General features: G+C 35.0%; 3 protein-coding genes across 3 annotated transcripts; 2 read left to right on the top strand and 1 right to left on the bottom strand.

Annotated features, from left to right (window-relative positions):
- The first annotated feature begins 29,541 nt into the window (after positions 1-29,541).
- LOC143550642 (O-fucosyltransferase 9-like) lies at positions 29,542-34,555 on the top strand. The gene is made up of 11 exons (XM_077041256.1): positions 29,542-29,797; positions 29,895-30,327; positions 31,454-31,526; positions 31,636-31,703; positions 31,908-31,996; positions 32,826-33,023; positions 33,158-33,362; positions 33,457-33,624; positions 33,707-33,874; positions 33,953-34,143; positions 34,222-34,555. The coding sequence occupies exons 2-11, from the start codon at positions 29,932-29,934 to the stop codon at positions 34,370-34,372; spliced, it is 1,707 nt and encodes a 568-aa protein (XP_076897371.1). The 5' UTR covers positions 29,542-29,797; positions 29,895-29,931; the 3' UTR covers positions 34,373-34,555.
- A 1,065-nt stretch (positions 34,556-35,620) lies between these two features.
- Positions 35,621-48,786, top strand: LOC143550640 (phenylalanine--tRNA ligase beta subunit, cytoplasmic-like). Its single transcript, XM_077041255.1, has 18 exons — positions 35,621-35,815; positions 35,930-35,985; positions 36,101-36,207; positions 36,786-36,915; positions 37,004-37,119; positions 37,217-37,283; positions 37,403-37,444; positions 38,254-38,295; positions 38,433-38,509; positions 38,704-38,830; positions 38,922-39,218; positions 39,313-39,414; positions 39,491-39,625; positions 47,820-47,894; positions 47,966-48,073; positions 48,188-48,283; positions 48,350-48,433; positions 48,584-48,786. The coding sequence occupies exons 1-18, from the start codon at positions 35,758-35,760 to the stop codon at positions 48,650-48,652; spliced, it is 1,788 nt and encodes a 595-aa protein (XP_076897370.1). The 5' UTR covers positions 35,621-35,757; the 3' UTR covers positions 48,653-48,786.
- Positions 48,787-49,886: 1,100 nt separating this feature from the next.
- Positions 49,887-54,466, bottom strand: LOC143550636 (ran-binding protein M homolog). Its single transcript, XM_077041252.1, has 10 exons — positions 54,075-54,466; positions 53,034-53,180; positions 52,879-52,965; positions 52,732-52,777; positions 51,930-52,006; positions 51,359-51,509; positions 51,200-51,268; positions 51,065-51,124; positions 50,916-51,002; positions 49,887-50,365 (listed from the first exon to the last, which is right to left on the bottom strand). Exons 1-10 carry the CDS (start codon positions 54,464-54,466, stop codon positions 50,081-50,083), a joined length of 1,401 nt encoding a protein of 466 aa, XP_076897367.1. The 3' UTR covers positions 49,887-50,080.
- Positions 54,467-72,089: the final 17,623 nt, after the last annotated feature.

Here is a 72,089-nt window from a genome sequence, read left to right as displayed (position 1 = left end):
TGGCCCTGACTAACATGCGGACCTTCTAGGGAAGTCCTCTAACGTAGCACTTGATCCGTTTCGCCTCGGTGTTCACCATGTCAGGCACCAGCCTAGACATACGGTTGAATTCAGTGGTGTACTCATGGTGTGTCATCTTGCCCGCCTTCAGATTCAGAAACTTCATCTCGGTTCTCTCCACCTCGGCATCAGCACAGAACCTTTTCAGCACTAACTCATTTAGGTCATTCCACCTCATTGCCCTAATCTCTTCTCGGGTCTTCCTTTGTTCCACAGTTTCCCACCAGTACATGGCCTCATCTTCAAATGACTGAGTTGCATAGCCCACTGCTTGGTCGGGACGGCACTCGCTAATTCGGATAATCTTGTCCATAGTGGTTATCCATTGGAGAGAAGCGACTGCGTCTCCTAGACCGGTCAGCTTCGGCGGGTCACATCCTTTGAAGGACTTGTAGTTACACCCACCTCGACCTCTCTTTCCATCATCAACCTTGACAGATCCAGCTTCACTCGAGTCTCCCTTCCCTCCCTCACCATCCTTCCTACCATTCTCTCCTGATCTTCAGCAGTTCTTCCAGCAGATCCATCCAGATTCCCATTCTTCATGGCAGTTGTCACAGCTTGGGCAATGGCCGCTAGAACAGCAGGGTCAAGTTGATGTCCTTCGTTGTTGCTCGTGTTTCCTCCAGCTGCGCCTCCTTCGTCTCCGGTGTTGGAAGCTTCTTCTACCGAGGGTTGCCGGACAAGACGAGGCCTGCCACGGCGTCTCGTGCGACTTCCAGTTCCAGCAATTTCTCCAGCTCTAGCCATTAGTATTCTAAAAGGGAAAACACAAACGTCATCACTCAAGGAATTATTTAGCACGTGATTCGTAAAGTAAGTAGCTAATGACATTGATCAAGTGTAATTAACTATTTGCATTACTCCTCAAGTTCTACATACTCCCCTTCGTGATTTCACTTGTGCTAGTTTCTACTTATAAACAGTTAATCAATCAAACACTCGAGAAATCCTATCCCTAACCTGCATATATCCTTTCTTTAATAATTAAGCGAACATCTTTATACAATATTTAACATACTTTACCGTTACTGAGCTTGCTTGAGTGACACATGGCTATCTTAAGCTGGCATCTTCTTTCTTTTCTTACTAAAATCTCATTTTCTGTTCGAGTCTAAGCATGTAGGATGCTTAAATCTCTCGAACTTATGCTTTGATACCAACTTGTAAGGCCCCATACCCGGTATCCCTACTTTAGCGTCAGATTTACTCATTAACACAGTTCTACAAATCAGAGTTAATCAAAACTTTCGCAGAATATAAAACTTTAACCGTTTATTACTAAAAAATAAATATTTTCTTTGATACCATAGCACAAATCATTATATTATAAAACATCTTTTCTTCTTTCTTCAGATGTCAGTCGTTCAATCCATGCCATGTGTCATTCTCATGTTAACTTCCAGAATCAGCTCACATGCGTGCATACTAAAAGTCAGCTACGCTGAGTGAGTTCTAGTTAATCAAGCAACTTATCATACAACCACTACATGCATCATATACGTATCCGAAGACACGTAGTCCACTATCTAACCTGCTCACCTTACCACTTAGCCTCTTATTTACACCTACCACTTTGCCACTTTGCAACTTTAATAACGTATAACGTTATGCCACTTTGCCACTTTAATGACGTAGTCACGTATAGGCTTACCCTACCACGTACTATCGTCATGCCACTAACACTCTTACTAGACTCTTGCCACTTCTAACACACTTTACCTCTACTTGTCTACAACATGCTTCATATCATTTACATAATAAGCAAGTCACATCATAGCATTCATACACACTAATAACCACTTGGCAATCACTATCCTTGACGATACGTGCAATATCCGAAGATCGTTCACGTACCGACAAACATTATATAATAGTTACCTCGTACAACATTTATAGCATACACTTACCACTTAAGGTAAGTGTATTCACACTTCACATCGAGTATGAACACAGCCCCGAAAACATAACAAGAAAATGGGGCTAGAAACTCACCTGAACTTAGTTACTTCTTCAGCTAACAGTATTCCTTCTCGAGCTGTGCGCGTCTAACTCTTCAATAATTGAATATCAAGTACCACTCTAGCCACTCTCATTGCTACCTAACTAGCCTTATGCGTCTAAGCCGGTTTTACTTCATTGAATCGTTACCCGGTTAGTTAATCTTTAATCGTTCACCCTTAAAGGTATCTTTCATAATTTATCAAAGTCAAAGGACTATTATGTATTTATCTCATTCTTATCTATGTCCAGGGACCACTTCTGTAATTCTGCCCAACTTCTTGTTCGTTATCCAGTCCTTAACGAATTGGACTGTGTAACGAACCAGTCCTCATAACGAAGTGGACCTTGTAGCGAACTGGTCATCATAACGAATTGGACCTCATCGTATGGTTTGGTTAACGAATTGAACTTCATAGCAAACTGAACCCTTAACGAACTGCTTCACGAATTGGACTTAGTTCGTCATTCATTCCCTTAACGAACTACCTCTAGTTCGTTATCCCATATTAACGAAATGTTGCCAATTCGTCGTCTCGGCTTAGTGAATAGGCATAACGAATTACTTGCTAATTCGTTATGTCTTTGTTAACGAATCAGAGTTAGTTCGTTACGCTTCCGCTAACGAACTAGGGTTACGTCAGAATATTCCCTGACACTACCCTGCCTCGTACCAGAATCTCGGGCGCCGCCTTTCCGGCGCCGCCATTGCCGGAATAACGGGATCTCACCGGAAAAGCATGTTGGTGCATGATGTCAGTAGTTCAGTATCTAGTGTCTGTAATTGTGTTAGTTGGATTTGTATTAATGTTTTGTTAACTTGTTTCACAAGTTCGCCTCTTATAAGCGAACTTGTGGAACAGGCGAAGTTATCAACAACTTCGCCTAACATGTTAGGCGAAGTTGTCGATAACCATAAAAGCTTAGCTGCGGCTTGTTTTGTAGGGAATGGTTTAGTACATGTAATCGGTGATTGACATATCACGTGTTATTAGTTGCAATACAACGTGTTCTTTGTTTATTGTAACGTGTGTTTGCTTGTGTTTAACGTATATCGATTCTACACTTGTATCGTCTTACGTAGGGATTCCGCACCTTCGTAGAACGAGATATTTCCGTGTAGATCCGGCTGGGAACCTACAATTGGTATCAGAGCATTTGCTCGTGATTGTGTGGTTCAGGATTATCACACGGGTGTAGAAATCGTTCCGTTCGACTATTCGCGGGATGAGTTTACGTTAATATACCGAGTTTTCGTGTCCTACCCTTCTCCCACCGTCAAAAACAACTCATTACACCTTCACATACCTCGCAATACGTCTAAATCAAACCTGCAAAATCGTTGTGTTCATCAGGCGAAGTTTCCGCCACTGTTTGTTGGGTTTAGGCGAAGATATAAGTTTAAGCGAAGTTATTAACAACTTCGTCTACCTCACAAGTTCGCTTAACTTAAGCGAAGTTATCTACAACTTCGCCTAATCAGGCGAAGTTGAGAAGAAGTGAAGTTAAGAGTTTCAGCGAAGTTGTGTAATCCAGCGAAGTTAAGACTTATTAACTTCGCTTACAGTACTGTTCAGAATAAAAAAAAATTTAATTAATTTTGGGTTTCTTTGAGTGTTTGTTCGTATTTTTTTTTCAGCGATGACTTCAATAAACATTACGGAACTGGTGAAAATGGAAGTTGAGGCCGGCTCTGCAACTAAGGCCCCAAATATGCTAAAGGGTACCGATTTCGTGGCTTGGAAAGATCGGTTTGAACAATATGTTAAATATCAAGATGCTAAGATGTGGGTGTGCATTCAAGATGGATACATCCCACCAACGGCCTTGTATGAGGGTCGCGAATAAATTAAGAAGTACAACAAGATGGAAGAGGAAGAAAAGAAGATGTATGAGGCTGAAAGCAAAGCTCATGCTGCGATAACAATGGCTCTTCCACAAGAGATTCTTCACACCTTCAGGAAATATAAAACCGCCAGAGAGCTATGGGAAGCGCTTGAAAACCGATATGAAGGTAATGTGGGGATACGTGCATCCAAGATTAAGCTACTCAAAACCCAATTCTCGGTGTTCAAACATTTGAAGAATGAGTCACTTGATGATATCATCACAAGATATTATCACCTAATGACCGAACTCGGCAATTATTCCATTGTTTACAAAGAAGAGGAGATCGTAGAAAAACTTCTTGATGCTCTCCCACCGAAATGAGAAATGTACACTGTCTTGATGAGAGAAGATAAAGAGTTTGCCAACATTGACTTGGAAACAGCAGTCAATAAACTACGAACTTTTGAACTTAACATGGTTCGAAAAGAGACACCAAGTGATCAGGTTCAGGATCCGGGAATGTATGGTGCGGAAGTTAATTCAAGTTCAAGTCCAAAGTCAGAATCATCTGCTTACTACTTAAAGGGAGACTCGAGCGCTAACTCAATTCATGAAGGTTATGTAACTCTCAACATGGATGGTGATGTGTGTTTCGTGGCTGATGGAACAAATACTTCTAAACCTCAAGCAACAAAGGGTATTTTTCCTCAAGTATTCCGAACAACAAATACTCTCAGATGCCCATGAGTGTTAAATCTGCTGAACAGCAGTTTGTTCTCTATGCATCTTTCATTGCTTCTTATGAAAACTACATCAAAGGTAAAATAGTCGATCCTGCAACTTTGGATGAAGACTATGATCAGATTGATGCTGATGATCTAGAAGAGATGGATCTGCAGTGGCAGATGGCAATGATTGTAAGAAGAGTTAAAAGGTTTATGAAGAAGACTGGTAGAAAATTCGTTGGTAAAAGACCAGGTTTTGATAAGTCAAAAGTCCGGTGTTATAACTGTCAACAGAATGACCACTTTGCTAAAGAATGCACAAATGACAGAGTAGAACGCAGTCAAAACAGGTCTACACAACAGAGTGGTGGCGGTAGTGAAAATAAGGCTATGGTATCTAGACACAGTAGTGGGTATAACTGGAATCTACAAGTTGAGGAAGACTTCGAATAGGCAAATTTGGTAAACATCGAAACTGCAGGAAGTGAGAAAGTGACTGGAGAAAATCAAGCTTACATGGCGGAAGTGAACGATCAGCTTTCTGAGGTAAGTTCTAAACTCCCTTGTACGAAATGTGAAAATCTGTCTGAATAATTGAAAACAATAACTGATCAGTTTGTTAGTTTGAATGCTCAATTTAAAACATTAAAAGAAGATCATCATTACACTAAAACTAGAGAAAACAGTTACTCGGTAAAAATAAAAGCTAGTGAAAAAGATATCAGAAGTCTTAAAGCCAGTCTAGCTGAAAAAATACAAGTAATTGATCTTAGCTATGAAGTGTTAGAAGAGAAAACCAAACTAATTGCTGAAAGGGATAAACAGATAGCTGATTACCAGGTGAAAGTGGTGGAACTAAACAGAAAGCTTGAGCAATTTAGAAATTCCTCTGCAATACTTGATCACCTCGTAAGTGATCAACGTTCCCCAGTTAAAAGGGGAGGAACTGGATATTCTGAAGTTCCACCACCTTATAATCATAACTATACTTATGATCCTAGTAATCAGAAATCTGTTGATGTTGAAATTGGTCAGACAGTTCCTGTTAAGGTTACGATTAAAGATCCAGAAGTTAGTAAAAACGAAACGAGTAAGCATGTTTCGAATGTTAAGATTTCTGTTCCTAGTTCTGTCTCATCAAATTCGGACAAGACATCCGAGTCTAGTGAGACAAAGGAAGAGGTAGTGTTACTAAAACGTGGAGAGGACCATAAACCAACGGAAAAGAATTCTCCACTAAACCCGTATGTCCCACCATATGTTAGACAAACGGGCAGTAATGCAACCTCAACATCTAAAACAATTGTTGAGACGAAAGTAGAACACAGGAGTTGTTTCAGATGTAATCAAATAGGACACCTGATTGCTGATTGCCCTCTAGATCAAAGATTCAGAGGTATGAGGCCTCCGAAAACTGAGAATAAACCAAACAGTAATTATTATAATAGACAGAACGCAAATTTACCAATGTTCAGACATTGGACTAAACCAAGATTTCAAAGATGTCAATCTCAGTTTTTCCCTGTTAACAACCAAACTACTGGTTACAATTCACTTAAGTCACGAAGGTTTAGATGTCCTCATAGTCAATCTCCAAGAAGGTATCCTTCCAGAACTTACAGAAGTCATTATCAAACTGACTTTGGACGACCAAAATACGGGATGCAGTTTAACAGATTTAATCGACCCAAGAACAGTTGGTCTTGGGTCCCAAGATTTTAATCTTTTCTTTAATCGTGCAGGAATAGTTGAACAGGGCTGCAAACAATCTATGGGTTATGGATAGCGGCTGTTCCCGGCATATGACTGGTAACAAGAATTTGTTACACGAATGGAAACCTGTTCAGGGAGGTAGAGTAAGTTTTGCTGGAGGGAGTGGTGGTAGAATTACTGGAATTGGGACGGTGACTAATGGTAAAATGAAGTTAGAAAAGGTGAATTTCGTTGAAGAGCTGAAGCATAATTTGCTGAGTGTGTCTCAGATCTGTGACAAAGATTACACTGTGCACTTTACCAAAAATGAAGCGATTGTACTGTATCCTGGTTTCAAGATACCAGAGGCATGGATAGTGATGAAGGCTCCAATGGAAAAGAATACATATGTAATGGACATGAGGTCGACTGAGATGGCAACAGAAGAATCATGTCTTATGTAAAAAGCAACTGAATCGGAGTCCGAGTTATGGCATCGAAGAATGGGGCATATACATCTTCGAAAAATGAACTACATTGTCAAGAATGGGCTGGTGCTGGGTGTTCCCTTGAAAAATTTCAACTTTAAAGACCAATGTCTATCGTGCAAGAAGGGAAAGCAACACAAGAAATCTCATCACACCAAGAAGGTTAATTCAATAGTCAGTACCCTAGACCTACTTCACATGGATCTCTTCGGTCCCGTGAATGTAAAAAGCCTAGGTGGAACATCATACTGCTTGGTGATAACTGATGATTTCTCTCGATATTCTTGGGTATATTTCCTGAAGACAAAGGATGAAACGGTTCAGTTGGTAATTAACTTGATTACCAAGGTTGAGAATATTATGGGGAGAAAGGTTAAATACATCAGGAGTGACAATGGGACAGAGTTCAGAAACTATCAGATGGAGATATTCTGCTTACAGAAAGGGATAGAGCACCAGTACAGCGCTCCGTATACTCCGCAACAAAATGGGGTGGCTGAGAGGAAGAACAGAACGCTAATTGAAGGAGCCAGAACCATGCTGGCTGATGCTAAACTTCCTGTGGTGTTCTGGGCTGAAGCTGTTGCAACAGCCTGTTATATCCTTAATCGAGTTTTAACAAAGTTGATGAGAGAATAGCTACGCAGATTCTTTATGATGAGGAAGAAAATTTTGTGCAACGATCGCAGTACGATGAATGTCAACCTTCCTCGTCAACTGTTGTCGACACCCCTGCTGCCTCTACTGAAGACGAATTCTTCAATCCTTTTCACTCTCAACAACAATCGCCCATTGATGAACTATCTTCGAACCTGGAAGACAATCTGCAAGTCAGTTCGGTTCCGACTACAGGAGTTCATAAATATCACCCTTTGGAAAACGTGATAGGTGATCTGTCTGATGGTGTACAAACAAGACGAAGCTTGAATGAGGACACCTGTGTTTACGCAAGTATCAAAGAAACAGGTATCATTAACGAGTGCCTGTACACCTGTTTCATTAGTCAGATTGAACCAAAGAACTATCAAATGGCTCTAAAGGACAGCTCATGGGTCGAAGCCATGCAAGAAGAGTTAGCCCAGTTCGAGAAAATGGAGGTTTGGAAATTGGTTGCAAAACCGACGAATGTACATGCGATTGGCACAAAATGGGTTTTCAAATGTAAGAGAGATGAAAAAGGAATAATTATCAGGAACAAGGCGAGGCTGGTTGTAAAAGGTTTTAATCAGCAAGAAGGGATCGACTACAATGAAGTGTTTGCTCCTGTGGCGAGATTGGAAGCGATTCGTTTGTTTTTGGCATTTGCGGCACACAAGGAGATGAAGGTGTTCCAGTTAGATGTGAAAAGTGCGTTTCTTAACGGTAAAGTCGATGAGGTTGTGTACGTTGAGCAACCTCCGGGTTTTCCTGACCCAGACTTTCCTGATCACGTGTACAAGCTAAGTAAAGCGCTATATGGGCTACATCAGGCCCCTCGTGCCTGGTATGCAACTCTATCCGATTACTTGCTTGAGAATGGGTTTGAAAGGGGAAAGATCGATAGCACACTGTTCGTTAAGAGAAAAAGAAGAGACTTTCTTCTGGTTCAAGTCTACGTGGACGACATCATCTTTGCTGCATCAAAAGTAGCCATGTGTCAGGAGTTTGAAGCCGTCATGAAAAAGAGGTTTGAAATGAGTACTATGGGTGAACTAACTTTCTTTTTAGGATTGCAGGTTGATCAGAAGAAAGATGGGATGTTCATTCATCAGACTAAATATGTCCAAGACGTTCTCAAACGCTTCAAGATGGAGAACAGCACTCCATTTGATACTCCAGTTTGCGTCAACCACAAACTGTGTGCTGACTCAGACAGTGATGCAGAAGTGGACCCCACACAATATCGGGCAATCATAGGTTCTTTAATGTATTTAACTGCATCTAGACCTGATATTATGTTTGCAGTTTGTCTTTGTGCTCGTTTTCAGGCAAACCCAAAGGAATCTCACATGAAAGGAGTGAAGAGGATATTGCGGTATCTCAAAGGGAAGCCTAAGCTGGGGTTGTGGTACACGAAAGGGGGAGACTTGGAGTTGGTCGCTTACACGGATTCTGACTATGGAGGATGCAATCAGAATCGGAAGTCGACAACGGGTGGATGCCAGTTTCTTGGAGGCAGATTAGTGTCATGGCAGTGCAAGAAGCAGACCTCTGTCGCCATCTCTACCTGTGAAGCAGAGTACATGGCAGCATCGAACTGCTGCTCCCAGGTTCTTTGGATACAACAGCAGTTACGCGATTACGGTCTGAATTTCACTCAAACTCCTATTTGCATTGACAACACTGCAGCGATCTCAGTAACTAACAATCCCGTAAAGCACAGTAAAACTAAACACATTGACATACGTCATCATTTTATACGGGTTTGTGCTGAGAAGAAATTAATAATGCTAGAAAAGGTTGATTCGTTAGATAATTTCGCTGATTTGTTTACTAAAGCGTTTGACAAAAATCGTTTTCAAAACCTTGTTGAGCTAAATGGGATGATCAATCCCGAGTAACCGTGTTTCTCGTTTTTAATTAAAAAAAAACGTCACTATCGCTTAGAAGTATGTCGGTTGCTTCAGTTTGAAGGACATATCTTCGGATATGTTTGGTCCTCATTTCTACCTGTAGAGTATGAGGATAGCCATTAACTAGATGACAGAAAGTGACCAGGGCGGTTTATGATGTGTTTTTATTCTTTCGCTGAAAATTAGTCGTTCATACTTAGTTAGAATGACACATACTCGTATGTGGTCGGTCCGGCTGATCCATTGGATCTTCAGGATAGCCGTTTACCTGAAGACTTTGACTTGAGCGGGGCGATAGAATTTAAAATACTTTTAAGGGAGATGAAATAATTTTTCAAGTCTACTACTTCGTAAGAAGTTTCTTTACTATGTTTAAAAGAAAATTGATCCAACCTTGGAAAGTGATAGATAAACTAATTCTGTGTACTTAAATAGTGAAGTTATTAGGCCTAAAAGACTTTAGAACAGTCATTGTATGTCATGGTAGCTTTTTATAGTGCGTAAAAGTAGAAGTGATACTAACTAACTCTCCTCGATTTTAAGTGGAAACTCATTAATAGTTGTGCATGTCTTCATATATATCTTTCCGAATGATAGGCAGAAAAGCGATTACCCGGTCATACACGAGCCCGTGAGTGTTCTGATTCCCGAGAAGATAGTGTGTCAAGAAACTGCAGTGATCCAGATTCGGGACTTGCAGTAGTCTACTGTTTACGGCTATGGAAATGTTTAAAAAAAATTAAAAAAAATTATTATTATTTAAGCCTTCTGAAGTCTATTATGTTATACTTATCAATGAAAAGGCAAGACCGAGAACGAGATGAATATCGAGATGTATTTACAGCTTAATCAGACACTACGGGTCGAGGTCAACTCGGGGTGACTTGGGGAAAGCCAAATACACTTTGAGAATATATAGGAGACATCACATTCTCTGATGTGTTGTCCATTTATATTTTGAGCTTAATTGAACCTAATCCGTATCACAGAAACGATGAAAACCATGCTAAGTTGTTTACCTGCTTACAACCTGTTTCTTTATGTCATAATACAGCTGAACATGGATCTAAGTGACAGTCACTTAATTAGTATGATTCTTGTTCGGATCTTTTCTAAAACATGTAAGTCCCTATCAGACTGAAATTTGATCACGTGTATTCTATCTCAAACTTTGATTTTACTTACGTCATATTATGGTTTAATACCTGGTTACTTGGTCGTTGATCATATTTATTTTAACGCTTTAAAGGAGGTTTTAAAAGTTAATGGCAAAATGTTCAATTTATAAGGGCTTGTTGTGTAACTTTTAATATAAGCGAAGTTGTGAAATTATAGGCGAACTTATTAAACAGGCGAAGTTAAGGGGTAAGCGAAGTTAACCCTAACTTAGCCTGTATAATATTGAAGGTATATAAAGAAGTCTTGTAGTCAAACTCTTTTTACTTTTACTTTTCATAATCCGGCGAAGTTATCTTGTGAATCAAACCTTCATATTAATCAATTTCAATCTGTCTTAAGGTGTGTAGTGTTGTCCTAACTTTTAATCTATGTCATTGGCGTTAATCAAAGATTGTTTTGATCCGATTCGTGACCCTGTTCATTCAAACCCTCAACACCCGCTTTTCAAACTTATTTTCACGTGGTTGTAATCAACTTGATCGTCGTGATCTCCTCAAAAACATGTTTTGTAGAGTCCACAATCATCAAATTATCCAATTTCACCTCGTTTGGCCGTCTATACTGTTGCCGCTTCAGATTCAGGCGAAGTTACAGTTTAGGCGAAGTTAACCTTAACTTCGCCTGATATTTAATTGTTTAACAGTATATGAGGCGAAGTTGTGGTTAGGCGAAGTTATCATTAACTTCGCCTGGCCCTTTTAACTTATATTTAATTTACATTTATCAGGCGAAGTTATTACCAACTTCGCCCCACCCCTAACTTCGCCTATACAGAATAAATCATAACTTCGCTCATGGTAACAGGCGAACTTGTGATTTGACTTGAAGATTCTCTAACTTAGACTGTTTTTGTTGCAGAAATGGCAGCTGTAGCTGTAGCCGGTGGTGCAGGTGGTGATGAAGGTGGAGACAACAACCGACAGTTTTTCCCGGGGCATAATATGTACATTACTCTGGACCCGGATGCGAGCGGTGTTGATGATTTCCGCGAGATCATCACGTTTCTTATCCGCTCGCGTATCTTCCACGCTATTACTACAACACTGCCTATCTCTTTGCCAAACATAGAAGATTTCTGGCAGACAGTGGAATATGATTGTCGAGTCGAGCCCCCGGTTATGCGTGCAACGGTTAACAATCAGGTAGTGCAGTTCTCGTCTGAGCAGATCAGGGTGGCCTTGCAATTTGGAGATGAAACGAGAGACGATCATACAGACTTCGTGGCTCCATTCAGAGATGGTGTTTTTCTAAGAATGGGCTATTCTGGTCCATTGGGGGATACTCAAAGACGAAAGGGGTTCTTGTTAGATCAATGGCGCCTTCTCATGCACGTGATGATCGTGTGCATGTCGGGTAGAAAGGCCGGTACAGATGGAATGGGTGCAACGATGTAGTCGGCGATGACAGCACTGACTTACAATAAGCGTTATAGCTTTAGTCAGATGGTGTTCTACGAGATAGACCGTCAAAGACGAGCGGTGGCACGTGAGAGATTCTTAATGTACCCAAGATTTCTTCAAATGATCTTGAATCACGTGGCTCCCTCGTTACCTCAGCGCCGTCCGATTCGGTATGTGGAAAGTGTCAGCAAGCGAATCTTTGCCCAGTGTAGATCATCAAGTGCCAGAAGTAAGCCAGAACTCCGTCCTCGACATACTCCGCTATTTGGGTACTTAATCAACCCGGGGTATGTTGCGGCTCGTGGGGACGAGTTTCGAGATCCTGCACCACAACAGGCTGAAGCACCTCAACCACCACCTGTGGTTCAGCAAGCTTTACCTGCTGCTCTTGTTGTGGCACCGGAGGAAAATGTAGACCTTGAAGCTGCGTTTGGCGGTCAAGGATTTTTTGATATAGAACGTGTTGATCCAGAGGAAGATGTACTAGTCTCGGTTGCACGGGTTACTAGTGTGGATGTGGCTATGACAACTACGACGGAGGCTGATTCTGATTTCTCAGATGATGTTATGGCTGAAGCTAGACGGATTTTAGTTACACAAGAAAGGATTCATGGGAAGAGAAAGAGAGACACCAATGACAGTGATTCGGATTTTGAGGAAGATTTACATCGGTTGGTCCGTAGAGCGAGAAAGGAAAGGGCAGGTGCAGGTTCGGGAGCTGGTGAGAGCTCAAGGGTGGTTCGTTTCTCTCCATCCGCACTGTCTGGCATGACTATAGTCCCTACATCATTGCCAATTACAGGGCCAAGCGCCACGGATGTTCCCGTGGTGACTACCTCATCTTCGTTTGGTATACCACCCACTACATTCCAGCTCTCGGCTCTGGAGATTGTGTCCTTGCCACCTCCATCTCTTACTCCATCGGAGGTCGTAGTAAGGTTTGTTGAGTCGACGGTTGTCGCCACTGCAGGGTTGTCGGTTACGATACCATCTGCGGTTACGTTTCCACCTGTTTCTGAGGTGCCGGTTATATTGGGAATCCCTCCTCCGTACGCTCAAGACATATCACATATGAGGTTTGATTTCGATGCAACCTTATCCGACTCGGAAAGAATAGCAGCGCTTGAAAGGGTCGTGGCAGAACAATCAAGAGTAAATCTAATCCAGACTCATGCTATTCAGCGCCTCGTTGCGGAGAATCAAATTCAGTCGTCCCTCCTGATCGAGCATGGTAAAATATTTGATGCCTTGAAACAGTTCTTGGCATCTCAGGGGGAGACGAGCTGTAAGGGTGACGAGCTGAGGACGAAGAAGCATAACGATCGAGACGATGATACCAATGCATCGAAAGATGCAGGTGGGGAGTCAACGAGTGCAGCTGGCGGTTCAGGGGGTGATGATGTGGTGGTTGTGGATGCTGAGGATGATGATGTTATAGGTGATGATGATGTGTTACCATTGGAAGAGATCGAGAAGATAGGAGCTGAGATCGTGATTGACAATGAAGTTGAAGAAGGAGAGATTGTGGAGGAGAACATTGAGCATGAAATTCAGGCAGTTGAAAAGTCAGATCTGGGTCAGAATACGGAATGTGATGAGACTGAATGGGAGGAGCAGCCAAGATGGAAAGAAGGCTACGCTCAGTGGTTCGTAAAGACTAAGAAACCGGCGGTCCCTACTATGTTCAAGAAAAGTTACAACATCAAAGGGTATGCTGAATCGAAAAAGGGGATAATATGTTGGTTATATGATGAACAGTTGAAACTTTTTGTGATTAAACGTTATGATGGGGTTCAGTATTTCAAAAGATTGTTGAGGTCGTTTAATACGTTGCCTGAGTGTGAGGTGAAGGACTTAGCCAGGTTGGGGTTAATAAACAGGAGTGATGATAACATGGCTAGGATTATTGGGAAGATAGTCTGGAAAGAAAGCATAAAGGAGAAAAGGTTCGAATTGTTGAAACCGCAGAAAGGAAAGCTAGTTGAAGATAAAGACAGAGGCATGAGAGCTGATGGCAAGCCTTGGATGATAATGAAGTATAAGTCGATCCGGTGTCTAAAAGAAGTACCAATGAAACAAATGCCCAAGGATGTGCTCAAAGATCTGAAATGGTGGTACGTTGATAGTGAAACAGCTGAAGCAGTGATGGAGGATGAAGATGAACAAGAGTTGATGAGAGTGTATGATCCTATGCACTTAGTGAATTTGTCTCAAGCGGACTTGCAGGTGCTGAACGAGAAAAAGATATTTTACATTCCTGCTTGGAAAGAAGAAGCCAAGAAATACCAAGGAGTAGTTTCAGTTTGTGTACGAGAAGGCATTCATGCTTGAAGACGGGAGATATGAGATTTTTGAGATTACGAGACACGTGATTGAAGATGAGATATGAAGCTACTGCCAAGGGGGAGTCTGTTGGTGCATGATGTCAGTAGTTCAGTATCTAGTGTCTATAATTGTGTTAGTTGGATTTGTATTAATGTTTTGTTAACTTGTTTCACAAGTTCGCCTCTTATAAGCGAACTTGTGGAACAGGCGAAGTTATCAACAACTTCGCCTAACATGTTAGGCGAAGTTGTCGATAACCATAAAAGCGTAGCTGCGGCTTGTTTTGTAGGGAATGGTTTAGTACATGTAATCGGTGATTGACATATCACGTGTTATTAGTTGCAATACAACGTGTTCTTTGTTTATTGTAACGTGTGTTTGCTTGTGTTTAACGTATATCGATTCTACACTCGTATCGTCTTACGCAGGGATTCCGCACCTACGTAGAACGAGATATTTCCGTGTAGATCCGGCTGGGAACCTACAAAGCGAGATCTCGCTCGTTTCACCACCGTTTTCACCGTTTTTCGTCCCGTTCGATCCAGATCTGAGCTAGGGTGAACCCTAAGCTCATCTTAAGTTCGGTTTAAACCCGATTCCACCCGGATCTCGTGACTTCAACGGTTTAACGGTGTCGGCTCGTCGTTTCGTAACTAGATCTAACAGTTTTGGACCTCTACAATATCATACTATCATTACCTCGGGTCGGAAATCGGTTCTCCTTCTTCTTCTTCTTAGAGAGAGTGAGAGTAGGATGAGTGAGAGCTAAGTGTGTGTTTTGGGTGGTGTATGGAATATGAGAAATGAAGGATTAAATGGTGGTTTAAGTCTTTTATAATTATGGATCATGGGCTTAAGCCCATGGTCTCATCCTTCTTTCCTTCATGACCCAAGTCCATAACCCATATTCATTAACCAACACTAGCCCGACCCATACCAACTCCTACTCTATTTAATTATTTCCCGATAGCCCGAGTAACCTTTCCCTCTATTATTAAATAATATAATTAATATTATTTTGGAAACTTTAGGATGTTACACTAAGTTATTTAATTCAAAAGTGGATTTTTTTTAAGATGGAAATTTACTAACTATATATTTTTTTTTCCAGTATGATATTTGTTAGAAATATTTCAATTTGCAACAACCAAGCAAGTTCAAGAGACTTACAATACACAGTTGATCATTCATTTCAAATTTCATAGATAGTCATCAACCATATTCACACATTTTAAAGTACTTTATGTTTTAAGTTGTATTTTAATCACCATGTTTATTGTATAAAAGGATAATACTTTTCTTGACCTAATATAAGTTTTGACTTCAAATCAATTCTTAAGTTGACAACCATTAATTTACATTAAATATTATATTTTTAATCACATAAAAGTACGGCATAAAATTGTTTAAACATAATTGTCAAACAAATAGTGGTTGCTAAAAAATAAAACACGTTTTCTCTTCAATTTATACATTTTTCTCCATAAAATAACTATTAATGAACATGGAATGTTTTCTTAATTTATTCATGTTATTCCCATAAGGAAAAAAAGTTTATTAATTATTTATAATTTTAAAGTTGAAACAAAATTAAATTTCGATTTTTGTCACTGCTAAATTAGCATGTACGAGATATGAAGAAAAAATTAATCTCGTGAGTAGATGCAATTCTCTAAATGGGTAAAAAAATATAGCTACAAAGAAAACGGGTTAAATGGGTACATATTGAAAGGAACATAAAGCTAAAGAGCACAATCTATTAAAACAATATAAGATTATTATTATATGTATTCAATGATTATTTAACACAATTTATCTACAAAACAGTTATAAAAAATTGAATGAGAAAGCTTTTTCATATTTCCTGAATGATATATATTATGAATCAACTATATGTCAACTATACTTAAATGAACCTTAATATGTTATTGAATATTGATTAAGACTTTATTTTAAAGATCAATTAATTATTGTATTATGTAAAACTAAATTTAGATTTTTGATTGTCATAACAATTTGTTTTGTAACATAATTTTATATTATACTTATAAAAAGAATTGTCTTAAATATTGTTCATCTTTTAACACATTTTAACATTGATGTGTAATAAATGTTTTAAATTGATGTGTAAATAAACATGGGTACTATTTTAGTGTAATGCACATTACGGTTATTGGTGTGTATTAAATGTCTTACAGAGAGTTCATCTTTTGAATTAACATTGAGATAGTAGTTTTGTTGAATCGACATTGTAAAATTGTTTTATTGATTTGGAGACTAATTTCCTTTGTTTGCTTATTATTGTACTAATGGTATACGTTATAAAATAATTTAACTTTTTATTTATTTTTGTTATTCTTTATATGTTTCTATATATGATTCAATAAGTTATAATATCTTATAATTCATGTAAAATTATCATTTGTTTACAAGTACAACATTTGCATTTCATTAAATATATATGATGTTATTTCTTTTTTCTATATTGGTCTGTTGGAGGACGGAAATTATGAAGATCATGTTGGTATAAGACTGTTAATATATAATATTTTCATGACTTTTGTTATAAACTTAAGTTTGTTTAATTAGTAAATTTATATGTAGACAATGTTATTTTCTATATCTCCAGTATAGAGATATATGATATCTTTTTGTTTGTAAATTTTATGATATATTATGGTTGTTTATACACTTCGTTACATATCAAGTTTCAACCCGTGTGTAACACGGGTTATATCCTAGTTTAATATAAATTAAGATATTAACCTAATTTGATGGTTACAACACATGCCATGATTTCCAAACATAAATCATGGTACACAACCACCAAAATCCAAAAATTCCAAGCATTTGATGATTTACAAATAAACAGTTGGTCTTCCTATAACAGACATGTTTCATAAACTTACCTATCATAACTTACGTATGTAAAATGAAATATTATTTAATCTACATAGTTTGTTGATACAATTGATTTCATTTTTTATATGATTTAGTTAAGCTGTATAATGTATATAATTATTTGAATTATAAGTATAAAAATATTGCAAAAATTAAAAAAATTATCAAGTTATAAGATATAAATTGTAAAAATTAAAAAATTATTTGAATTAATAGTCAAAACAAAGTTTGATCGTATAAAAATGCATTAATTTACATGAATTGTGTAATTTACGTAAATAAATTTGTCATCTTTATTAGTCTTTAATATTTTGGGAAACATTGACTAATAAAAAATAATAGATATTAAATAAAAACATAAACACATAAATGTGTTTTATTTTAAATGTAAAGTCCAATAATATTAGAAACTATAAAAATGTTTTAAATTTCGTTGACACTGGTGATTTAATTGCATATGATATTAAATTTAAATTAAAAATATGAAAACATATTAAACAGAATTTGACCAATAATGATAACCATGAAAATATATTAAAACGATTTTGAAAATGAATCAAAATCATGGAAATATATTAAATGGACTTTGGCCAACAACGATATAAGATTGATTATATAAAAACTAATTAAATTATATGAAGTGTGAAAAATACATAAATACATGAATAATAAAAAAAATATTCATCCAATCTTGTACAAAAGATAAAACATTTTTAAATACTCAATCTATGACATTAGCTATTCTAGTTTTTTTAAGGGGGAGGGGGGCATTAGCTTAAATGATAAAATTAAATAAATGTTAAATAATATATTATTTGGACTAAACGGATATTTGGGTATTAACCGGAATAATCATAATTAAATACAATAACAATTAATAGCACATAATAATTGAATTACCAATTATGGAAGATTTGAACTATGTGAACAAATGTAAAATTGATATTCTAATGTATAACCGAAATAATTACCAATATCCGGAAAAATTGATTTTGCAATGACTATACCCTAAATAGTTAACAATAACAAAAATATTTAAATTCCAAATGGATGTATCAGGAATAATAAAAATAATAAAACCAATGGTTGAAAGGGTAAAGAAAATGAATGGACAATGATATAAAGAATAATATGAGAATTGGGCATTTGAGTATCAAAGAACCTTACCGGAAAAACGCAATAGTTCAACATCTCAGTTGAATCTTGGATTTGATATAGAACCTAAAGATATTATAAGAAAACCATATAATGAATAATTTCAATACAAACAAAAACGAAAAAGAAAAAGAATCGTCAATAAAATAATGAATAATATGATAATCGGCCGTTATAGTATCAAATAAAACCTTACCGGAAAACCGTAATAGTTCCACATTTGCATTAAATCTTAGATTTTGATATACAACCTAAAGAGATTATAAAAAAATTATATAATAATTAAAATCAATACAAACAAAAAAGAAAATAAAAAGAATTGTCAATATAATAATGAATAATGTGAGAATCGGCCATTAGAGTATCAAATAAAACCTTACCGGAAAATGATTAATTTCCTTTACCGAAACAGGCGATAGTGAAGGTAGTAATCCGAAACAGAGAGAGAGAGATATATTAAAATGATTAGGGTGTCCAATATTAAGGTTTATATAATGTTATTAAAATGAGATGATTTAGTAAGTTTTTGAATTCTAATAATAATAGAATAATTAATATCATAATTACATTAATAATTACAAAAATATAAAAGTCAATATCATTGATTAAAAATTTAAATACATTAATAAGTTACAAAAATAAAAGTTAGTATCATTGATTTAAATTTTTTTTGAATATGTGGAAATTATAAGTATTGAAGTGAATGCCATGGATGCATATGTCGATGGTCTAGGAGAAGGACATGTGGACAACACAAAGGCTTACACCGTATTTAAAACCATGTGTAAGAATCCATATATTTATAAACGGTTTAAAGTAATTTAATTCAAATCATAATTTCTTTCTTGGTTAAGAAACCAAAAAGGAATGAGCCAAAATTTATAAGGGAGTCAAAATATAATACAAATTCAAGCATTAATTCCTATAGAACATAGAATTCAATGTAAATTAATAAATCGTTGACCAATGATAATAAGTATGAAGTTATTAATTTCTATTTTAAAATAACTACCATTTTAATTTATTTTTGAATTATTTAATTGAAAATCATATTTTCGAATTATTAGCTTATTTAACCATTTATTAGAATATTGAAAGAACAATAATTTAAACCGTTATTGACAATTAACATGTTATTACGTCATAAGCACATGTTTAAATAGCCTCTGTAAAAAAAATTAAGTTTACAAAATTTGAAAAAGCGTTTTACTATCTAAATACACGTATAAAAACATAAAATTTTAGGGTTTTCTAAAAATCGGAACGGATAAGGTTTCGGGTTCAAAAATTGACGAATGTCACCATTTATAAAATCATACAATAAGAAAATGAATTATCATTTATCAATTATCTCATAGCACTAACAAACGGGTCATAAAATATTCGGATTAAATGAGTCATGAGTTATAAAACATAATAAAAGGGTGCATTCAATAGGATGTCTTTTTTAATTTAATATAGAATTATTTTATTAGTAAGAAATTTTAAGATTACAAGTTATTTATGGAAAATCCAATAATATAATTTATAGAAATGAATACAAATGGGTTGTTTAATATTCTATTTTATTGTCAAGAAAAATATAGAAGTGGTTGATATAAATGAAAAGATTAGGAATAGACTAATAGAAAGAGCTCATATGGACACAAACTCTATTGTTTTAATATATATATATATAATATAGATATGGGGTGGGGGTGTTGGGGAGGGATGCCGATTTCAAAGGTGCATCTAATGGTTGAATGTTGTCATGTTGGTGCATGACCACTGCTTAGTTTCTTTATGTCTATTTTAATGCATGTAAGAATGTGTTAATCACAAGTGGACTTTGCGTGGATTTCATTGGCGGCTTGGCACAAGTCCACAACCGCATAAGGTACTAGGAGTAACTAAAAGCTCTGATGGCAAGGAAACACGTAGGCAGAACAAAAAAGAAAGAAAGTGGATGTTGAGAGCTTTTTTTCCGAATGTCAAAAGAAATTAATCAAACAGGATATATAAAAATATATTGTTCTTAGTTGATAATAAAAAAATAATTCTTCGCCTACATTTTGTAATCAAATTTGTCAAAAGAAACCCCTCTCATTTTGACATGCTTAATTTTTATTTTTTTGAACACTCAACATTAGAGTCTTGTAAGAGATACCGACAATTTTTTATTCCAAAATTTGAATATTCGAGTTTCTTATTAAATCTTTAGGAAAAACCTCCATGACTACCCTATAAAAGTGATGACATTAAGTTGATAACATACTTTAATGAGATACATAAATATAGTTTATACGTTGATGGTTTTTATTTAACTACATTCAATTTCTTTTAGTAACAACTAGAATTTTGCCCCTCGCGCGTTGCGGCGAGGGCACGCTTTGTTAACAAAGCGTAATGTCAGATATATGAGTCGTCCATAACTGTAGGAAAGCCAGGTTCATGCCCCAAAACAACAAAAACAAATCAAACACTTTTCATAAATATGTACAAAAACACCACATTTAATATAAATATCAATTAAATTCAAACAAACAAATGTCAATGAAACAAATAAAAAAACATGAAAAAACGAAAAACAAATGCACTCTTGTTTAAAAAATACACCACCTCTCAAATGAACCTAGGCTCATCATAACTGAGTAATTGTAATTGTGGCTAAGGAGGCTCAGATAACTCCAAAAGTATCTCATAGACTTATCATCAACATAGAGAGATGGACGCCTCTTTTGTAGATGGACAGAGCTGCCGTCCAAGGCAGAGCAACACCGAGTCAGATACTTATATTTGCATAAAAATTTAAAGAGTAATTTAATTCATGTTTTTTTAGTTTTCGTTTTGTATCTCAATTTTTTGCCTTATGTATTTAAGAAATCACTATTGTTTGGAACATATGCACAACAAAAAACATCATACCCACAAACTTGTAAATTCATGATTCTATTTCAATTTTTGACCAATTCAATGTTCAATCTAGTAAAAACAATAGAATTATATTAAAAAATAATGTATTTGTTAACTTACTAAGATAATCTTTTAAACCCCATACGGTCCCTAATTCACACCCCACATACCACGCCCTACATGAGCGCTGATCAAAAACTAACAATTGAGTTCATATGAATTTGAGTCAACAAAATTGGAAACCATTACCTGGCAAAGCAGCATAAAAACCTAAAAAAATCAAAGCAATCAACAGCCCCCCATTAGCCATAATTCGAAAAGCAAGAAGTACATCAATCGCTTGATCAGCATACATAAATGAATATGCACTTCAATCGACAACAGAGGGGCAACACCGTTTGTTTCTTTCTCTAGATTTCGCCACAGACCCAGCATCACCTATTATAATCATTTCGGACAAATACAGTGATAAGCTTAAAGATTAGAAAAATAAAAACAAGTGAGAGTTAACAACAGCTGGCAACAAAACATGTGCATCATGTACTTGTAACTTATGCTTAAAAATCTGTAGCACTAGAATAGTAACTTTATGTGAGTAACAGAATCCTCACAATTAATATATATAATTGAATAATAAATAACCATAACATCTTTTTATTAGAACCCGTGTATGTATTACTAGGTTAGAACCCGTGTGATACGCAGCCTGGTAAAAAACATGATAAAATAAAAAAAATGAATAATAAATAACCATAACATCTTTTTATTAGAATCTGTTTTGACTCAAATCGAATTGGACTTATTTCAAATGAGCTCGTTTTTGCTACTAATGATAAGCATGCTAAAGCAAGTAACTACATCACCCATGATTTGACCTTACATCAATAAAACTATATAAAAAATTAACTTTATCAAATGACATTTGACAAATTAACCATATGATTTATATGATCTGACGAAAATAAACATGAAAAAAAATACATAACTGGCAATTCATAAACAGTAAAGAATTTGTCCAAATAATTAACTTCTAACTATAAATATGCAGTCAGAGAACCCTGTCCAAATAATCAACTTCTAAATATGCAGTCAGAGATTCAAAATTGAAATAAGCATGAGCCTGCATAAATTAAAAATCTCTTTAATTTTTTGAAAAAATGAATCCTAGATTGACAAAATCCCAAAAAAGAATTAAAATAATTCTTTTTTTGATAAAAATGAGAATTACCTTTGTAATCCAATCAACAACCTCTTGTCTTTCAGCAAAATCCAACTTCCCATTCTTGATATTATTCAACTAATCATAAAAACCAATAAATCGTTGTTATTCTTTTTCAATTAATATATACAACATCTCATCAGAAACATCTGGTCTTGAGTTCCAAGATGGTTGATAAATCGATTTTTATGATCATCATTACTGTCATTGTGGCCATAGCATCTTTTTATTAGAATCCACTTTGACGTGAACCTACTTTAATCTGAATCTGTTTTTGACCCAAATTGATTTAGACTTATTTTAAATGAGCCCGTTCAAACCCTATTTGTCTTGACCCGGACTCAACATGACCTGCTCGTTTTGTCACTGCTCCATGTGCAAATAGTTTAATCCCTATCATGTCCTATAAAATTTCTGAAATTTTTTTCTAATTTAAAGTGTTTGCTATAAAACTTCATGATGGTAATCAACATTTTCACAAAATTAAAAGCACATAGGATTAACAACATAAATCACACATGACACATGACTAAAAAAGGTCCAAGCAAACCTAAGACTCCATTTAATAGGAAAAACATAATGACCAAAAAATGAATTTTGACTAAAAAGTCAACTTTAACATGAGACTCCATTTTGATATTAATATGTGAGTTTAAAACCAATACAGGATCCGCTACTTTCCAAAATACAATTGTACCTTCTGCGGGATAACATATACATGTAAATCAGACGGCAATAAATGCATTCATCAAGCCGTATGAACAGGCTGAAGTGCTTACTTTCGTCATGAACTCAACAATTTAGTGTTTTAGTTCAAAAGCAGATACAATATTAAAAAAGCGAAGTACAACATGCATATTTGTTAAATAAATAAATTATAAGTGATTAAAATTTGATACCCGTTTGTTGGGCTCGTTCCACGCCGGAGTAACACTAATTGCACGAGGCATGTCATTATCTCCGTGAATCAACAGATTCCTAAACAGTTAACAATTATTAAAATGAAATATCGGATGAGTAACAATAAGAATAAGAGTTTAGAGAAATATATCATCAGTACTATTAGATATAGATATTCGCAACGAAGTATTGGTAGATATTAAGACATCATAGTGTCACCACTGAATGACATCATCTCCTTAAAAATAATAAATAAAATAATAAAAGTCCATAAATATTCGTTAAAAATCCATTAAGAATAAAATAAATTCAAATCGAATTTCATCATTGACATTGCTTATCCAAAAACATTTATTGGATAATTTATTAAACAATGAATCTTATATTATTAACCAGAGAATGAATTTTCGTAGCCATCGGTTTTCCTTACAAATATCTCAAGTAAAAAAATAATATAATAGTGATTATAAAATGATTAATATTCTAAAAAATAAATATACAAAAATTGGACTTACATTTTTTGGTCAATCTTTGTTGTGATATTTGATGTGTAGAGGCTAAATTTTCATTGGTGATGCCTATATAAATAAACAGTATTAGTATTATGTAGAGACATCATATTGTTACCATTGAAGGATATCGTACTCTTAAAAACAATAAAAGTCCATAAATGATACTGATAAATCAAGTAGGAATAAAAAAATTAAAACCTGATTCACTTCTTTGGTTGTTGTACATATCGAGGGCGTTATGACCTGAATTCGTAGTAGCTGCGTAGTCTCTCATTGAATTGTACATACATAATGAAAAAAATAATAAGTAAAGAGTTAAAAGTAGCGGTGCATGAAAAATATAATCGAACAGCATAATAAAAAATAATCAAAACGTTAGAAAGAAAGCAACCAATACTAAAATTATAGTCGAACTATTACTGATACATGATCTGGCAAATAATTGATATAACATAAACTAACAAAATCTGAATATAGATTAAACCATAAAAAATGAGCAGAAAACCTTTTAAGTAGATGACAAACGAATTCAAGTTCATTTAGGCATTTCATCAAACAGTTGAAGTGCATATCGAATTATAATTATAATCACTTATACAATCAATTCAAAAATCGTCTCAAAATATGCATTTTGGGTCGCATATATAATTGAATTTGTAATGATCAAATCCTATATATAATTGAAACCAAAAATAGGATTAGACGTGATGTATTTGAAGTTTCATTGCAGGTGTGCCCAGAAGGTATACTCAGCTTTAAATGTGATGTATTTGAAATTGTAACGAACTAATTTGAACTTCACACCACAGTTTAAATGAGATTCAATCGATCAATCTTTTTAATTATATTCACATGTTCAATTCATCAATCATATAACTCACATTATATGTAATTATAATTATATAATGATCTGGATGTAAATTGGTTTCTAAAAGTTACCTGCAATCTGGAAGATGAATTAATGGATTGTTAAACCCATGTGAAGCTAAGATGAAGGGAAGATCTGGAAGTTGAATTTTTTGAATTAAATCTAATTAAGAATGGAGGAAATTTTGAATTGGTTGTTAAACCCACGTGTGTTTTGAATGGATAATTTATAATGAATTAAATTTAGCTTAATTAACAAATAATTACAATTTGCCATGTGGCATTTTCAAGAATTTTAGTTAAATTGAAAAAAGTCTTGTTGATTTGAAACCCACTCATTTATTAGCAAGAGAGATTTCCTTTTACTTTATCGTGATTCCTACGTTAATTGATAAATAAATATATTTGTAACTAACTAGCCAAACCAAACTCGGATGCCAGCGTGGATCCCGATCATGTCAACAGTTGGCCTGAGTGAGGTGGCGGAGCGCGACATGTTCACGCAGTAAGATAACTAAACTGTGAAAGTCACCGTTTGAAAAAAAATAGGGAAAATTACCAAAATAGAAATGTTTGATCAAGAATTTACCAAAATAGACATGTCTATTTTAGCCTACATCTCTCCAATCATTGGTTTTTAGACCAATAAAAAACTGACACGTCATCGAAGGCGGCTAAGCCTTAGCCGCCACTTTATGGCCACGAAATTGTATGAAAAGTAAACGGGTCCCACCTTTAGCCAATAAAAATTCGACACGTGTCAAAGGTGGCTAAACTTAGCCTACATCTATGGTTATTTAGCCGACATCTCTTACTCTTAGCCGGCTTCGGGATACGTGTCTATTTACTTAGCCGGCTCCAAATATTCCTTCTTAGTCGGCTCCAACTCGGCTTGTAGGCTAAGGCTTCACTTAGCCGCCTTCTTTTTTTTTTTCATTTAGTCGTCTAATTTTAGCTGCCGAAATTAAATATTTTACCAACTCTATTAAATATTTAGCCGGCTTCACTTAGCCGTCTTCTTAGCCGGTGTAAATTTAGCCCCAAAAATTAAATATTTTACCAACCTTACCAAGTCTATTAAATATTTAGCCGGCTTCATTTAGCCGTCTTTTTAGCCGGAGTAATTTTAGCTGTCAAAATTGAATATTTTACCAACTTTACCAACTCAATACCAAATTCACCCGATGTTAGTCAAACTGAAAGTTTATTTTGGGGCTTTGTTGGTCAACCTTCGCTGCTGGAGGAGGACTGGACGGGAAGAAAAACTTTTTGTGTTTGATAGTTCTGACAAATATGTGCAGCCCAACCACACTGGTCAGGCGGAAAATTTGGGGGTGTTTGCTTGTATGTTAATGGAACATTTATGTTTTGAAAAACAACTTAATTTTGAAGGAGATTTTAAGGAGAAAATGCTTAAATATCGGAGGTTTATTGTAGAAAAAATTTACATTTGGCGTTCGGCCGACCATCGAGTAGATTGTAATCGTTATTTAGTATGCTTTGTTATTATTATGTTTCTTAATTTTTATTATTAATGAATATTTCCGTGTATTACTTTTTTGTTAGTATCTACATACATAAAAATAATTTTAATAAGTTAATTCATTCATAAAAAAAGCCCGGCTAAGTAAAGCATACAATCTGATCTAAGTAAACGACGACGTTAACAAACATATTTAAAAAAATGAGGATCTTTTGATAAGAAAGTAAAAAAGTTTGGTAGGATGAAGATGGTTTTATAAGATGGAGTGGAGATGGTTGTATAGTTTTATAAAAATGGTTGGTGAAAAATTAAATTTGGGTAGGTAAATGTATTTATTTCTAATGGCTAAGAAAAAAAAACTGACGGCTAAGCGAAACCGGCTAAATAATTAATTGAGTGGGTAAAAATATTTAATTTTGGGGGCTAAATTTACACTGGCTAAGAAGACGGCTAAGTGAAGCCGGCTAAATATTTAATAGAGTTGGTAAAGTTAGTAAAATATTTAATTTTGGCGGCTAAAATTAGATGGCTAAATTAAAAAAAAGAAGGCGGCTAAGTGAAGCCTTAGCCTACAAGCCGAGTTGGAGCCGGCTAAGAAGGAATATTTGGAGCTGGCTAAGAAATAGACACGTATCCCGAAGCCAGCTAAGAGTCAGAGATGCCGGCTAATAACCATAAATGTAGGCTAAGTTTAACCGCCTTTGACACGTGTCGAATTTTTATTGGCTAAAGGTGGGACCCATTTACTTTTCATACAATTCCGTGCCCATAAAGTGGCGGCTAAGGCTTAGCCGGCTTCGATGACGTGACAGTTGTTTATTGGTCTAAAAACCAATGATTGAAGAGATGTAGGCTAAAATAGGCATGTCTATTTTGGTAAATTCTTGGTCAAACATGCCTATATTGGTAATTTTCCGCAAAAAATATATATTTGTAACTAACAAACTGAAAGCCAAACAAATGTTAATCTTAATTCTAAATATCTCAATTCTTAATTTGCAATGATATAATCGTATAGGAGTAATAACTAAACAATTTAGTAAATCTAACTTAATTTCTAATTATAAACGTAATAATAGCTTTAACTCTTAATTCAAATTATAATGGTTCCATATAACTTTTGTAATCTTTTAATATTTCATATATTATTAGCAATAAACCTAACAGGGTTAAGGTCCGGTTTTAAACGTGACATAAATTGAGAATGATGATAAACATTTTGTTAGTTGGGAGTGCTCCCAAACAAGTAAAAGTTAAGGTTATTTAAAGTTAATAACCCTAAATTAAAATAGTAATAAACGAGAGTGCGTACTCCACGTCTTTTAACTTATATCAATCTATATGCTTGTTTTTCTTAAGTAAGTTCCAACTAACCAAAATAACATAATAACCTCAAAGTCAATTTAGTTCTCTATTATTGTTGTCTATTATTTTAGTAACATCCATGCTACTCAAAAGATTTATCTATTATATGATAGGTTATAAACCAGTGTAGTATATTGAGTTGTGTATAAAAAATTAAATAAATTAAGAAAATTTAATCTAACTATCTATATAATTGACTATCATGAAATCCTACATGTCACTTTCATGTTGTTCCCTTCATTATTAAGAGCCACCAGATTGCTTGATTTCTAAATGGAGTCTTTTCATGCATTTGACCAGAAATCGTGGGTATGTGTTTTACCAAACCCGGATAGTCTTTTAATGAGTTATAACATCTCATTTATTTGTGAAACTCTTTCATAATCAAACAATAATTTTCGCGGTCCATGGGTCTCACCAAACCCGGATCACCCTTAAACGAGTTATAACATCTCATATTTATGAAATAACCTCTTAATCATCAAATAATAATTTCCACGGGTTATGGGTCTTACCAAACCCTAATAACTCTCAAATGGGTTATAAAATCTTATTTATTGGTAAATACTTTCATCATTAAACCCTAATTTAATTTATCTCTTTTACATGTTCTCTGTTGTTGGTCTCTCATCTCCATCGTCGGTTAACTTCCGATACTACCCACCATCGTCAACTACATCAACATCCCATTTTTCATTAGACAAATATTTGTGTTCATGTTTGTTCATTTAAAAAAATCAACATGTTCGTGTTCGTTTATTTTTTTCGTTAAAAATCTAAAAAACTTACACATCTCAATTGAAAATACCCAAACACTAAAAAATATAATAACAAACTAATATATAAATTAAAACAAAACTACGTTAAAAAATAAAATAAATCATCATAAAATAGCAAAACGATTAGAAACAAAAACTTAAATAAACTCCCGTAACACGGGAGAATCAAACTAGTAATAAATAAATACACATCATTTGTGAATATTTTACCATTGCAATTTACACATTAGGTTTAGACTTACAATTTACAATTTACAAACATATAGCCACAATATACGACAAAGACATGTTGCATTTACAATTTACAAAAGACAACATTTTGACCAATAACTTAACAGGCCCGACCCGACTATATTGCCACAGTTGCAACTAATTTATATAAGTCCATAAATTCATCACATGAACCAACATTTGATAAATTACTTTTATAAATATTACTAAGCTATGATTCCTCAAAGAACTTGAGGCTCAAAGTTCACTTGAAGCTCTCTCGAATTGGCTCGGTCTATAATTGAGCCGAGCCCGAGTCATTAGCGTGCTAGTTAGACTCGATTTGACTATAATTATTTTATTTTTACACTATCGTGTGTGCATATATAAATGTTTCTTTCAACTATTAAATAGTAACTTAAAATGTATTTCTCAATCTTCCTATAAAAAACGGAGCCAAACCAACCAGCTCGGTTTAGACTACTCCCATTGGCAATCTCATAATGAGATTGGTGTGTCCAAAGTTAAAAAAGAAATTGAAAAAAGAAAATTATGCAATCTAGATTGCAATCCAAATTAACCCCCGATAACTTAATTATTTAATTAACTTTTAATATTCTAACTAAAAAAAATAATTAAATAAACGATATTTCTTAAAAAAAATTTATGAACATTCCGATATAAATTTTATTAAAAACGAACTTCGTGAAAAAAACATTTTTTTAAGTTGGGATGGGTTGTAAATGTGTATAAAAGATTGGGATGAGTTAAATTATGTAGATTGGAGAGAGAAAAATTAATTTTATAATGTAAGATTGAGATTGTGAGATTGAGATTGTGAGATTGCCGGTGAAAGTAGTTTAAACCAAACTCAAGCTCAAATTTTTAACTTGATTTCAAAACCGAGCCAAACCCAAGCTTGACTATATATATTGCAGTTGCCGACACATATATCCATGTCGGTGAAAACACCCCAAGAGTAAAAAAACTCATAATTATTATTAACGCAAACGAACTAAGAACACCCAAAGTGACTCTCAAAAGACTCTTTTGTACTTTCCCATTTCGATTGAAGATCAGAAGTCAGTAAACATATGCAGCTTCTGAAGTTCAATCTCCACCTCTTCTTCTTAATATTATTAATTTTTATTATTTCCTCTTGCTAATTAACACTTAACATTGATTATTTCTGTATTTTCTCATCTGGGTTTGGGGTTTTAAGTTACAATTTTGCAAACCCATCTTCATAGTGCTTGCTACTGGTAAGTAAATTGCTAATTTGTGTATAATTTGTATGTAATATCTGTGTAATTGAGTTATAGTTACTGGATATATTATGATTGTAAAAACTTGTTGTAGGATTTGTAGAAATTAATCTAGTACAAGGATCCCACAAATGCACGGTTACAGTCGGTTAGGTCGGGGGAGCGGTAGCGTCTCACCGTCCCCGTCGCCGCCTTCCTCGCCTAGATACCGCAGGCATAAAGGGGGCAGTTTTCGGGGCGGGGGCGGTGGTGGTGGTGGGGTGGAGGTGAAGCTGCAAAGCTTTGTTGAGAGGTGGGTTTACGTTGTGATATCGGCGGTGTATCGGCGGAGAGGGGTTTTGTTGTTTGCGCCGCTTCTTTATGTATCGGCGATGCTCTTGTATATGGGTACGGTAGGTTTTGATGTCGGTTTGCGAAGTAAAGGTACTGGTAAAGCGGCGCCTTTAGGGTCGACGTATCGAAGTCCTCAGGTTTTTCAACACTTGTGGCCGTATATAGAGGCGGAAAATAATCGAAGCAATGACCTGGTAATGTGCTATCTATGTAATGTTTTTTTTGTTTTTAACATGTTTAGGCTTCTTTAATTACCATGGATACGTTTTATCTCGTTCACTTTGTTCTGTTAGGAAGATCCTGGTGTTAGATTTTAGGTTGTTAAATTAGGGCGCTTTGGAAACGTATTATATTTACTCGTGAGGAACCAGCAAGGTGCAATGTGTATGAGTTTCCTTTCATGTTATTCATTTAATTGCCTTATGTTTTTCACATTGAAAGTGTGACCCACATGCCTGATTAGTCATTAAGAAAGTGTGAGTGTTAGATTCGAGGTGTTTTTAAGTTGAACACGCTAATGTGGTTTGAAATAGGGATGAGCTTGGGATAGTACCTGTACCCGATTGTACTCGTACCAAAAATCAATTAAACACGTACCAATACTCGTACCAAATTTTTCGTTATGGTACGGGTATTATGGTACAGTACCCATTTATGTACCACTTTACTTTTTTATTTCCAAATCTTCGACGATCTTGAAACCGGTACTAGTACGAGTAACAAACAACCTGAAATAGTCCGGGTATGGTACTTGCACATGTACGTACCGGGTACCAAATTAGTACATGTACCAAATTGGCCGTCGATTTAATGATAAGATAGTATTGAAGAACCCTAATTCGGTCACCGACTTTAAATGATTTGCTTGTTGGTTCGAGTCTTGGATGTTATATTATTTAATTTTGAAGAAACGTTTGGTACTTGTTCAATAATAACATGGTTGGAGAATTTATTTTATATATTAAAGATGAAGAATCCCAATTAAACCCTTATATACTCCAAACAGGTACAAAATACCAAATATACCAGTACCTGTACCAAAATTCAACAAAAATGAGTACCAATACCCGTACCGAATAGGCTAAATCGGTACGGGTACGAGTACGTGTATTTGGGACAAACTGCTCATTTCTAGTTTGAAAGCTTATGATATAGATTAATCCAAATATGGGCTATTAATCAATAAAGCAACATTTTTTATGATAATTTAAAAAATTGTCATCAACTTCATTTTTAGTTGAATCTTGTTTAGTGGTTATTACTTATTAGGAAGTTATGCTTTTATAGTTTTATGGCCTAAAGTTGTAATTTTTTTCATAGATGATGAATGTATGGAACATGAAATCACGTCAATCTTGGAAACCTTGTATTAATCTTCAGAATTCTCAAGCAGGTTTGTAGTTTTCAGTTAACTTGATCCAGACAAATGAATTACAGATGGTATTTTCAAGCTATTTGATTCTAATCCTTTCTAAAAATGTGTTCGTTTGCTACAATTGCAGAACTACCAAAATCAAATGGTTTCCTCATAATTGAAGCAAATGGCGGGCTGAACCAACAAAGATTATCGGTACTTGTTTTTAGAAATGATTAAAGTTTAAATTGGCAGTATCTTGTTTGTATTACATCTACATGACACATTTATGAATGCATTGTCCATAAAAGAGAATAATTATATTCATGTCGTTACTAGAAAGTAGATTTAAATTGAGTAATATTTAGCAGTTTTGTTATACTATATTAAATTATCAAACTCATTTAGCTATAATAACAGATATGTGATGCAGTGGCGGTGGCTGGGCTACTAAATGCCACGCTCGTGATTCCAATCTTTCATTTGAACAGTGTGTGGCGTGATTCAAGGTACCTTTTTATTTTTCATATTTTTATTTTCGTCCATCTTTCTTGTTTTTCTTTTGGTATTCCCTTAAAATTGATAGTAAAAGTTACGGGCTGTTTAAATGTTCTTGCAAGTTGCATTAATCAGTTTAAAGTGCATGGTAACGATTTTCTAGGGTCAATATAGTCATATCTAGAGAAGTAGGCAAGCATTAAATGCATATATCTGTCCTTACGCATGTGACGCCTCATATTTGATAAGAATTGGAATAATATGCATCCAAAAGGACTATGGAAAGGTATAACTTAATGAGAAATGATATAAGTAACCCTCTCTGTTAAAAAATTTTTTCCTTAAGAGCTGAACAAATTATTAGATCTTTCTATGTTACAAATTAATACAAGTTTTCTTTTTACGGCCACATCGGTTATAAGTACCACATTGGAATTTTATAAACCAAGGACTAAACAAAAAGAATATATGATATAGTTTCCTGTATAATTATTTGACCAAAAGAAAACAACTCCTTATTAATTTTAATAATTACCCGAAGCCCCTTTGTCTATTTGGTTGACTCTTACCAGACGGATCTACGTGATAAGTTATCTGTTTAAAGTTAAATTAGTATCGAGCTTTTATTCTAGCACCAGTGTCACTTTCTTATTAATTGCTGGTCTTTTGTGTGTGCTGTAAACAATACATTACGCACAGTATTAGAAACACAACAAAAGGTGGCCATTCGACTCTTTATTCATGAATTTAGGTTACGTTTCAACCAAACGGGTCAAAGCATCATATTTTTCCATCTTTATATGTATGTAAGTTTGTAAACATCGGTTGTATATTGCACAGCAAGTTTGGGGATATATTTGATGAGGAGTTCTTCATATACGCATTGAGACATCACGTAAACGTGGTTAGAGAATTACCCGAAGATATATTGGAACGTTTTGACCACAACATAAGCAATATTGTCAATTTGAGAGTCAAAGGTTGGTCAAGTCCAACTTACTACCTTCAGAAGGTCCTGCCAAAGCTTCAGGAGTTGGGGTATGTAAATTTGGCACATTAATATTAGAGGCAACATATTATTATGATAATATATATTCTCTAATAACTAGAGATTAATGTTAAACGCAAAGAAAAAATGTAATGTTAAGTCCCTCTGGTTATTGATTATGCAGGGCAGTACGGATTGCTCCATTCTCTAATAGATTGGCTCACGCTGTTCCTTCAGAAATCCAAGGCCTTAGATGTTTATCAAATTTTGGGGCACTTAGGTTTTCAGAACCTATACGCACACTTGCGGCTAAAATGGTTGATAAGATGATCCGGAATGCTTCTAGCAGCGGTGGCAAGTATATTTCAGTCCATCTTCGTTTTGAAGAGGTACGCCTATTTACTTGTAACCGGATTATGTTTTATTTGTAACTGATAATTTTGTTTTAGCATATTACTGAAAGTTGAAATGTTTGTTTTGAAGGACATGGTTGCATTTTCATGTTGTGTATATGATGGGGGTGAGGAAGAACAACAGGAAATGGATATTGCTCGTGAAAGAAGTTGGAGAGGAAAGTTCCGGAAGAAGAACCGAGTAATAAGACCAGGTGCAATTAGGATGGATGGAAAATGCCCTTTAACTCCCCTAGAGGTAGTCGAATGAGTTTTATATATTTTTGACAAATTCTCATTATTTAAGAGATTATATCAACCAAAAGTTACATCTTTTGTAGGTTGGAATGATGCTTAGGGGCATGGGTTTTGATAACAACACGCTGGTATACGTGGCAGCAGGTAAAATATACAAGGCTGAAAAATATATGGCACCGCTAAAACAGATGTTTCCACGCTTAGAAACCAAGGATACATTAGCTTCGCCTGAGGAGCTTGCTCCATTTATGGTATTATTATTATTATTTTTTCCATTAACTTAATTTCCATTATAACTATTTAATATTTTCGGTTTTGATCGAGTGCAGGGGTACTCATCACGACTGGCTGCTCTTGATTACACAATATGTCTATACAGCGAGGTTTTTGTTACTACACAGGGCGGAAACTTCCCTCATTTTTTAATCGGTCATAGGCGTTTCTCCTATGAAGGACATGCCAAAACAATAATACCCGACAAGAGAAAGTTAGCTCAATTGTTTGATAGTCCTAAAATCAAGTAAGCATTTTTCTTATGTTTTATGAAAACATGTCAACTGTATGTTAAGTAAGATATTTAACGAGGATGTTGTTTCAGATGGGAGAGCTTTCAGAGACAGTTGCGAGATATGCTTCATCATAGCGATGTTAAGGGAAGTGAAGTGAGGAAGCCGAGTGCCTCCCTTTTTACGTATCCGATGCCAGATTGCATGTGTAAACAAGCACCTGCTAAAAACTCAACAAGATAGTAGTATATATACATATATATGCATGATGGCCTTAAGAGGCTTTCACTAGAGTGAAAATTCTTTTTACACGTGTAGTTAGTCATTTTATGATTATTATTGATTTGTATCTAGATGAGGTTTATATGCTTACTGAAGTGTATATACTTGGAGGCACTTAAATTCAAATTATATAACTTGTTCTTTTCTTGATTTTATGTTGTCAGTTAGAATGAAAATATAAAAAAGTTGTAATGGTTAATGGTAACTCTTGTCATCTTATAAATGTTGGTGAGGTCCAAAAGGAACAGGAATATAGCCACACCCATAAACTTTCAAGTCATGTCATCGCCTTTTTTTCGTTCACTTTGTACGTTTTGCATGTTATAATCTATTTGTATTTGATCATAACACTATGTATGTGTCCGAACTATTTATTGAATTTATAAGACAATCACACTCTAAGCTCTTTTATAAGAGCGTAATTATTGATAACATTTATTAATTATTATATTCATGCATCATTAGCACCGGATATCATAAAAGGTGGATTTTGTGTACTTGTTATATACTCAAGTAGAAAAAAAGTTGCTTACATGTGAAACAAATAAGTTAAATGTTCTCACGACTCGACCCAAAATGATCCCATCCCGTATATACTAAACCCAAACATTAAATTTGTCAAAATTTCACATCAATCCGTTATGTAATGACATTAGTTGGATACGTGTTTAAATAATAACCAAAGTGTTCGGTTATGGTTTTGGTTATTACCATTAACAAAACCGAACTAAATCGTGCACACCTCTAGTTTAATTAGATTAGACCGGTCGAAATTTGATGGTGTAAACGAGCCAAACTTGAGCTCAACTAGGCTTGAGTTTGGTTTGTTTTGATTTACTAGAGCTCGAGCTCGGTTCGTTTCAAGCTCAAGCTTAGCTTGTGAGTTGTTATTTCAAACTCAAGCTCGGCTCAGTTATTATTTATCTATTAAGTTATATACTTTTTTGAAAATTATTTTCATATATTTTGAGAAAAACTTTAACGAGCATAAGCTCGGTTCAAGCTCGTGTAGTACCTAATATGAGTCAAAGCTTGGCTCGAGCTCGACTATGCCATGTGAAATGAATACTTAAAAGTCCGAAAATAAATGTACAACTTGCCATACAAAGGTCGAACTCATGGTTTGGTTTACAATTACAACCCTACATACCTAACTAACGCCATTCAACCCACCCCGCCTCCATTGAGATTATATCAATCAACATTTGCTTGCTGCAATACATTACTTGATGTATCCGATTACAGATTGAGCCGCAAATTAGTTCAACATCATCTTCTTCTTCTTCTTCATCATCTTATTATTTCCAGTTGATTTTGTTATCTATCTGTGATTTGAATCTTCCATCATGCCTACCGTGAGTGTGGGAAGAGACCTTCTGTTCCAAGCCCTAGGCCGCACCTACAGTCAGTACTTATTTCACTCTCAACTCTTCATATTTCGACAGTTTCATCTTAATGGTAATGTTCATTTTTGTCTGTCTGTCTGTCTGTCTGTCTGTCTGTCTGTCTGTCTGTCAGCACAAGATGAATTCGATGAACTGTGCTTCGAATTCGGAATCGAGCTAGACGATGTGGTAAGTTTTGTATTTGCACATCTTAACCCTAATCTACTTGTATATTAGCAAGATGTGCATAATAATAATAATAATAATTAGCTGCTAATATTAAATATGAATAATATACCACCAGACAACTGAGAAAGCGATTATAAGAAAGGAGAAGCATCTGAAGGAAGAGGATGATGATGTCGGTGGTGATGAAGAAATTATCTACAAAATTGACGTCCCTGCCAATAGGTAACCCTATTTTATTATTATTATTATTATTATTATTATATTACTCATCTTCTAATCTTCACTAATTAAGAGATTTTACCATGCTTATTTCAAATTACGGATGAGTAATATTATACGTAGGGGTGCGCAGAAACTGAACCGTTAGTGAACCGAAATTAACCTAACCGAACCGAACAATTCATGTTTTCATATATTTCTAAGTTTTATACCTCCATTTCAAGTATTTCATGTTTTATACCTCCACTTCATGTATGTATGATTTATTGTTAAGTAAACGTTTTAGACCAAGTTTGATTTTGGTTATTAACCGAAACCGAAAAAATAACCAAATAAACTGGACCGGTTAACTGAAAACCAATTGGTTATTTTGGATAAGCTAATAACCAAACCGTGCACACTCCTAGTTTACTGAATGCCGGCCCCGACTGAGCACAAGTATCTGTACTTTGTTTTCTCATGTTTTCGGTTTCTGTACCCTTTTTTCTGGTATTTTTAATGGTACAGGTACCGATCTGAAAAAAATGATATGATATTTGGCATATGGTTTCAGTACCAATTTCATTTTTTTTTAAATGCAGATATGATTTGCTTTGCCTTGAGGGACTTGTTCAGTCACTGCGCATATTTTGTGGTGTTGATTCTGTACCTAATTACAAACTTGCTGTTATTGCTAAGGAATCTATGCTTAAAATGCATGTAAAGCCTGAGGTATGCATCTCATAAACAGACACTGGTGTGTTGTGTTTTCAGTTTCATGTATTTAGTTGTAATTTTTATCTTATTTATTATGTTACAGACAGCTATGATACGTCCATTTGTTGTTTGTGCTGTTTTGAGAGGGATAACTTTTGATGAGGCGAGATATAACAGCTTTATTGACCTCCAAGATAAGCTTCATCAGAATATATGCAGGTAATATATAAATCTTACTTTTGTTACCCTCTGCAAGGTACATACATATGTGTGTATATGGTTTTTGTGATACTTTCTTGTGTCGCAACCTTTTCAGGCGAAGAACTCTGGTTGCTATTGGAACACATGATTTGGACACAATAGAGGGCCCATTTACATATGAGGTTTGTTATTTTATTAAATACAATATGATTTTTGGTGTTCTACTTGTCACAAGTTTAAAAAAAGGCATACCAGTAACATTATTAACATTTTATGTTTTATCTTTTCTCAATTTGCGCAGGCTTTGCCACCATCAGAGATAGAATTTAAGCCACTAAAACAGGTAAAAAGGAACATTATATATGGGGGTGTTTCATCATCATCATCATCATCATCATCATCATCATCATCATCATCGTACTCAGTATATCCCACCAATAGCAATGCTATGGTAGGGTCTGAGGAGGGTAAGATGTAGACAGCCTTACCTCTATCCCATAGGGATAGAGAGGCTGCTTCCGGTGAGACCCTTGGCTCGATAGTAGTTTTGCATCAAGCCTTGAACATAAGGCACATAGCACTCAATCATCGGGACACCGGCTGATCGGTGCATGTGCCCTTGTCTTTCGGCTATCAACGCCACCACATGATGCCTGATTAACCTTCCGCCACTTTTAACGTTATTTTCACGAGATTAGTAAAATAACGTCAAAATTAGTGCAATTTTACTTTTGCCCACCCGAGGGTTCACACATATATACATTATATGGGGGTGTTTGGGATTGCTTATTTTTACCAACTTATAACTTATAAACTTTTTGAGAAGTAATAAGGTGTTTGGGATTGCTTATACTGTGAGAGGAAAAGTTCCATAAGTTACACTTTTGTAACTTATTAACTTAATGAAAAGTTATAAGGAAGTATAATAAGGAATCCCAAACACCCCCTTAACTTGATTTGTGTATATACGCATACATAATATAAAGTTACTCATATCTACATTCATTTTACCAGTATGTCAAGACAAAACTCTTACTTAAAATTTGGAAGTTACAATTTTTATTATCAGATGCCATTATCGGTTACTTTGCTTATTTCCAGTTGGTTTTGTAGTAAGAAATTTGCTTATGCTGGCCATGACTTCTTTTACAGGTGGAAACTTTCAGAGCTGATAAGCTGATGGAGTTTTACAAGGTATATATATATGTATATGCATATGTATTTTAAAGTGTGTGTAAATACGTGTAAATTTGCGGACTTTTTTTGGGTTGTTGACAGATAATATTTTCTTTCTTTTATTTTAATGCCTTTTTTTCCTTACAAAATGGCAGTCCGATTTGAAATTGAAGAAATACTTGCACATAATTGAAGATTCGCCTGTTTTCCCTGTTATTTATGACCGAAACAGGTATTCCATCTTTTTATTTAGTAGTTAGGGTTATTTTCATTAGAGTTATATATTTTTAGTATCTATAATTTGTTGTCACTACTAGAATTGTATATGATCAAGCATCTGTAACAAAACAAGTCACTTTGAGTTGGCAACATATATTGTAAGGTTTAACATGATAATGCAACCTAATTTTTTGGATATTTTTGCAGAATCGTATTGTCTCTACCCCCAATAATTAATGGAGCACACTCAGCTATTTCTTTAAAGACTAAGAATGTATTCATCGAATGCACAGCCACTGATTTGACCAAGGCCAAGATTGTCTTGAACACAATGGTAAAGTTTTGAAGAATTTGTTTGCGTGTTTTGCTTAATAAAGGCAATTAAACCACAAGAAAATGATAAGACTGCAATTTTTATACCGCAGGTTACAATGTTTTCCATGTACTGTGAACGGAAATTCGAGGCTGAACCAGTTGAAGTAACATATCCTGATGGGAAATCCTATATTTTCCCTGAATTATCGCCCTATGACATGAAGGTGTCTTTATCATACATAAATCGTATAGCTGGAGTTTCATTAGAGGCAAACAAGGTTGCTGGGTTGTTGAACAAAATGCAGTTACATGTGAAACAATCAGTGCCAGAGGATAACGAATGTACTTTCACTGTGTCTGTACCACCAACCAGAAGTGATGTTCTTCATGCATGTGATGTTGCAGAGGTATCTGTTATTCTTTTCATATCCATTTGTAGCAGTGACTCAGTTTTAATTTTACTGACATGAAATTTCTGTTTTACGGTAATAAATTACAAAGGACGTGGCGATTGCTTATGGTTTCAATAAAATAGAGAAGCAGATACCTGCATCTTTGAAGCCTTTTCCTCTGAATCAGTTCAGTGATCTTATTAGAACAGAGGTGCATATTTTGTTAGATCAATCTTGGTATATGTATCATTTTATGTGAGTTATCTGTATGTGTTTTTTCTGTTTAGATTGCATTGTGTGGTTATACAGAAGTGCTGACATGGATTCTATGCTCTTACAAAGAGAATTTCCCTATGCTGAACCGTATAGATGACAAATCAACTGCAGTTATCATTGGAAATCCTCGCTCTGCAGATTTTGAGGTTTTACTTCCACTTCTATTATTTCTGTTTAGCAACAATATATAAATATCATTTTGTGATTCATCAGATATCTTGTATTATTGACATTACATAACCCCACCCATACATTGTTAGGATCGGAGTCACACACAAACACGAATACAATAGTAAAACCGAAAGAATAAACGAAAGAGACACAAGGATTTAAGTGGTTCGGTCACGGTGTATGACCTACGTCCACTGTCGATAACTAGGGTTTTCTTATTATTGAGTGATACCAACTTACAAGTACAGGAGAGAATATATAGACTAGACAATTAGGGTTTAACCCTTTAACTAAACTGGGCCTGATTAGAGCTATTGGGCTTGGCCAAAACTCAAACAGCTTAATCTCCTAATTCTGTCTATTCGTCTAAACCGGACCCGACCCATGATGGATCGGAGACCACAACATAACAATCTCCCACTTGGGCTTCGAGACATCTTCTCTAAACCACCACTTGGATGCGTCAAACATTTCAACCTGCTCCCATTTGGAGACGTAAAATGTCTTCACCTGCATTGCCTTGTACATGTAAAATAAAACCCATCTGGTTTTGCACCTCCTAGTTATCCTTCGCCTTCTCAACATTATTCCTGAAGGCCTGCTGAAGCTCTGCACAGCTTCAGCTTATCCAGCATCACCGGCTTGGTGAACATATCTGCTGGATTCTTAGCACCTGAGATATTTTTCAAACTGAAAACACCATCACTGATCAAATCTCTGACAAAGTGATATCTCCTCCCGATGTGCTTAGTCTTCGAATGATAGACTGGATTCTTCACAAGTTTCACTGCACTCTCATTGTCACAATATAAGAAGAACTCTGCCTGTTTCTTTCCCAACTCTTCAAGAAAAGTTTTCAACCATACTAATTCTTTACTTGCTTCGGCTGCTGCCATATATTCTGCCTCAGTGGTTGATAAAGCAACACTTTTCTGAAGTCTGGACATCCAACATACTGCTGTTCCCCCAACTGTGAAAACATAACCAGTAGTGCTTTTAAACGTCTTCTTACATCCACCCGGATCAACATCTGAATAACCCCTGAGAATTGTATCCTTCCCCTTAAAACATAACCCCAAACTGGAAGTACCCTTTAAGTATCTGAGTAACCATTTCACCGCTTCCCAATGTTCCTTTCCCGGATCCGACATAAAACGACTAACTACCCCGACAGCATGAGCAATGTCTGGCTGTGTACAAACCATGGCGTACATGAGACTGCCAACAGCAGATGCATACGGAACTTTAGCCATCTTTGTTCTTTCTTCCTCTGTTCTGGGAGACTGGTCTTTGGTAAGTTTGAAATGACTTCCCAGAGGTGTGTTTCTAGGTTTAGTCTTCTCATCATTCATCCTGAATCTTTCTAACACTTTCCCTATGTATTTCTCTTGGGATAGTGTTATGGAGCCATCTTTCTTTCTGGATATACTCATCCCCAAAATCTGTTTGGCTGGACCAAGATCTTTCATCTCAAATTCATCAGACAACTGTTTCTTCAACTTGCGAATCTCCTTCATATCAGATCCTGCAATTAACATATCATCTACATAAAGAAGTAGAATGATATATGAGCCTTTAAACTTCTTTAAGTAGCAGCAATGGTCGGCCTCGCATTTCTTGTACCCAGTTCTCACCATAAAATCATCAAACTTTAGGTACCATTGCCTAGGTGCCTGCTTCAGACCATACAAGCTTTTCTTCAATTTGCAGACCCATTTTTCTTTCCCGGCAACCTGAAATCCCTCAGGTTGTGCCATATAGATCTCCTCGTCAAGATCACCATGTAAAAATGCTGTCTTAACATCTAATTGCTCTAGATGTAAATTTTCTGCAGCAACAATACTTAAGATCAATCTGATGGTGGTCATCTTCACAACTGGAGAGAATATTTCATTATAATCAATTCCCTTCTTTTGCTGGAAACCCTTGACCACTAAACGAGCTTTGTATCGTTTAGACCCATCATGTTCTTCCTTGACTCTATAGACCCATTTATTCTGTAGAACTCTTTTATCTGGTGGAAACTTGGTTAAAACCCATGTCTGGTTTTTACTCAAAGAGTTCATCTCCTCCTTCATAGCATGCTCCCACTGGAGCGAATCTTTCAACTTAAGTGCTTCATAATAACTCTCTGGCTCACCATTTTCAGTTAAAAGGAGATAATTAACTGAAGGTTTGTAACGTACCGGCTGTTTAGAAACTCTGGTGGACCTCCTAACCCAGTGCTGAGGCGGGTCAGGTTCTTGTGGAGACTGTTCATCCTCAGACCCTGAACTCCCACTGTCAGAGACTCCCTCTGACTCTTCATTTCCACCAATATCATCATCTTCAAATTCGAGAACTGTGGTTTCTTCAGTTTCTGTCTCGGGTTCGGTAGCTGACTCAACTGTCTTTTTCTGAGCATCAATTTCATATTCAACCTGCTCTTTCTGAACCCTTGATTTTGAAGTGTTTCTATCTTTGTATTACTCAGCCTCATTAAAAGTTGCATGCTTGCTTCTGACTACTTTTCTGCTTTCTAAATCCCAAAGCCTGTAGCCCATTTCGTTTGACCCATATCCAATGAAAACATATTTTTTAGCTTTAGCATCAAGCTTGTCATTTTTCACTAGATCATAAGCGCTACACCCAAAGACTTTCAAATGCTTATAATCTGCAGCTTTACCTTTCCACTCTTCTTCTGGTGTCTTGAAACCCAGCGGTACTGACAATCCCCGGTTAATTAAATAAGCTGCAGTGTTAACTGCATCTGCCCAGAACGTCTTTGGAAGCTCGGCATTAAGTCTCATACTTCTTGCCCTTTCATTTAACGTCCTGTTCATTCGTTCTGCCACTCCATTTTGTTGAGGAGTGCCAGGGACTGTAAAGATCATCCGAATACCGTACTCTTCACAATAATCACGGAATTCTTTGCTAACGTATTCACCACCGTTATCCGACTTCAAGCATTTCACCTTCAAATCAGTTTCCAATTCAACAGCAGTTTTCCATTTCTTAAAAGTATCAAAAACATCAGATTTATTTTTAAGAAAGTAAACCCATACCTTGCGTGTCGAATCATCAATGAAGGTGACATAATAGTGCGATCCTCCCAAAGAAGAGACTGAAGTTGGTCCATAGACATCAGAGTGAATAAGCTCCAATTTTTGAGCTTTCGGTTGTTTTCCGGTCTTCACAAAAGATACTTTCTTCTTTTTACCGAAAACACATGGTTCACAAAATTCAGATTCAACCTTCTTCAGTTCTGGAATTTTTCCTCTAGCAACGAGCATTTTCATCCCTTTTTCACTCATGTGGCCGAGTCGTTGGTGCCACAAACTAGACTGACTCGGTCAACTGGTCACTGCATTTACCCCATCAGCTGGAATTTCAACCATGTATAAAGTGCCCTTCTTTTTACCTCTGGCGATCACAAGATTTTCACAACTTTCCATTTACCCCCACCAAACATAACATCATATCCTTGGTCATCTAACTGCCCAACAGAAATTAGCTTTCTTCTAAGGCTAGGAACGACCCGAACATTCTTTAGAGTCCATGAGGTGCCCAATGAAGTTTTTAGTTCAATATCCCCCATCCCCGTGATATCAACAGCATGATTATTAGCCAAACGAACTTTACCAAAATTACCTGTTCGGAGATTCATCTTCTTCGTGCTATAAGTGGCATGAAAAGATGCACCAGAATCCATAATCCATGAATCTGTTGATTCTTCAACACAGCAGATAAGAGTCTCTTCTGAACCTTCTGAATCATCTGAACCGGTGGCCAGATTAACTTCCTTCTTAGATTCTTTATTTTCTTTTGAAATTGAGGGGTTAGGGCATTGGTTTCTGAAATGCCCCATTTCTTTGCAATTCCAACACTCAATGTCTTTTCTGGGCTTTGACTGACTTCTTCTTCTAGACTTTGACCTACCCCTGCCATTACCTTTCTCTTTTCTCCTGCCTCTCCCTTCGGTGCTCAATATAGAACTAGATGTCTCACCAGAATTCCTTCTTCTTATGTCCTCTCCTAAAATCAAATCCCGGACTCCTTCAAAAGTAAGCTTAGTATTCCCAGAAGAACTACTGACTGCAGTAACAGTCCCTGACCAACTTTCGGGTAACGAGGATAACAAGAGTAACGCTTGAACTTCATCATCAAACTTGATATCAACAGAAGACAAACGAGAAATAATAGTGTTGAAGTCATTAACATGAGAGGTAACAGATGCCCCTTCCTTCATTCTGGTGTTAACTAGCTGTCTAATCAGAAATACCTTGTTTGATGCAGAAGGCTTTTCATACATAATTTGACAAGGCTTTCATAAGACCATACGTGGTAGTTTCATTTACAATATTGAATGCCACATTCTTAGCTAGTGAGAGTCTAATAACAGCTATGGCTTTTCTGTCAAGTACCTTCCACTCATCATCTTTCATACTTTCCGGTTTCCTCTCTTCTAGTGCTTCCATTAAGTCTTTCTGACATAGCAAATCCTCAATTTGCATTTTCCACCATCCAAAATCTTGACCATCAAACTTCTCAATCTTGATCTTTCCGTCCTCAGCCATTATCCAAACTGAGTTTTGATTACAGCAAACAACCAAAACTACCCAAGGAATAAAAGGACTGGAAACTGATCAGAAAAAACGAACCAGCAGCTGCGGAACCCTAATCAGCGGCAGCGGAACGGTAGCAGCGGCGGCGGAACTGTAGCGGCGCGCGCGGTACTGTAGCGGCGCGGTACTGTAGCAGCGGCGGCGGAACTGTAGCGGCGGAGCGGCGGCGGCGGAACTGTGTGTATAATCGAGAACCAGGCTCTGATGCCAATTGTTAGGATCGGAGTCACACACAAACACGAATACAATAGTAAAACCGAAAGAATAAACGAAAGAGACACAAGGATTTAAGTGATTCGGTCACGGTGTATGACCTACGTCCACTGTCGATAACTAGGGTTTTCTTATTATTGAGTGATACCAACTTACAAGTACAGGAGAGAATATATAGACTAGACAATTAGGGTTTAACCCTTTAACTAAACTGGGCCTGATTAGAGCTATTGGGCTTGGCCAAAACTCAAACAACTTAATCTCCTAATTCTGTCTATTCGTCTAAACCGGACCCGACCCATGATGGATCGGAGACCACAACATAACATACATACAAATATTTTTTTCATTTTAAGTTATGACTAGGTAAAAAATGTTGGTTGGGTAATATGCCATAAATTTAATTGTACATTTCTTTAAAAAAAAGCATGATTATTGAGCAAAGTATAAATTATGTAGACATAAGAGTAAATTAAGTACAATTTGGGTTACTTAAATCGTTCAAAAGATATTTAAAAGGGAAGATCTCATAGTTTTGCTAACTTTAATGGTAACAGTTAAATATTAAATCCTTAGCCAACTACTTGATAATCATAAGTTATGTGAAGTTCTATTTTGTTTCGATATTAAGAGTTTTCAAAGTTTTATAATGAATTTGATGCCTTTTAAGATGAGAATGAACTTCTGAAGGTTTTTAATTTTTACAACTTTTTAATTCTGTATTATACACTTACACTTGTACTAATTAAAACATGAATGCTAAATCTGAGCTTTCACAAATGCTAAGTAGTGACATATTTGAATTAAATTTATGAATAATTTTAATTTAAATCAACCAGCGTGAGCTTTTACAACTGCTAAATTTATAACAAAGTTTCAGCGAAGCATTATGAACACTTCATTAGCATTGAAATCAAGAAGCATCAAACAATGGAACTTTCATTTGATACAATTTAATAAAGAAAACCCGCTTTTTGTTAGAATTTTGACATGATGCATTATTTCTAGGATCCATCTTTTCCATCAGTTTCATAGCCGTTTGATCATAATTAACCTAATCAGATATTGTTCATGACCAGACATATTCTATTCGAATAATTTATCATAATAGTTTGTAGTTTCATGACTGTATTTTGAATCAGGAAATTACTATTAAGATTAACTGAGATATAAAAGTGACACACAATCTTTGAATAACATGAGAAGTAAGATATCATTTGACCAAGTTGGTAAATCATGGACAGATGGCCCTAAAGTTCCTTAAATTTTATATAAAAAAACCTTAGTCTACTCATGAAGGATTTTATCAAACACGTGATTACCAAAATAAAGCATCCATTAGTTTACCTACTCAAATTTAAACATTCAAATTCTCTACAAACAGAACGGACACCTTATAACTAGGGGTGGCAATCTTGACCCAAAGCCTTTCAAATGAGTCAGTTTGAGTTGTTTCAAAAGTTAAATGAGTTGGTTTGGGTAAAATGTTTTAACTAAAAAATAAGTCATTTGAAATTCCATCCTTTTATTTTCCGGTCAAAATGGGTCGACAAGTTCAAAGAAATGGGTCGATGTGGGTTAGTGTTCTAAGGAAATGGGACAGGTTTCGGATCGGAACGGGTTTTCGTACAAGACAGGTTTCGGCACGAAACGGGTTTCAGATTGGAACGAATTCGGTTCAGGTTTCAAGCCAACACGAGTTTTCACCCGTGACGTGTTGGGTTTTGGTTTCTTTTGTTTCTTTCTGGTTGATTCCGGACTCGTTTTTGTTCGTTTTTTCAGTTTTGTTTTTGTTCGGTTTGAATTCTTTTAGTTTCGTTTTGATTGATTTTTTTCGATTTCGATTGATGTGGTCCGGTTTTGGTTTTTTGGTTTTTTGTTTCTTTTGTTTCATTTTCGTCGATTCTTTCTGTTTCGGTTCGATTCTAGGTTTTTTTTATGGAACGAGGACAACGTAGGAAACATTTGTGTTTTTACTTTTTTTTGTTTATGATTTATATTTAGAGTTATAATTTTTTTATTATTATTATCTATATCTATACTATATATAAAGCAAATGGCAAGGACCTCTTAAAATTTAAGAGGTACACGCACTATTGCATAGTTTACTTTCTTTAATGCATAAAAATTTGAAAATATAAGGGTAATATAGTATTTTAGACATCTTGAACGGTTAAGAATATTTAGTTTAGAAAATAATTACAATTATGATTCTTTAACTTCAACAAAACTTTGTTAATTTTTGAAGTAGTTACAAATAAACCCCTAAACTTTACTCATTTATTTGACATATTCATTTAAAATTTTTATTTCTTCTATATCTTTTAATATATTATGTTTTAAAATAACCCGACTTTACCATTGCAACGTGCTTATTTTTGTCGACGTTTCAATGTAAGTTTTATTTTATTTTGAGGTGTTTGTGATAATGTACAAGTCAATTAAGCATAAGAGTACAACTCAAATATGCACTTATAAACCTAAAAATATAATTATCAATTTAACCCTTCAATTATATTCAACTTTTGTAAGTTTAAATTATAACTACCCTTCCACCCCCTTAAGTTTATCCATATATTCATCTATATTTTCTTTTTTCTTTTATATATTTGAATATATACATTTTAATAAATTTCAACCTTACAATCACGGCGTGTTTAGTTTGTTGACGTTCCGATGTAAGATTTACCAAATACATATGTGCATGGTATAAAACAATATGATTTTGTGTCACTTTAAAAGAAGTATAAATTTTGGTGAGTTTCGATCATTTTTTTAGAGTATTACTTGTTGTTTTGGGTCAAAGATCAAAGATTTTGATAGGTCAAAACGCGTTCGAGTTATCACGGACTTTCTTAATATGGTTTGCTATTTGTTATCTTTATGATCTAATCATTACATGTCTTGTAACTACTAAAAATCATTATTATCGTTGCCGCAACATCGCGCGGGTATACTGCTAGTTTTTGAATATTATTTTGAGGGCTTTTGATCTTAATAGAAAACCCCTAAAAAAATTCAAAAAAAAAATAATAATAACTTAAAATATAAATAAAAAACAAAAAATGTAAAAAAACTAAAATGTTTCCGCCGTTATTCTCGTTTACAAAAAAAAAAAAAAAAACTTAAAACCCGGTTCGACCCTAACCTATTTCGACCCAAACCAAAATAACCCTTTTTTAATTGACCCGTTTTGACCCAAACCCATTCTGCCCCATACTTGTTTTGACCCATGACTCTTTTCAACCCATGACTCGTTCGACCCAAGCCAACCCATTTGCCACCTCTACTTATAACCATTAATTTACACTGCATTATATAATGCAACATGTGCAATTTTTGAATGATGCAGGTGGTAAGGAGTAGTCTGATGGCTGGGATACTAAAAACCGCAGCCCATAATAAAGATCATCCCAAACCTATCAAGGTAAAATTTGAAATCATATAGTGTCTTCTCTACTTAGGTTATCTTTTTCTTACTTGTCATTGGAACTCTAGATATTTGAAGTTGGAGATGTAACAGTATTGGACGAATCTAAAGATGTGGGAGCCACAAATCATCGCCGACTGGCAGCTCTCTACTGTGGTGCCACTTCTGGTTTTGAGGTAAAACTTATGTTTTCAGATATTTGCTTATGTTGCCTCTTTGTTTTATCTGCATGTTTGAATACATAATCTATCTAGGTAGTGAAATTTAAAGTTTTCATCTTTTGTGTGCAGTTGATACATGGGCTAGTAGACAGAATCATGGAAGTAACAGGCACGCCGTTTGTATTGGCTGGGGACAATACTGGTTACTACATTGAGCGCTCACATGTACGTGCTACTTGCATGATTAAAATCTTTTTATTCAGTGTTTAATGAAATAATACAATTTTGTAGGAGGCCGAGTTTCTTTCAGGAAGACAAGCTGGCATCATTTACAAAGGAAAACGGATAGGAACTTTTGGCATTGTTCATCCGCAGGTACTTGAATTCACTATCTATTCTATGTTTCTAATTTATGGGTTGCATGTTTGTATTTTAGAAATTGGGTTGGGTTGAAAAGGCAACAAAATGACTTTAGGAGGCTGTACACATATAACATAATATAAACTCTAAATTTGTTGGTTACAGGTGCTGGCAAACTTTGACATACCCGATCCATGCTCCTTCGTGGAGCTCAACATCGAGAGCCTGCTATAATCATACTCTTTTTTTTTATGTAACAGGCATTGGCCTTTTTAAGCTTATTTAGTTTTGTTTATTTGTTGTTGAAATTATTAAGCATCCTCCCTGTTAGGGGCTGAATGTTATGAGGCATTAACTACCAAAGTTATGTTTTTAAGTATTACATTTTCGTTTTGTTTATTTTGATTATCAAGTTATTCTTGTATCGGAGATTGCCCTTCGCTAATTGGGCCAACCATCCTACTTTTTCAATATCAATATTTGGTTTTCCAGTATCTATCACTAAGATTTATATATTTATTTCTTCTGCTTCTGACAACTTATTAAAAATTTCATACAACTGTTTAATGCCAATAATTAATCATTATCAGCTTAAACATCTCACAAAATTTGTACGAGAAGACGACGAGGGGTTTCTTGTGGGGAACATCCCATGGTCAGTTACAGGATCGATACCTAATATAATATACATATAAGTATATGACTTAAGTTATATAAATAAACGAATTTTGTATAGGCATTTTTTGTCAGATGCATAAATATTGAATTTCAAGCATTATCATATTTATATTTATACTTCTTGAGAAAGTCCTTACTGTTAATCTACCAATGTAGACACATGCATACAAGATAAGAGAAGCTTGAGTTATCAAATTATTAATTTTCTAAACTGACATTTTAGTGTAGAGTATATACTTAGATTATGTGTGGTGGATTTAGCGCAAGGACATGTTAAAGGGACTGGTCATTGCCACATAGGCAGTAAGACTTTAATATAACCACTCTTTCACAAGGGTGTAATGGTTTTAATTAGTACAATAAATTAAAGAACGACCCCTTTCATTCCCATCTTCACCCGTTAAAGCTTTGGCGAATTCCCCATTGGTACCCTGCTATGGCTGTCGCGTGGTGGTGTTGGCGGCTAATGTGGTTGTTGGTTGGTGCCCCTTTTCTCTCCACTACACAACCTTAAGTTAAGAAAAACCTATGCTCACCTTGGCAAATATCAACAATACTTGCCCAAAGCCCCCAAACATACTTTAACACAGTTTTAATTAGAATATTAATTTTGGAAATAGTTACAATCTAATGGCTTTATGACTAATTCTGTGACCTGTTCAAGTCTAGTAAACTAAAATTATGGACATTCATTTGGCCATTATAGACACCCATTCATATCAAATTATAATCAAAATAAACCTAACTAACCTGATCTAATCATCATGCCAATGAAATGTTATTGCCCGGACAATAATTTTTAGTCATCAACATTTCAACCTAATGTCAAGTTTACTCAATGATTTGGAGTCGTCGTGTTCTTGGGACAAGTATACATGCACGGATATTTTCATTGCTAATGACTTACTACATCATATGAACCAAAAACGTCTTGTAACAATACCGAAAAAGCATGACAAAAATGTACACAACATTTGAGAAGAATCAAAGAATATGGTTTAGAGGGTTCTTTGCAAGTAGTCTTCTGAGATGGAAAACCTCCCCTTCATTTCCATTGAGTACCCGCTTCTCGAAACAACACGCACTTAGCTGCCTCAAAAGCCTCTCAAGATACGAATGCAGGCACCTCCAACGGTCTTCCACCTCCGGATTTGTAGACAGTATTATGGCGTTTACTGCATCCGCCACATTCTCTCTCTGCCATTCCTCCAGCAGATATCCAACCCATGATTTCTTCGGGTCCTCATACGCCAGCAAAGCACCACAGTCCTACAAACAAAACAATCCCACTTATATTAAATAATAACCTTACAAACATGAAAAGGTTCATATACCCAACCATCCAACCAAAACTAAATATATCATGTAACTTTAACGAATTTCACTTAATGACCATTCTATCCTGTCCATTATATTTGTTTAGAATCGCCATCAACGACAAGTAAGCGAACCGAATCGTCATCTCTCCTCTTTTGTTCTCTCATGGCAGATAATCGAACAATCGAATTTGTATGTTTGATTAACATAATCTAACTAGGTATAATTGCATGATAATCGAGCAATAAGCAATCTAATATTTTGGGAAACTATTTGTTTATGGGTAAAAAAAACTAAGTTTAAAATGGGTAAAAAAAAGTTTAAGCTAAAAATGGGTAGATAAAGGCAAATAAGGGTAAAATGGGCATTTATTAAATAGTTTTAATGATTTACGTATATTTGATATTTTAACTACTTTGTAAGGGCGTATATGATATTTTCCAAGCTCGTATAGGCATATATATATATCCTTTTGTATTAGAGTAAATAGCATAATTATTACCTTAACAAGATCTTGACAATGTTTCAAGCTATGAAACTTTTTAAGCTGAGTCCTTCCATAATCCACAGCTTCCTCCAGACGTTCACCCTGGAAAAGGAATTAGATGTTTCAAACCCTCGGCCGAAAATGAGAATAGAGAAATGACTTACCCGAACTAGCTCAATGAACTTTTGACAGTGTAGCATAAAGCAAATAGCCGATGTGTCATCCTGCAGGCAACTTGTCATGAGAATCAACCACCAGTATTCAAAATTCAAATAACTTTTATGACACCAGTATCTAACCTCAACGGTCTGAGGATACCACTCTTGTAGTTTAGCAAACGCAGCATCAATCTTCCCATCCTTGATTAACTTCAAAATAGAAAATATATTAATTTACACCATCCGTCCAACAGTTGTCTAACATCAATGAAATGAAAATATGTAATATGATGATAGTACCTTTCGAAGAATTTTTCTATGGTTTAGAGCATAGGTGTCGAAGGAACCATGATTATGAAAAGAAACAGGAGGAACTGAAGTTTGACTAGCCGCATCAAAAGCATTCAAGGTTTCCTCATAACCATAATGCTGCAGGTATGAGCGAACAATTCTGATACAACCAAAACACCATTTTAGCAGCAAGAACTCACTTTCTAACAAAAGAAACGTAATAGACATGCACAATGGTCCTTAAACTTTCAAAGAATTAAACTATAATTGGTCAATGACTGATGAACATGAAAAGGTAGTTTGAAAAAATATGATCTAAAATGTCAACAATTCAAATTTTAATAGTCATATTGCAGGTACATAAACCAAACTATAGACATCTGACATCAAAAGATATCAGAATTAAAACACTCAAAAATTCAAATTTTCACATATAATAATAAAAAATATATTGAGAACATGGACACTCCTATAACAACAAGCAAATATGTATATGATGAGTTAAAATAATTTCTTGCAGTGAGGTTGGAATAGACAAAAGTTCCAACTCAATGTTAAATGAAAGTGGCAAGACACGAACCCGTAGCTTGATGTATGTTGTATACTTATACTTTCGATTAAAGAATGCTGCTTTGCCCTTTCTGTTGCTTCATATGCCTGTACAAAGACAAAAAAAAGATAACATGTTACAGCACCATAAACATACTTATAACTATTTCTATATTTATCAATTTCACAACAAATAAGGTTGTCAAGGAAGAAGACATGAAAAACTGAAATGCCTTAAAGACAGCTGGCATAACACTTATCAAAAATGGAATTTATGAGAAAATAACTAGAAGCGAAAGATAAAATCTTTGAATAAGAACAAAATGCACTGGCATATGATGTTTTCTTGTACCATTTCACGAGCTGATTAAGAGAACTTTTTGGGATGAGAGAGAACCTGTGTGAACTTTTGTAATTATAAACTACTCGTGTTGTTCAGTTAGATTATTCTTTCTTCTCATATTTCGGATATCTTAAATCTCACGTTTTGTGCGTCATACTGTGTATGTTCTTATAATTAAAGAAAGAAAGAATCTTGGAGTATATGGGAAAGTAACAAATAGTGATGTGTTAAAAGATAACCACTTAAACACAAATTTAACCTTTTTCTTGTTCTCTTTGTTTGTGATTATTCCAAGTAACTTTTTAGCAGTCTAATTTACTTAGCTCTCTGAATGTGAAAATGGGCCCATACATAACTTAACAGTCCTAAAATTCTAAAAATCAACTATGTAAATCTACCAGCCTCAAAAACTAACATGAATATTAGATGATAATTAGTTACTACTTTGAACAAATTAATACTTGGAAGGATAATGAATAGCATATGTTACCTTGATGTCAAAAACAAATGGATCTTTCCCAAAGTTCACACTCACTCTGCAACACAACATGACACAACAAACTATGTTAGAAAAATGGCATAAACATCTATACATTTAACTTTACTCAACAATTTGACTAGTAGATTTTAAACTTACGCTTCATTCTGACTGTGCAGAGCGACTGTAGGATATAAACGATCTTTTAGATCTTTCTCGGTGGTTCCAACAACTTCACCATTCTTCCTGAAAACGCTTTAATTTCAATTCTCGAACAAAGAATATGAAGACTAAAACAAACAAAAGAAACTTACGTGAAAAACAAGGTGTTTGAAGCATAGTTAATACCGGCACCAACTGTATCACCAGTCGAATAAGTTGGCCCAAACGTATCCCCTGTACCTTGTCCATGATAAAGCAGCCCATCATCCCCATGATACCCAAAACTGTTATCTTCCCACCTGTCAAATTCATTCATCCTTATCACTACAAACTGTCTGAAGTTGAAGAATTATCAAGCATACGACTATAAACAAACCGAACCGAAATGAAGCAAACAATGCCTTGTTCATGTTCGTCTGTTGAGCTTTTATCGGACAAGCGAACAGTTCACAAACACCTACTTTGCAAACTTTCTTGTCTGTGTTCGTTCATCATTAAAATGAACTTGTTTGTGAACAGTTTCATGAACACAAACAATTTTTTATTTGATTTGGCTAACCGAAAAATGTCAATGTCAAACGGTTGGGTCCGGTTACCAAGTTTGTGTTGGTGTTTTTTTTAAACATTCATATCCATATGTTAATGTTAATTTACATATAAATTAATCACATTATACTCATATATACGTATGTTTTATAGTTAATAGTTTTGCTAAAATCTATATGATACGACTAGAAAAGTCATTAAGAAAATATCAAAAACCTCTAATGAACAAACATATGCAAACAAACATTAACGAACGTAAAGGTAAACATTATCAAATGCTCACGAACACAATTGAATGAGCATGGCCTCTATCAGTGTTCATTCATGTAGTCAATCAAACTAAATTCCTTGTTCATGCCCGTTCAATTACTAAACAAAGTTCCCACTAAATGTTTGGTCCATTTACAACCCGCCGAATGGCCTCTATGTATCAGCGTTCATTCATTTAGTCAGTCACTAAAAAAAATACAAAAACCTAAAATAAACAAACGTTAACGAACGTAAACGAACAAACTATCAAACCGTTCACAAACACAATTAAACGAACACGAACACGGCATCATTGGCATTCATTAAGTCAATCAAACAAGATCCCTTGTTCGTTTCCGCTCATTTATTAAACAAACGAACATAAACCCAAATCATACCCGGGTTGTCTGTGCAAATTGAAACCGTGGGGAGTGAAGCCAATAGCAATGAAACCTTTAACCCCGGCATTCTTGACAAAGACCTCAAAGTAGTAGACCATACGGTTCACGGGAGCCGGGCAATTGGCCTGAACAGCACCGACATCGTAATCGTGAAGGCTGACACCGGGGTAATGAACCGAGAGTTTATCCGGCAACACAATTGAAAACCCGCCAGAGCTATTCACCGTGTCCAGTTCCGTCGGTACTGGTTCTTGTTGTTGTTGTTGGTGGTGGTGATCTGAATTGGTTGTCTTTTGAATGGTTGCCAATTTGGACTTGGATCTCCATAAGTCCAAGTAATAGGAACCTATCAACAAGTCTTCTTGTTCTTGTTTAGGATCGTTTGCCATTTCTCTCTATCAATCAAGATTTACGAAACCCTAAAACTGTTTGGAAGATGTGAAATGGATCGATGGATCTGTTTGTTTGATACTTTGATTTCTTCTTCGGTTAAGCACTCTTGTGTTTTGTTCTTAGGGGGTGTTTGTTAGAGAGAATGGAATTGCTGAGAAATGGAACAGAGAAATGGAATTGCAGAGAATGGGAATTGGTCTGGAGAATGAGAATTGATTGTTCTGTTTGGCAGTACGGAGATTTCAGTAGAGAAATATAGCTGAGAATTATTTCTCTTGTTTGGTACATAGGAAATAAACAGAGAATTATATCAACTTTATCATTAGCACAAGCATTTTTTTCATAACAAATATTTATTAAAAAATAAAAAACATACAAAAAGATGCATAAATTCCAACCAAAATATGCATTGATCAAACCAATTCACATACAAAACATAGTTTTTAAGCAAAAAACATCAACCATAGTTAAAACCAATTCACATACAAAACATACTTCAACCATACACAACTATCCCATTGAACCATCGGTATACAACTCGACCATCTCAATTTTCTCTTCTATTGTCAACGCAAGAAAAGAACGTCCTAGATCCACATCTTTACCAATCAAATGAGCTGCTTTGAACCGTTTTTTCGTAGTGATACCTGGTAAAGCTTTCAACTCATCACTAACCTTTTCATATATTTCACGAGCCTCCATACCTTCTTTGCTAAGTTGTTCACCCACCTCTCCCCAAATCGAAGCAAAACTTCCTTGATATCTTTGCAAGACTCTCGATATATCTCATCTGCATCCGTGCTTCTACCTCTTTTGCGCTTGCTTGTTACACTTCCTGTTTGTCCTTCAGATCTATCAACATTTGGAACGGCTTCATCAACAAAATCAAAGTTTTCAATATCAACAGGTGAGCTTTTTGTGTCTCTTGAACAACATCTTCTTCTCCAAGGTCAACTGCTTTACTACCAGTAGCTCTATCCTTACCGAATATGGTACACAATTTGTCATAGAAAGGAAATGACTTGTCACGAAAATTCACAGCACCTTTGTGAGACTACAAGACAATTACAAATAAATTAGACTAAAATTTTAAAATCTAAAAAATATATTTTTTAGAATATACCTTCACGTATTCATTCCAAACACTATCATCGGCAATAATACAACATTTTTGTTCATCCCAACCAAACCCACTTATATGCACCATATCATATACAATGCTAAAGTGTGTCTTCCATGTCTTCATCCTAGACTTTATATGTGGTTCTGCTTTGAGGCCAGAGTTAGGAAGACTTACATCTAGCAATTGTTGAACACCATTTAAATAACCTGGTTTGAATCCATTGTCAGCACCAGCATACTTTCCGGATGCATGTATCTCCATTAATGCATCAATTAGCTTTGCATCTTCATCATTTGTCCAGGTATGCTTGCTCCGAGTAACTCCTCTCACTATATTTGAATCTGCCATGTCTACGTACAAATGCATAATTATACAATTAAAAATCATAATTCATGTAACTACAAATATAAATATAACAAGAAACATTAATAAGAAACAAATAAAGTGAATAAATAAACATTAATAAGAAACATCCTTGGTTCTACAAATAAAAAATACATAATTGTCAAACATAATTAAGAAACATTGTTGGCACGCTGCGCACGCATCGCAGTCCAACTATTAAACATTTCATTAGCAAGAAGGTCTCTACGATCGGGCCATTCTTGTGAGGGTTCGATCATAGAAATAACATTGTCATGGTCATTTGCAGGTTGTGTGTGATTTACTGGGATTTCGTTATCAAGAGGGTCTTCACTCATTGTTGTTCGTATGAAATTGTGCAATAAACAACAAGCAATGATGATACGTGGCATGGACTCTATGGGATGATATGAGTTATCACGCAAAATAGCCCATCTATCTTTAATCATTCCGAAACATCTTTCTATAACATTCCTGGCCGATGAATGTCTCATATTAAAGAACTCCTTAGCATTCGTAGGAGGACGAGACCAATCGTTAAGATGATAACGTTGACCTCGATATGGAGTTAAAAATCCTTCACCATTTGTATAACCGGCATCACAAAGGTAGTATGTTCCTACAATTAACCATAAACTCTATGTTAATTATCATACTTAAATCTATGTATATTCTTTGAAAATTGTCTATCACATACCCGGAGTTATTTTAAGACCATTGGGTCTACTGATTGCATCACGCAAAACTCTACTATCAGCTGCAGAACCCTCCCATCCCGCTAAGACATACGTAAATAAAAGGTCTCTCGTACATACTCCGAGTACGTTAGTACAAATCTGCCCTTTTCTTGTCCTATAAGGTTTTCTATCAATAGCAGGGACTTTAACTTTAATGTATGTTCCATCTAATGCTCCTAAGCAACCCTGAGTTAAAAGAAAACATTACTTACTAATTTATGTTAGCAAAAAATATCTTTAATAAAAAATGTGTTTGACTAACCTTAAACCATTTCCATCTTTCATCAGTTTCATTATCTGGCACTGGCACGGGTGACTTGTAGAGTTCTTTGTGTAATCGACATATAGCATTTAAGACTAACTTGAAATACCGACTTACAGTTTCCCCGGACCGATGAAATCTGTTGACTAGTATCATATTCTTTGCATTATGAGCAAGGGTATGTAAAAACATAGCAACTTGCTCATCGACTAGCATGTTTTTACTATTCTTTAGTCCCCCTCTAGTTTCTAGCATATCACAAAGTGTTGTAAATGCATGTATATTCATTCTTATGTTAACAACACTCGTAACATCACTTTCATAAACCATCCTCACCATGTTTTCACGCCTATTATGGTAACTCATTAAATATTTTGTACGTAAAGTCATTGACTCAATCGACCGACGCAAATGATAAGTACACAACATCCACCAACGAATCGTAACATAAATGACATAAAATGCACCTATGGCAACTATTCTTTGTCTGGAAGGTGATCTTGCCATCTATACATAAAAATATAAGAAAATTCAAGAAAAGCAAATAACTCCAAAATATAATCCAAATATTAGCAACAAAGTGATCATGAAAGCAAGAAAAATGATTACAGGCTACTTTATTCACTGACTTGCTGAATGTTGTTTAATTGCCAATGTTTACATCAATATATATGTTATTTTGGATGAAATTGAACATTCAAGTTTCCATGTGAGTTACAAGTCAATGTTATACAATATCCCTAAGGTTTCCATGTGAGTTACAAGTCAATTTCTAGATAAAAATGGTGTAAAAAGTGATGATTTGTTGATATGTAGAAATCTGAGTTTTTTGGTCAGATTTGAGTTTGTAAATATAGATTTATTTATCAACAAAACAATTGAAATAAATTATGAAAATATTTTCACAGAAACTTCAACATCTCTAGGTGTTTATATATTTTTCTCAAATTTTTAAAGTATGCATAAAATTTTCAACTAAAATGCTAATTATCAAAGGTATCAAAACTTACTGTTCAGAGTTTGTAAATGTCAAAATTTCTCAAAAATTGACTACTCAGGATTTGCATACAAGGCCAATTGGGAAATATTCTAGACACTTAAAATGTTCATTAGAAAGAGGAATGAAGTCTAAAACTTCAAAAACAAGAGAGTTATGCTCTTTAGAAGTGGACCTAAAATCTGTCAGTCAAAAACAGATTTGACATTCGGTTTTATTTTTCACGTTTGGGTAATCAAAACTTCTCTAAAAATTACGAAACCAGTGGGGTTTGAAACTAGACTCTTTGAACTTAATTTTAGACTCAAGAAACGATCAATTTGCATCTGTTATGATCAAAATATTGTTTGAACAAAATAGCATTACAGATTTCATCAGCAATAGCATTCAAGCAACTCATGTAAACATTCAATTTATCGGTTCCAACATTCAACCTAGCATTTAAATATCATTCTAACGTAAAATTCATGATTCAAACTCATCAATTTCATACCATATAATGTTCAATTCCCAACCTAGACATCAAAGATTTCATCAAGAGTCGAATTAAACATAAACCATTGAAATCTAACATATCTAAATCGATTACCAACAACATACAAACATCCGACGATAACAATCGACATCAGCAGCTGATTTTGGATCGAGGTTTAGGTCTGGTCGAGCATAAGAAAGTCGAAAAAATGAAAGTTTCATACCTAGGATCGTTGGAATCGAAGCAAGGATCGCGAATACGAAATCGGTTCTTGGATTGGAGATGATTTGTGGGTGATTAGAGGCTGCAAGTCGATCGAACAGCAGGGAGAGGCGTGAGTTTGCTGCTGTAGATCAAACAGCAGGGAGAGGCGTGAGAGAGTGAGGCTGAGAAATGAAACCCTAGAAATCCAATTCTCCGCTTTTTTTAGAGAAACAAAATCAGAGAAATGGAAATGTTTATTTTCTATTTCTCACCTCTTTCTTTCATAAACAAACAAGAGAATTCTTTCCAATTCCATTTCTCACCCCTCAATTCCCTCTACCAAACACCCCCTTACAGACAATATGAAATGAAATGAAACTTTACACATTTATTTTTTTTATTATTATTGATTTATAAGACTGGAATTATTATTTCTTTACCAAAAAGTTGAAAATATATATTATTATATTGGAAAACTAGTTTCAAACCTGGGTATTTCTTTAAAATAGTATATTTAAAAACTAATCAGCATACAAGAAACAATAAATCCGTTAAACACTATTAATATAGTCGTTGTACAATAGTCTTTAAAACAATGTTAAAGTAAAAGATAATTATAAATATCAAATGTTTGAATAAAAATTAGAAGTAAATATTAAATTAACAAATTTTGAAGTCTAATTTTTAATGGTAACTATTATTTTACTATTATAAACTTGTTTAAAATGGTGAGATTTAATGTAAGAGTGACAAGTGACAAAACTTGTAGCTTTTTATTAGAGAGTATATATTGGATGTTAATAATCCAAACTATTAACCATTGGCCAATAATAATCTCAACTAATAATCTGGTTGGTGACAATCCCAACTTTCAGTTTTGTTACCAATAACAATCTCAGTCTAACAAATTATTAACTTCGTTAGTTATTATCATTAAGTTAGTTTTAAATGACCAAATTACCCCCCCCCCCACCATTCCGTTAACTATTTCCAGCCACTATCACCTACACTATCTCCGGCCACTGTCACCTTACACCATCTCCAGCAACACCAGTTCGTCAGCTCCCATTTCCGGCCAAACCACCATTATCCACATCTACAATTTGTGTAGGTCCCTTGACCGGATCAAACAACAAACAAACTAATTACTAGTTGTCTTGGATCAACCTTTCAACTAGTTGGCAGAAACAACTAATTAGGACCGAGATCTCGGATCTTGTGGTGTGGTTATGTTCGGCCGAAGGTAGGGGGAGGGAGAGAGAGTTTGTAGGTTAGAACAATAGTATTTGCAAAGGTTACATTGTGTATGTGATACACATACTTTATATAGTGTGTGCATTCTCATACACTCTTTCATTAATAGTAGCCCATTGGGCTCCAAATACATAAGCTCTCGGGCCCAAACATTACAAACATAAAGTTTAATAAACAAACTAACATCATAAGCTATACGAGTTACAAATACGAAAGACTAAACTAGAAATGGGCCTTAAAATCTCTCTCTAGTCTTTGGTATTTGCTTTATTATCTTCCATCACCACTCGCACTCGGACTCGTACTCGAAGACATCGTCTGGATCTTCAAATGGTTGCTTTTCAACAAGTAATTTGACAAACTTGTTGAACTTTCCGATGATAGCGTCCGTGTTGTCACGAGTGACGTCTTCAACAGTACAAAGGGGCGACCCCACAAGTTTCTTGAGATTGCTAAGTCCAAAACCTGCAAATTCGTGTTTGTCAAAGAACCTCAGGTCGTGAGTGCGTTTGCAGTGAACGATGACCTCACCGTGCTCATTGTCGAACCCCCAAGCAATAAAGTCGTAGAGAAAATCGTCTTCGAAGGGCATCCCATGGCAGATAGGTTCACCATGATCTTCAGGCATCCTGTATAGTCTCTCCTTGGACGGTTTGCTGGAGAAGGGGTTAATCTTCTTTATCTTGAATGACTTACACGGATTGACTGCAAACGTCGGGTAGTCAGCTCTCCATTCTATCCACAAGAACTTGTTCTTGAACAATGATTCAATGGTGTCTTTGCTATCGTATCGAGCTATCGTCTTTCGAAAGTAATTCATGTCGAGCTTTGATAACGTGTGCATATCTCCGTAAGTGAGATATGTAAGATCCCCATTTGCACGTCGGATAGCCCAACTTTTGCTATCTTTGTGGTATTTTGCATAAAGAATGGGATCCGAATCATGGTAAGGCTTCGACCTCTATCGCAAGCTTCCCATCCTGCTCACGCTATAGTATTTGATTCCCTTTCTTGACTTTCTTCGAGCAGGATCAGCAACAAGAGTGACAACAAGTTCGTCAACGACTGGCTTCACATTCTCTCTAACCGGTGTGTCGGGGTTAGGAGAATAGTTGATGCCGTCATCACTAGCATTATTTTCTTCCATGGTTTTCTCAACTGTTGGGACGGTACCTGCAAAAGAATAAACGTTTAGTAAAGAGGCCAGCTCCGCCTCACCGCAGCATCTGTCTCTTTAATTTTCTCAGCCTCCTTTGACGACTCATCATCGGCCGCCTTATTTTCGGTAGCATCACCGCTACCATTTCCACTATCACTACCACTACCATTACCATTTCCATCTCCATCACCATTTCCACCACCACGCGGATTATCGAAGCTATCATACTCATCATTGTCCTCTTCATCATCATTTTCATCATCATACTCCTCATCATCACTATTATCATCACCCTCATCATCATCACCATCATCACCACTGCCTTGTGCTAATTGTGGTGCATTTGGATGAACAATCATATCATTGGTGAACACATCACTTACTTGCGCACTAGTGGTAGGTGCAACAAGTGGTGAACTTGTAGTACTGACCTGCCTAGATGTAATAGCAGTAGTAGCTACAAGATCAGTGCTGGCAACGGTTCCCACAACAACTTCAGGCTCATCATCAGCAGCCCTCAAACCAGAACCTCCTTCTCCTCCATCCTTACTAGGTTCTCTCGTATAGAGGAAACCATGTACACTTCCCAGAGCTCTGACCCTCTTGGCATCAGTGGCTAAACGAGCAAGCATATTTTATCGTCGATTGACTTGCTCACCCCTTGGCACGGCTACACGAAGAAACCTTCGAAAGGTCCCCATCAAGTGAACCCATAGGTTCTCAATCCTCATCAGTTAACTGCATAACCTCCATCACAGCGAGGTATTGGTTGACCAACGATTCATTAACGCGCCCTTGTTCGGCGCGTTCCTCCTCAATCTGTTCTTGTAATTTCTCAACCAATTCCCGCAGTCTCTCACTTTTACCCATTAACCTACTAACCTCCTGATTCTCAAAATCTTCCAACCCACCAACTCTTGACTCAAGAAACTCAAAATCCATCCAAACACTGATAAACGTAAAGTAAAGTTCCTTCCTAAAATCACTTGCAAATCTAGAATAAGAGGGAAGATCAGTTTCAAGCTTTGTGACTCGTGATGCAATCTTTTTCATATCAACATATTGTTCAGCATTCAGCAATGTGTTTCTATTAACCAACTCTTGCTGATTGTTGATTCTTCTGAATATCTGGGCAGCCCAAGAACAAGTATTCAAACAAAAACTGGGTTTACCAAACCCGATATAGCCGAAACCCTAGAAAAAATTGAAAAACTATACAAATAACCATAAAAACTCAATTAACTTGACACACATACTCTAAATCATATCGACAACCATAAACATGTATCAGTTTCATCAAAGAACAACCACAACATAGCCAATCGGCCATGAACAGTTCCGCGTGAACTGTTCATCGGTTCTTAACAAGAAAAATCATGAAAAACTGGTAAGCGTGATTATGAGAGTAGATATGTGTGTTTTGTTTGAGATTATGAAGATCCAATGAGGGTTTGAATGGTCGGCCGACTAGAGAGTAAAGTTAGAGAGAGAAATATAGTGGATAAGATTTTGAGTGGATAAGAATGAAAGATATTTTGAGAAGACCTATTTATATGGTTAGCCTATCTCGCGATAGGGTCAAAACATCTCGATTTTTAAACGATTTTACACTCTCGACCCCCGAACTCTGAAAACATTTTCATTTTTAAACCCGCAAAAGGTTTACCCACCGAATCCAAGCACTTTAAATATATATAAGATATATTTTTGTCGGGTTAACACTTAACAAACGTTGCATCGATCACCTTGTTGTAAATATTAACCCAGTTTAACTAGACACTTAAAAATTTAAAACAAAAACAAAATTAAATAAGATAATAAAAAAAAATTAAAAATAAGATTTAACAAAAATAAGATTTGTACATAAAAGTAAAGGAAGTTAAACATAAATACAAGATTAAAAACAAAAACAAAAGAATATTTCAAATAAACCTAAATAAAATAAAGTAAAATAAAAGATTTAAAATAAAAGATAAAGATAAAATAAAAATAAAACTAAAAATAAAAATAAAAATAAAAATAAAATAAAATAGAAATAAAAAATTAAATAAGATAAAAATAAAGTTAAAGAAAATAAAAGTTAAGCTAATTTTAACATGTAGATAAAAATAAAATAAAAACTTAAGTTTTAAAAATAGTTTAAGAAGAAAATATGAAGTAAATATGAAATAAATATTATATTAATTAATTAATTAATTTACATGATTTGATATATACTTGTTTTTTGTGAGAAAGATCACAACATGGAATCACATTGTCTATGGCGTCCTAGATCGCACTTATATTTGGATATTATATGCTAAGAACCCAAGGTCGATTGTAGATATGTTGGTCCACTTTAAACTTAACAAGTATTTTGATTTCACTGTGATACGTTAAGGTATGAATTAAGCACAATACTTGTGTGGTCCCCTTAATCCGACATGTTACAAACTCCATCATACCTTGGGCATAATTTGTGTTCATCAGTATCACCCCGAATTGACTCCGACCCCCTAATAATTGATCAAAACATTTTGAGCTTTCATAAACTTTTTGCAAACTTTTCTTTCTAACAATGTATAAAGGTTGAACTATTGACTTACTAGCCACACAGATCAACTTACACGCCTTCATATAAAGTGTGTAAGACTTACTTGTTTGCCCCACGTTACGTGGTTCTAATATACCCTTTTTTGTTTGATAAATTAACAGCATTTTTGTTGTTGATTTTTGAATAAACTATCAACAATTTTGTTGTTGAATATTTGAATACTTTTTGAGCAATTTGCAGTTTTTCTGCTTTTTCAATAATATTTGACATTTTCCAATATCTAAAGCAAGAAATAAGTTTTCATTGTGACCAATCACTAACGGGCTCGTGTATGACCGACTATTAACATTTTTGCCTTCATTGATATGACTTATATTGGAGTCGGCAACTGCTTCATAAGAGTGTAACCACTAGCACAGGCGAGTATTTAAGTTTATATCACTATGATACTTACTCATTTGTCAAGCCTATCTACACATCAAGCAATGATCTTGTTGGCTTTTGATCTACTCTTTTCATGTGCTAGGATCACTAAAGACAATTTCTTATCATTTTACAAAGGACGGATCAATTTCTCAAAATTTTATAATTTTTATATTATCCGACTCCCTCTAAACAAGAGCTCTCTCTAAACGCGAGAATATATGTTTGAATATTTTTCTAATTTTCTAAATTAGATATAATGAAATAATGAAATAAAGAATATTTTTGGTGAATCAAGTGATTCAAATTCTGTTTTTCTTAACATAAAGTAAAATTTTTTTGGTGAGTTAAACTTAACTCATTTTCTCCCTCTAAAATTGTGGCACATTTTAAAAATATTTACAATTATATATATAAAAAGATAGAAAGATAAAATAAATAGTAAAAATAAAAAATAAAATTAAAATAAAAGAAAGAGAAAATTCTGAGTTGCCTTCCTGGAATATATCGTCGCGAGATGGAATAACCACTGAAAAAGAATTTGTGCATTTTGCACGTCTGTGAAATTTGGGCGGGTCAGTCTGATCCCTTCAGTTAGATATTTCCGTTAATGACCGTTGAGATGGAGGGTGTTTTAGACTTTTTACTAATACAAAATTAGGTGCATACTGAGCCATTCTGTTTATTAATTGTTTAAAGACCTTGGAAAAACCAGCTTGCCGGGAAAAATGGCAGTCCGATCACCGAGTATTATCTTAAACTCCATCTCCTTCCTCCACACTCTTTCTCCATCACTCTTTCCTCCTCTCCTTCCTTCTTTCCTTAATCTTCTCAACTTTCTCTCCAGCCTCCACACTCATTATATATATATATATACACACACCTCCTTCATCCAACACCATCGCCACTGACGCCACTTGTCGTCCGAACGCCACTGCCACTGCCGAACACCATCATATCCCGGCTCCCGACGCACCTCTTCCCGGCTCTTTCTCCTTCCTCCACACTCTTTCTCCCTTTCTCCACCACTCCTTCCTCCTCTTGTCCTTCTTTCCTTACTCTTCTCAACTTTCTCTCCTTCCTCCACACTTCTAGCGGAAAACATTTCTAATTGTTGATGCTCGTTTCTGACTAGTATTAAACCCATTTATGGGCATTTTTTACTAGTATTAAACGATTTGTGGGATCGTTTTTATTGGACATTCAATCTTTATTCATTGTCTTGTTTTGACTAAGTTTTTTATTAGAAATCATTTAGTTTTGATAGAGACTAATCGAGTCTTGTTTGAGAAATCAAATATTTGTAAAAAGGCTAAAGGAGAGATTAAAATAAATACTTTTGAAGTAATTTAAAAGTAATGAAATAAACCATACCTTTTCTTCTTATCCCGCTAAGTAAATCTCTTAAGTTGAATTTTTCAAGTGACCAACCCAACCAATTTTTCAAGAACAATTATGAAATAAATATATCAGTTCCTATTATCCATCATGTTCATCACCTTAATGGTACTCTTATGGCTCCAAGGCTCCAGGTTTTGCAAAATTCTTAAAGATGAACATGATGGATAATAGGAACTGATATATTTATTTCATAACTGTTCTTCCCTGGGGAAGAACTTCTTGGTAATTACATAATACTCTCCTTTAGCAAGGAGATTACTCACTAACACACATGTATGATATTACACGTAGAGAGAAATAAAAACTAGTTGAGGATACCTAAACTATAAATCATTCCCCTTTATATAGGAGGAGAAGATTAGTACAATGGACAAAAATGCCCTTATAATTTCGTCATGCATGATGTTTCTAGTCGACATACCCATGTGTTGGGTCCAGTTCTCTGTTGTCTTCGTCAGAGTAATAGCTGTGAAGATGAGAGCTATTATTTTCTTTTGTACTACTTGAACAGTATTGGCAATTATGATTTTCATTAATTCGCTGAAGCTTCTGACATAACCTTTCTTTAGTGACTGGTCCTACATCTACTTTATTAAAGATGATTCTCTGCTCCATCTTTTCTAAAGCTTCTTTCTCGTGCTTTGGTAGTGGAGTACTACTGAAGCTGGTGATTATACAGTGGTGACAGTAATAGTTCACTTTATTATAGCTTCTGACTTTTATCTTCTGCAAATTTTTGAGAATTTTTATAAGACTCTTGACTTTGATTTCAACCCACTTGCTTGGGTCTTCATATTTTTCTTCCATGACTTTGGAAGGATTTACGGTTCTTGTTTTAGTAAGACCGATTCCTAGATGATGGTAGATTTGGAAGGTCTTTCCTTGATACCAATCTGAGAGTGTATGAGTACACTTGATGAAGATGTTAGCGCCTTTTTCCGCTGCAATCTTTTTGCGAAAGTTCTTGATAGCTTTCTTCATTCCTTCAGCCATTAAACCAATTTCTTGTAAATTAGAGGCAGGGTAAATATTCTTAACTAACCCAACAGAGAATGCTAAGGAGATAAGTTCTGGGCTTGCGCCTAGACAAAAGACAATTAAACTTTTAGTAGCCTTATCTTCTGTATAAATGTGCTCGGATTCGAAGTCATTTTGACTTAAAGACCGCGCTTTAGACCATAATGATCTAAATTCATCAAGAGATACAATATCTTGGGATTCTTCTTCTTCTTTCTCTTCAAAAATTTTTAATTTTGAGAGAAACAGTGAACCTTTTCTGAACTCAACGGTTCTTTCTTGTTTTCCTGGTTTTAAGGGTTCAGGAAGGATTGTTACCTTGAAAGGTATTTCTCTTTTTCCAAGGTTTGTTGAATAGCGAGTGGCCTCTTGTTGGTCTTGTGCTAACGTCCCAAACTTTTTGAATGAATAGTTACTCTCTTCCACGTAGCTTTTGACTATTGACCACTCTTCGTATATCCCCCTATGCTCACCATCAAAGATAACATAGAACCTTGTCTTGGGATTTTCTGGTCTCTGGGTAGTTTGAGGGTAGCTTGGTCTTAGTGATACCTCTTCAGGTTTTGGCAAACTGTCAGCCATCAACGGATTTGATTTGTCTTTACCAGAGCCGTTTGCTTCTGGACTAGATGAAGATTTTAGTTCTTCACTTACTTTTCTTTTGCTTTTTTCCAAAGCAACAGGAGTAAACAGACTTGTTTTTTCTTTACCCTTTTCCGTTTGAAAGGGAATAGATTCAGATTGTCTCCTTTCGGATTCCTGCTCTGAATTGGCAGTTGTTTCTAGACTTTCGTCATAGAGTGCTATTTTTTCTTGAATGAATTTTAATTCTATAAGAAGAATTTTTCTTTGAGACGCAATGCCTTTAATTCTTCCATGGGTTTTTTTCCTTTTATGGAATAGAATTGTTTGTTGCCTCTTTGAGGGGGGGGGGGGGGGTTTGGCTCCTTAAATAGGTGCAAAAAGGTGTGAATAGTTTTTTCACGTTTTTTGAAAGTCTCGTGTCAGGCAGTCTGCCAGGACGTTCTTGGTTCCCTCGAGATGCTCAATGTCAAAAAAATATCTAGAGAACCACATTTGCCATCTGACTAGACGGCCTTGCTTATTATCTCCAGAAATTTTTGTTTTAAGGAAATAAGTAAAGTTTTTATTATCTGTCCTTACCATGAATTTTACCAGGGTTAGGTAGATAGAAAATTTTGAAATAGTGTTTTTTACCGCTAGTAATTCTTTTTCATTACTATGGTAATTTCGTTCTGCTTGTTTAAAGCTTCCTGAAGTGTATTTACATATTTCTTCTTTTTCGGCTATTTTAGCCTTCAAAACCCCTCCCAATAATCTTGAGAAGCATCTGTTTCAATGATTAAAAAATCATTTTCTTTTGGTAGATAAAGTTTTGGAAAATTGGTTAAGTTTTTCTTTATCTTTTTAGTATAATATGTATCGGATTGTTATCCATTCCCATACATAATCCTTTTTTAATTTTACCTACAGTGGTTTTCTAAGCTCTGCAAGTTTAGGAATATAACTTTCTGCATAAGTTAAAATACCTAAAAACCGTTGAAGATGTTTTTTTTGTCTTCTAAAACATCTGGAAACTTATGTAAATTTTCCAAGATATGTTTTTATGGACAATGAGTCCCTTGGTCTATTTCAAGACCTAAAAAATTTATCTTTGTTTTGAAAAGATTAGCTTTATTTTTTGACAAGATAATTCTATATTTTTCTATTATCTTTAAGACTGATAAAACATGAAAATAGTGCTTATCTTCGAAATTTGAGAAAACTATGATATTGTCAATATAGACGGTACAATAATTTTCTAAACCTCTTAAAGCATTTTGCATATGTCTTTGGAATATGCTTGGTGCTTGTTTTAACCCAAAAGGAACTACCTTCAATTGGTAATGACCATCATGACATGTAAATGCTGTCAGCAACTGAGGCTCTTCATCTAACAGTACCTGCCAAAAACCACTTTTGCAATCGAAAGTAGAAAAATAAGTTTTTCCCCTTAAGAGTATTATTAGTTCCTGCATGCAAGGCAGATTATGGCTATTGCCTTTGGTAGCTGCATTAATTACTTTATAGTTAAATACCATTCTCTTTTTCCTCTTCTTTTCTCGGCTTCATTTTCCACTAAGAATGTGGAGATATGTGAGTAGGGCTGTGCAACGGTTCAGAACCGCGAGAACCGAACTGGAACCGAAAATGACTAAAAATTAGAACCGGAACCTATTATAGTAAACCGGTTTGGTTCCAGAACCGGTAAAGTCGATTCTTGCTAATCGGTTCTGGCCAGAACCGTTTCCGTTGTATATTTATCAAATATGTTGTCCAAACTTTGCAAATTACAAAACAAGTTTATATAATTGTATGTCTTCTTTCACGGTAAAATTAATTTAGGTTACAACATGAACATCTGTTATATTTTTTGTTAAAACTTAATTGTCAAAGTTAAATAAATCATTAGAAACGATAGATTAAAGGAATATCATATCATTTTATATTAAATTATCATTTTATATTAAACTTAATTGTCAAAGTCAAAATTGATCATGGTTGCTAGGTCTTGAACGCAAAGAATGAAGATTTGAATTAAATAATAATTGAATGGATGCAAGTTAATAAGTTACTCTATAAAAAATGGGTATGGTAAATTTAGTTAAAAACGTTTTTAATATTTCGGTTCTTCGGTTCCAAGTCTAGAACCGCCGGTTTTACCCGGAACAGAACCGCGAACCGTTTAATGCAAATTCTGAGAACCGAGAACCGTAATGTAACACAGGTTAGCGGTTCTGAGGCACCGGTTCGATTCCGGTTCCGCGGTTCTGGTGGTTCCGAACCGTTTTTTGCTCACCCCTACATGTGAGGTGATTTACTTGGGGTAATAAGTTTTAAGTCAAGTAATTCCCTGATTTGTCTGTTAAATTCTTCTCTGTCCTGTGGGCTGTACTTCATTGGTTTTACCCTGATTACAGTTTTAGGATCAATAAGTTCTATTGATGCTTTCATCAATTTCTTGGATTTTTCAGGATCAATAGGATTTTCTGAGAATACTCTTTCAAGTAGTTCTTCTATTTTTTGGTATTTTTGTATTTCAAGAAAATATTTTTTGAGAAAATATTTTTCATCTGGTTTAATAACCTCTTGAGTTATATTAGTACCTGAGATTTATTTTGTTTTTGAATCTTTTTTCATTGATTCTAGAAAACCTGGTTTTCGAACTTGAAAAACTTTTTTTATCCTTTTGATCGGAAACATTTCTTGATTAAGGTGAAAAGATATTCTATCTAACCATTGGGTGAAAGACCCATATAGTTCACTAAAATTATTTCCAATAAGTAAATCTATTCATGTTTCCTGTTGATAAATTGTAGGAATAGGGAATGGTTCTCCTGAGAAATACACTATAAGGTTTCTACAAACCTTGTTTAATTTAATTGTATCTTGATTTGCAATTGTCACTTTGATTTCTTTGGGAGTATTTTCCCATAGATCTTCAGGTATAACATGTTTGCTTGCTAAGTAGAGACTTGCCCATGTATCTACATAACAATGTAGATTTATTACCTTATATCCTTTTAGGAAAATATTTCCTTTGATATAAATGGAATTCAGATTAGTTATATTTAAATAAACTAATTCATTTTTCTTTTAAAGATTTTTACAAAAATGTATATTATCTGGGTCTTCGTCCCCCATTTAATAGATTTAGTTTTATTCATCTCGGACTATTAGAGCTAATGCTACTATCTGAAGATGAATAATACTTTATTTCAAATGAAAATACCTGCATATAGTCATCGAAAATATCTTCTGAAGGATAATATCCCTCTATTTCTGTTTCAGAAATGAGTTTTATCTTTTCTTGAAAATTCTGTCTATTAGGATATTCGTTGGCATAATGTCCCTCTTCAGAGCATATCCAACAACGACATTCTTCTTTCATTGAGGACAAACCTTAGGTTTTTCTTTTGAAAAGTATTTTCCAGGGATGAAGTTTCTTTTCTTAGGTTTCTAAAACCTTTTTTTGGTTTTGTATTTTCTTTTATATTTTTTTAAAATATTTTTTGTTTTTCTCCTGATCACAACCAAAAGATAATTTAGGTGTTCAGTGAGTTTATTGCAACAACTTTTGTTAAATTTCTTTAATTGTTTTTGCTTGTTTGAAAAGTCGCAGTAAATAGCAATTTCTTTCTTAACAATTCTTGTAGAAAATCCTAGTGAGTGCATTGTTAAGTTGTTATTTTCCTTATTCCATCGTTCTTTGGCTTTTTCACCAACAATAGGAATTTTCATTTGGTAACTTCTATCCAGGAATGATATTCACCTGTACTTAGCTTATATAAGTTTTGCTAAAAAAAGGCAAGTAAAATCATCTAAAAGACATATATCACATAATTGTGATTGGGTTAATGTTTGTCTTGCTTTTTCAAGTAATTTTTGGTTCTCATGATCTTTATTTGTAAGGAAATTAAGACCTAAGAACATCATATACATGATATTAATAATTTGATCAAAGAGATCTTCACCATGTAAATCTTCATTCCAAGTTGTTCCTTTAATGAAATCTTGGACTATTCCTGCAGACTTGTGTTCTATTAATAACAATAAGGCCTTAGCATTGGAAAATTCCTCTGGATTAGACAGGATAATTAAACTAACTTCAGTATTCCATTTGTCGATTGTTTCTTTTCTTTGATTAAAGTCAAAGATACAATCAATTTTTATGGTATCTATTACTGTTAAACTACCATCATTTTTATTGGAATTAGGTATCCCCTTATGATAGGGCATAGAGAATTCAGAGTTCGTGTTCCTTTTCCTGTAGGATGACTTATGGTTACTACTACTAGTGCTAGATTGATTCATCCTATGTTTTGGAATTTCTTCTTCTGAAGAGTCATCTTCTTCATTTTTGGGTTATTTTATAGCAAAAACCTTTTCTTCATTTTCTGGAAAATATTTTTCTTTTAAATCTTTATTTTCAGAAAATTTCTGTTCGCACTCTTGATCGCTTAAGGTCATGAGTTGAACGAGTTCATGTATTTGTTCGGCTCAATAGTTTTATAGCTGTTCGTCAAAAATATGTTCTAGTCTTTGTGTGATAGAACTCATTTATCCACAAGACAAAATAATTTTCTTATTTTGAAGATCTTGTATTTCTTTTTCAAAAAGTCGTAAAAGAGATAGCTTTCTTAACATATGGATCGATACTCCAGTCACTTTGAAGCTCATTTATTCTTTGAATGATATTTTGAAGGTTGAATAATTCTTGAATTTATCTTCTAAAAAAGAGTTCTCATTTGACTTTTATTAGTCATTTGAGGTAGATCTGAAAGACCATTCTAAAGCATTTGGACTTTTAAAACTTCCTAATGATGGATTTCCAACATTAAATTGGGGAAAAGAGTATTTTTGAAATATCTTTTTCTCTTCATATGTATTTTCTTTATGTTTTTCAAGTTTTAGTATTTTCTCTTCTTTATTGTTATCAATTTTGTCGGAGACATCTTTGATAATTTTTGCTAATATAGCTTCTAAACTTTCATTGGTAGTTAATTCTTCTACCTTTTTGATTAATTCTTTAATCAATTCTTCGGTTTTTATCAGACTCATGTTGTAGAAATCATTGCTTTTCTATCCTTGAGATTATCAATTCTTTTTC

The sequence above is a fragment of the Bidens hawaiensis genome, unplaced genomic scaffold (genome assembly GCF_021521415.1).
Source record: "Bidens hawaiensis isolate Kalapana, Puna unplaced genomic scaffold, B.hawaiensis_p1.1 tig00016121_1, whole genome shotgun sequence".
Taxonomy (NCBI): domain Eukaryota; kingdom Viridiplantae; phylum Streptophyta; class Magnoliopsida; order Asterales; family Asteraceae; genus Bidens; species Bidens hawaiensis.
The sequence above is the reverse complement of the archived record's forward strand: the minus strand, read 5'-3'. Positions and strand labels throughout refer to the sequence as shown.

Coding starts and splice junctions, on each gene's coding strand:
- LOC143550642 (XM_077041256.1), top strand. CDS start 29,932: ATGCACGGTTACAGTCGGTTAGGTCGGGGGAGCGGTAGCGTCTCACCG. Junction 31,527..31,635: donor TCTTCAGAATTCTCAAGCAG/GTTTGTAGTTTT, acceptor CTACAATTGCAG/AACTACCAAAATCAAATGGT. Junction 33,024..33,157: donor CCAAAGCTTCAGGAGTTGGG/GTATGTAAATTT, acceptor TTGATTATGCAG/GGCAGTACGGATTGCTCCAT.
- LOC143550640 (XM_077041255.1), top strand. CDS start 35,758: ATGCCTACCGTGAGTGTGGGAAGAGACCTTCTGTTCCAAGCCCTAGGC. Junction 38,510..38,703: donor GTTATTTATGACCGAAACAG/GTATTCCATCTT, acceptor ATATTTTTGCAG/AATCGTATTGTCTCTACCCC. Junction 48,074..48,187: donor GTGCCACTTCTGGTTTTGAG/GTAAAACTTATG, acceptor TTTTGTGTGCAG/TTGATACATGGGCTAGTAGA.
- LOC143550636 (XM_077041252.1), bottom strand. CDS start 54,466: ATGGCAAACGATCCTAAACAAGAACAAGAAGACTTGTTGATAGGTTCC. Junction 52,966..53,033: donor TCAAACACCTTGTTTTTCAC/GTAAGTTTCTTT, acceptor AAGCGTTTTCAG/GAAGAATGGTGAAGTTGTTG. Junction 51,125..51,199: donor GGTATCCTCAGACCGTTGAG/GTTAGATACTGG, acceptor AGTTGCCTGCAG/GATGACACATCGGCTATTTG.